Source organism: Amborella trichopoda, chromosome 11 (genome assembly GCF_054954075.1).
Source record: "Amborella trichopoda isolate Santa Cruz 75 chromosome 11, AtrichopodaSantaCruz75HAP2 v2.0, whole genome shotgun sequence".
Taxonomy (NCBI): domain Eukaryota; kingdom Viridiplantae; phylum Streptophyta; class Magnoliopsida; order Amborellales; family Amborellaceae; genus Amborella; species Amborella trichopoda.
In genome coordinates this window covers 11,395,834-11,467,922 of record NC_142346.1, presented here as the reverse complement: position 1 = coordinate 11,467,922, position 72,089 = coordinate 11,395,834, and the positions used below count along the sequence as shown (strand labels likewise).

Below are 72,089 nucleotides of genomic sequence, written 5' to 3'. Positions count from 1 at the left end.
GATAGACTGTTAGCTAATGTGATATCTGATATCTGATTTGTGATTGCTCCATCATGAAAGAAATTACTCACGACACATTGCTAATAAAAAGAACTATAATGCATGACCCCCATATTGTAAAACCTGCATAAATCTTGGGGACGGTTATGATTAACTCTGTATAGGCAGGAATGCATGGTGTTTTGATCTACTTAGTGGGCTTCATAGCTCATTCCTTTGACTCTCTCCATTGCAGAGTGATAACTCACGATTTGAGGACAGACGGGGTGGGTGATCTCGATGATGGTTGGAGCCCCGAACTTGACGAGGAAGCTTCTGTTTGATTGTACATTTAGATGGAAGTTTGGCCATATAGTTGTATTGCTTCAATGTTATGTAATTTTGTTGGGCCTCTAGTGCCATAGACATATTTGTAATAATTTTGGAGCTCTTATATATATTTTAGTTTTAGTTTGCCCGGCTTTTGATGGTTGTATTTGGAGTTTTTTTTTTTTCGTGATTTGATTTGATTCCTTCTTTTCAAAAGCGTTGAGCGCACTCCCAGTTGAGTGACATTCGCTACCTTTGGTAGCGGTCCCACACTCTGTTGCCCTCTGGTATGTATAACAGGGGGATAGGAGGCGGGGCTGTGACAATTTATGGTATCAGAGCAGTCATGATAGAATTCTTGGTCTAGAGAGTCTTAGAAGTGTCCTTAGGGTGGTTTTGGATAGGTTAGTAACTGGATGTTCCTGTTATAGGTTGAGATGACGAGGACTCGTGCCAATAACCCAAGCTCAAGTACTTGGAACAGAGAGTCCTTCGAGGAATTCTTCAAGACGCTCGGGGCCATGACTCAAATGATGAAGGACTATATGCCGGTCCCAGCTGCTTCTGCCCCAAATCAGTCAGATAATGGTTTGATTGAGAGGTTCAGAAGACTTGCACCTCTAGCATTCTCGGGACACGAAGGAGTGGGAAAGGCTGAAAAATGGAGGAGGCAAGTAGAAAATATTTTCAAAGTGTTGCATTGCTTTGATGAGCAAAGAGTGAGACTGGGGACCCTTATGATAGAAGGGGATGCCGAGCACTGGTGGAGTTCAGTGAGGAATTCCTGTGAGGAGATAGGAATTGCGGCAACCTGGGAAAGTTTTCTAGTGACATTTAATGAGAAGTACTTCCTTGATTCAGTCTGAGAAAGAAATGAAGTGGAATTTATTGAGTTGCAGCAAGGGGGACTGTCAGTGGAGCAGTATGCTGCTAAATTTGTAGAGCTCTCCCGCTACGTGCCACATATCATCAATACAGAGTCGCGTAAGGCGAGCTTGTTTGAGAGAGGCCTCAGGCCAGATATCTGAGGGAGGATAAAAGACATTCTCCCCATTAGTAGACTTAACCATGAAGATTGAGAGAGATTGTAAAGAGTTTCGACTAAGGAAGGAAGGGAGAGTAAGGTCCGCTCCGTCTGGAGGTTTTGGAAGGAAGACTCAGCCGCCTCCTAGAAGAGACTTTAGGGGAAGTCCTACTCAGGGTAATGTGAAAATCCAAAAGACCTTCCCGGGTGATGTGAGGATAACCGGCACCCGGCCTGCTCAGACTATGGATGGAATAACCAATCCTTGACTGAGAGCTACAAGAAGTTGAGAACATGTTATCGATGTGGCAAGCATGGCCACCTAATCAAGTATTGCCTTATGATGAAGCCTGAAAACACACCGAAAACTCAGGGTTGGGTGTTTGCACTGATGGAACAGGAGGCAAAGGCTTCTACCTTAGTGATCCGAGGTAAGCTCTCTATTTGTGGTAAAGAACTAGAATTTTAATTGACCTTGGTTCCTCTCATTCTTTCGTTGCAGTTCATTTTTCATGTCATCTAAATGTTGAACCTTCTTGACTAGACTTTAGTAGTGTGCACGCCTATGGGGGATTCTATGGAAACTAACATGTTATACAAACAATGTGGGTTTTTCTTGAGGGGTGCGTCCTGCCATAGACTTGATACTTTTAGATTTTCGAACTTTGATATTATTTTGGGCATGGATTAGTTATCCACACACCATGCCACTTTTGGCTGTTAGGATAAGACTGTTACCCTTAAACACCCTATACAACCTGAGTTGCACTTTGTTAGTATCAAGGAGGTTCCCCTTCTACATTTTATTTCGGCAATTCGGGCTTACCATCTTTTGGCTAAAAGATGTGTTGGATACTTATCCCATGTGATAGAGAATCGGGATGTCCAGTCCAAGTTAGAAGAGATACCAGTGGTAAGAGAATACTCAGAGGTCTTTCCCGAGGAATTGTCATCTTTGCCTCTTGTAAGGGAGGTAGAGTTTGAGATAGATGTGGTCCCTGACACTTCTCCCATCTCTAAAGCCCCTTATAGAATGACCCCAGAAGAATTGAAGGAGCTGAAGGAGCAATTGCAGGAACTACTGGGAAAGGGATTCATCCGACCCAGTGTGTCACCTTGGAGTGCGCCGATTCTGTTTGTCAAGAAAAAGAATGGATTCATAAGACTTTGCATAAATTATAGGCAGTTGAATCAAGTAACAGTGAAGAACAAGTACCCCCTGCCTAAGATTGATGACCTCTTTGACTAGCTTCAAGGGGCCCAAGGGTTCTCTAAGATTGATCTCCGATCAGGTTATCATCAACTGCAAGTCAAGGAGGGGGATGTTCCCAAGACAGCATTTAGAACCCGATATGGCCACTATGAGTTTTTAGTAATGTTGTTCGGTATAACTAATGCCTCAGCTGTATTCATGGATCTGATGAATAGAATTTTCATACCCTTTTGGATGATTTTGTTGTTGTTTTTATCGATGATATTTTTGTGTCTTTGAAGAGCTTAAAAGAGCATGAGCATCACTCGAGAGTGGTCCTTCAGGCTTTAAGGTTGGAAAAGTTATATGCCAAGTTGAGCAAGAGTGAGTTTTGGCTTCCTAGTGTGGCCTTCCTTGGGCACGTTATTTCTAAGGATGGGGTCGTGGTTGACACTTTTAAAGCTGAAGCCCTGCTCAAGTGGGGAAGACCAACAAATGTTTTAGAGGTCCATATTTTTCTGGGGTTAACAAGTTATTATAGATGCTTTGTAGAAGGATTTTAAAAAATAGCGCTCCCTTTGACTAGTCTAACCCAGAAGAATGTGATATTTGTATGATCAGATTACTGTGAGAAAAGTTTTCAATAGCTAAAGAAGAGACTGACTACGGCTCCAATACTAACCTTACCAGAAGGAAATGAGGACTTTACAGTTTACATCGATGCCTCTCATAAAGGGCTCAGATGTGTGCTTATACTGCGAGTGAAGGTCATTGCATATGCCTCCAGACAGTTAAAGTCGTATGAACAAAATTAACCAACCCATGATTTAGAGCTTGCGGCTATAGTATTCGCCTTGAAAATCTAGAGACACTACCTCTTTGGAGGCCAATTTAAGGTATTAATGGACCATGAGAGCCTCAAGTACCTGTTTTCCCAGAAGGAGTTGAACATGAGGCAAAGGAGATGGATGAACCTATTGAACGATTATGACTGTACCATCCAATATCACTTGGGCAAAACTAATGTGGTAGCAGATGCTTTAAGCAGGAAGCCCGTATTATCGGTAGCTCATTTAATAGTCTGAGAGATGAAGTTGTTAGAGGATGTAGTGGGATGGCACCCAGCTCCGCCCCTTGGTAGTATAGTAAGTATGACAACTTACATAGGGATAGAGCCCTAGCTTTTTCAACAAATCCGGTTGGCACAAAAGAAAGATCCCCAGCTCATGAAACTTTTGGAAGAAATGAAGTTGGAAAGAAAAGACAATTTCTCTATGAGCAGTGATGACTTGTTGAGATTCAAAAATCGGGTCTGTATCTCGATTAATAAGGATGTGAAGAGAGCTATCTTGGACGAAGCTCACCGCTCTCATTATACTATACATCCCAAGAGTACTAAAATCTATTAGGACCTGAAGAAAACGTTATGGTGGAATGACATGGAAAAGAAAGTTGCATTGTTTGTCTCTAAGTGCTTGACATGCCAACCAGTGAAAGCTGAGCATCAGAGACCCGTCGGATTGTTGTAGCCCTTACCCATGTTGAAATGGAAATGGGAGCACACTACTATGGACTGTCTCTGGTTTGCCCAGAATGAGCTCCGGGCATGACAGTATTTGGATCGTTGTGCACCGGCTAACCAAAGTTGCCCACTTTTTGTTGATCTGCATGACCTACACCTTAGAAAAACTGGCCCAGCTATATATCAAGGAGATAGTGAGGTTGCATGGAATATCTGTCAGCATCATGTCCGATAGGGACACTAGATTTACCTCTAGGTTTTGGGCTAGTCTGCAATCAGCCTTGGGAAGGAAACTTACTTTTAACACTACCTTCTACCCCCAGACTATGGACAATCAGAGAAGACCATTCAGACCTTAGAAGATATGTTAAGGGCTTGTGTCTTTGATTTCAAGGGACATTGGAATGATCATTGACCCCTGATTGAATTCCCCTATAAGAATTGCTTCCAAGACAGTATTCAGACGGCGCCTTTTGAGACCCTGTATAAAAAAAAATGTAGGTCACCCATTTGTTGGGATGAGATTGGTGAGAGAAGGATTTTAGGACCAGAAATTGTCTAGATGACATCAGAAAAGATTTCTTTGATTCGAAATAGCCTCAGGATAGCTCTGAATAGACAAAAAAGTTACAGCGATCACCGAAGAACAAACATCGAGTTTGAGGAGGGCGATCAGGTTTTCTCGAAGGTATTGCCAACTAAAGGCATTATGAGATTAGACAAGAAAGGGAGGTTGAGCCCGCGTTATATTGGATCTTTTGAAATTGTGGAGAGAGGAAGAGGCATGGCATATCGACTTGCTCTACCACCCTAGTTGGCGAACGTCAACAGTGTGTTTCATGTATCTCTATTAAGGAAGTACCAATCTGACCCGTCCCATACTCTAAGGTACGGGCCGATTCCGATCAGAGAAGACCTGACGTTCATCGAGTAGCCAGTTGGGAAACTATATAGAAATGTGCAGGTATTGTGTAATAAGGAGATCCCTCTGATCCAGGTTTTATGGCAATACCATTCATGGGAAGAGTCGACCTGGGAGTGGGAAGATGAGATTCAGGATAAGTACCCCCAATTGTTTGATTAGAAGAAGTATGATTTTGAGGAAAAAAATCCTTCTTAAGGGGGGGTTGATGTAAGGACCTGCCGTGCGTGACGAAGGACGTGCCGTGAGTGATGAAGGAAGCCGTCATGCGTAACAAAGGAAGCCGCCGTGTATGACGAAGGAGGTCACCGCGCATGACGAATATGTTGCCGTGCGTGTCACCATGGTGCACAACACCGCGGTGCACGTCACCGCCATGCGCGATGCCTCCGTGCGCGATCCCGCTGTGGGTGTTGCCATCATGCGTGTTACCACCATGAGCGTTGCTACCAAGGAGTAAGTTGCCGTACGTGTTGCCACCATGCGCGTTACTGTCGTGAGCGTTACTGCCAAGGAGGAAGCCGTCGTGCGCGTTGCCGCTGAGAATGACACCGCCGTGAGCGTTGCTGCCGAGAGTGAATGTATATGGCTGTCTAGGGAACTTCTATGAGTGCCATGTGGCACATGTATGTCACTTGTATGCCACTAAATGCCACTTGTGTACCACTGTATGACACCTGTGTGCCCCATGCATGGCACATGCCTGTTGCCTCCCCCTCTTTGCTTATAAGTATCTCTCTTGACACCCCTCTCAAGAGTTTTTCTCTCTCACTCTCTCCCATGACCGCCCTTTCAAAACACTTAGAACCTCAAGCTTAAAACCATTTTGGAAGCTTGGCCTGTGTGGGGGAAAACTTGAAGTCTTTAGTGTATGTAAGTGGATTTAAGATCCCATGTTTCATGCCTTGTTTGATGCATGTTTAACTTACTTGTTTTAGCATGAAAATTGAGTAAGGATAAGTATATAATTGTGGAAAGATGCTTCTTAAATTTTGTTAAGTATGCACTCTGTTTTTTCAGGATTGTGACTCTCTTTTGAGTAATTGTTTATGCACTGAAATTACCTCTATTGATTATGAAATTTTGTGGGGAAGTACCCCTTTGAGTCTATTTTAAAAGGGAAAAGACCCCATATCAATATCTCTTTTTATTGGAAAGTTATGAGTTATTTTTTAAAACATGCCAGAATTGTGAAAAGAAATTCCAGAAACTCTATATGTTTTTGTATTGAACAGTTTATAAAAGAAATCATATTAGAATCAACTCAACCACTTTTAAATGAAAGATGAGCGAGTCTAATTTAAATATGGTCTTGGAATCAAAAGAAATTCCCTGTAGTTTAGAAATTATGCCCTTTTTTCTATAAAGATGTCACTATAGTGATAACAGGAAATTTTCCAAAAACTTGACATGTTTTTGTATTGAATGGTTTACTAACCAAATTATGTCATAATGAGTTTAAACTACTTCTAAAAGAATGATGCATGAATCTATTTTGAATATAGTCTGAGAAGTATGATCAAATTCTCTGTGATTCGAAAATTATGTTCATTTATCTACAAGGTTGCCACACTAGAATTTCTGCTAAATTTCCAGAACTATCACATGTTTTGTGTAGTATTGTTTACTGACCAAAATATCTTAGAATGAGACCAAACCACTTCTAAAAGAAAGATGAATGAGTCTATTTTTAAAATGGTTTTAGAACTATGACGAAATTTCTTATGGATTGAAAGTCATGCCCAATTTTTGGTAAGACTGTCACGTTGGAATATTTGCTCTGCTATTAAATAGTGAGTGCCTATGAATTATTGAATGTGAATGGTTCAAATAAGACATGCCTATGAATTATTGAATGTGCATGGTTGTAATAAGACATGCTTTGAAATATTGAATGTGCATGGTTGTAATAAAACATGCCTATGAATTATTGAATGTGCATGATAAGACATGCTTTGATATATTGAATGTGCATGGTTGTAATAAGACATGGCTATGAATTATTGAATGTGCATGGTTGTAATAAGACATGCTTTGAAATATTGAATGTGCATGGTTGAAATACGACATGCCACAGATGTGATATGAGGCACTACGCAACGGGCCATCTGCTGGTAGTTTAATGTGATATGATATGATATGAAAGTTATGCCAGCAATTGGGATCTTCCCTGATTCTCGATGATAGGAAGGGAGTTAAGATGTGAGTCATATGGGTAGGTCGCGCCCCCCAATATATGTATAAGTAGCACTATGCAATTGGTCATCAATTGGTGGTGTAACGCCCTCCAATAGAGAGTAAATGATGGTCGTATCTTGCAAGGCCACCACCTATCAAAAGCTCCAAAGTGCATTAGGGATTGTGTGTGTGTTTGTGTGAAGACATTACGAAATGGGTCATCCATTTATCATTCTCTTCCCTCTTGTATAATGGTAGAAATCATAAGCAATGTGATTGGCTTGGCTAGATTGATAGTGCTGCTACTTCGAGAATATATGATATTAGGATTGCCAGCAGTTATTATCTGTTTGCTTGAATTATTGATCTATTATTTCAATAGAAAGGTTTGATAGACTGTTAGCTCATGTGGTATCGGATATCTGATTTTTTCTTGCTCCATCAAGAAAGAAATTATTCACGGCACATTGATAATAAAAAGAATTGTTATGCATGACCCCCATGTTGCAAAACCTGCATAAATCTTGGGGACGGTTATGAATCATTGTGTAAAGGCATGAATGCATGGCGCTTTGATCTACTTATTGGGCTTCATAGCTCATTCTTTTGACTTTCTCCATTGTAGAGTAATAACTCGCGATTTGAGGACAAACGGGTGGGTGATCCCTGTGACGGTTAAAGCCCCGAACTTGGTGAGGAAGCTTCTGTTCGATTGTAGGTTTTAGATGGCAGTTTGGCCATATAGTTGTTTTTTTCAGTGTTATGTAATTTTGTTGGGCCTCTAGTGCCATAGACATATTTGTAATAATTTTGGAGCTCTTGTATATATTTTGGTTTTAGTTTGCCCAGCATTTGATGGTTGTGTTTGTAGTTTTGTTTTCTTTCATGGATTGCTTTGATTTTTTTTTTTCAAAAGCGTTGAGTGCACTCCCACCTGAGTGGCATTCACTACCTTTGGTCACAGTCTTGCACCCTGTTGCCCTCTAGCATGTACAGCAAGGGGGCAAGAGGGGGGGCTGTGACACGAGTACACAACAAATGTATTGCATCATAAGTGGCAGCAATTTGGATTACTGGAAGATGAAGAACTTGGAGTACGAACTGTGCCAATCCAATCACGATCAAACAACTTAGAAACAATTCCTTATTACTACAGATGCTATGATCCACTACAATATCCCTTACTATTCCCTTTTGGAGAATATGGATGGCAAAATAATAATTGAAGATACGAAATGATAAATTTGAGAAAAAACAATATGTTTTATTCAGAGAATATTACTGTTACAAGTTACAAATTCGACATCAGGAAATAAATTTTGCTAATACATGCAGGAAGGTTGTTCCAACAGTATATAATTGATATGTACATGAAAATTGAAACAAGAAAATTGAGATATTTAGCAAACAATCAAGATAAACTTAGAGTAGATAGGTACAAAGGATTGCATGATGTTGTGCTACATGGTGAATTTCGAGCATGTAATATTGGTCAAAAAATTATTTTACCATCATCTTTTATTGGAGGACCGAGAGACATGCAATCAAGATACCAAGATGCCATGGCTGTCATAAAAAATTTTGGAAAAACCAAATTTATTTATAACAATGACATGTAACCCTCAATGATGAGAAACAAAACAACTACTGAATAAAAATAATCCAACTTTTAATCGACTTGACTTAAGCACACTAGTATTTAGAGCAAAATTTCAAGAACTCAAACAAGCTATATTAGAAGAAAAGTATTTTGGAACAATTATTTCTCATGCTTATGTCATTGAATTCCAAAAATGAGGGTTGCCACATGCACATATACTACTAATTCTAAAAAATAATGACAAAATTAGTTCTAACGAATATGTTGACAAAATAGTCTTTGCTGAAATACCAAATAAAGAAATTCATCCTATTTTATATGAACGAGTCAAGAAACACATGATTCATGGGCTGTGAGGAATTCGAAAACGAAGAACATAATCCCTACAAAATAATGAATGTAAAAATCACTACCCAAGAAGTAATTTGGAAACAATATTATCATATGGAAACTTTCCAATGTACAAAAGGTCTAAACATTGTACCCCCTTTCTACCTGATGAGGAGACAATTGACAATAAATGGGTAGTTCCGTACTATCCAAATCTCCTATTAAAATATAATTGTCATATTAATGTAGAAATATGTTCCACCATCAAAGCTGTTATATATATATATATATATATATATATATATATATATATATATATATATATATATATATATATTGTATGAGCGTGTCATGGGGGATGTCATATTTTTTTATTTTTTTTTTTTTCAGTTCATATTTCTGACAATTGCATATATGTCACAAATAAACATCAGTGTGTCTGTTTCTATGTAATATAGCAATTCAAGCAATATCTTTGTAGTATTGCTCCAGCCACATGCTTAGGATGTGAATCTCTCTCTTTCGAACTTCGCTAAGCCACATGGGATCTCCTTCAGTCGAAAACCTAAGATCAATGTGGTGGGCGCCTAACATGAATAATCAAACATTTCAATTAATTTTCGAATAATGAAATAAACACTAGCCAATAGAAATCTAGAAAAGTTCAAAAACTACTTTGGAGAACAAATTCACTATTAAAGTAGTGGCTCTACAAACAGAGAACTTTTGCATATATCAACTGGGAAAAGTTTTATTGAGGTCCAATTTAAACAAAGCCTACTTCCAAATGCATTTGTGTTAAAATCCATGATTTTACATCTCAAAAAATAGTGCACATCTAGGACAAAGTAAAATTATTGGTTCAAAATTTTAATTTAAAAAGTTTTATTTTTTAGAATTCAAAATCTTTTATTTTTCCAAATTCATGACCATGGTCAAGATTATTGAAAAGTGAAATTTTAGATCCAAATTCCATTTTTAAATGGATATTTTAAAGAGAGCGCACATGAATAAACATGACGCACCATACCCCCATCTGATGTAATATCAGGTAACCTATGTAATTAGATTATTTTCTTTTGGTATAAAAAGTAGGAAAATATTTCTATGCTTCCCTTACAGCATAGAAGTTCTATCCTCCCCTTACCATCCAGCTGTTTAATTTTGATCAAGAGAGCCACTCACCGTTTGATCTTAGATCCGACATCTCAAAATATTTTATTTTTATTTATTTTTATACAAATTGTATGAATATGAAATTTTGTACGTGCTATCTTCTCAATGGGACACATCTATAAAAAATATTAAAAATAATTTTTCGATAAAATATAATTACCAAAATACCCCTTGAAAATTTCAGGGGTATTTTGGATATTTTATTTTATTGAAAATATTTTTTTTATAGTTTTTGCTAGTACTAGTTTAATAGAAAAATGGACATCCAAATTTTTGTGTTAAAATAATTTATAGAAAAAAATTAAAAATAAAATAGTTTTGAGACTTGACATTTTGATTGGGGCAATCTTAAACCGCCATTAAAATGGAGGGTTGGATAAGGGGGAGGATAGAACTTCTACGCTGTAAGGGAAGCATATAAAGCTTTCCCTAAAAAATAACCACCACTCCTAACTGTCAGATGTGTGCCCTCTAAATCTGCAAAAAAAAATTGTCGGGCCTTGTATGGAGAAACGACAAGCCTTTATACACCCAATTTCATATGTCGGATGACTGTGGCCTTGCACACAAGACAATACAATCCCATAATATTAAGGGGACAATTTAACCTGAATGGCCCCAATGTGTCATGAGTCATAGAGTATTTTATCAAAATTAACAACCACAAATACTATTCTGTTCTGGTTATTTTTTTGGCATGGGAAAATACACATTAAAAATCTGGAAAAGATAACAAGGTTTCAACAATGTTTTCTTAAACATAAATGACAATGATAACAGTTAAAATAGGACATGCCTTTTATGAGTCCTAGGACTCATATGTAGAAATGCATCCCCTCTTCATGATCTATATTTCTCCTCTTCATGATCTATTTTTCATATGAATTTTAGACCTAACTTTTTGGATTTATATAATCTCTAACATGGATAATATTAATGGATAAAAAAAAAACTAAAGTAAAAAATGATAATTTCTTGAAAGAATATTCTAAACCATTGATTTTTCTCTGTTTTTCTTTTTTTTAGAGACTACAAGAGCACATCCATCTTTAGAGACTATAAGACTACATCCATCTTTAAGATGGAAGTGGGATGCCTCGGGGGACGCAAATGTATTTGTGCATCTCTTGACGCATAAATCACTTTGCCTTTAAAGTATGGTCTTTTGCGGGTCAGTGTTAGGAGAGCTTCATTTCGGCTGGGAAAGGGAAGTGCATTTGATTTAGTCGACTCCGTAGGAAGTCTATGTGCCTTTTAAAAGTTAAAAATATAAAAGTATTTCCAAGAAAATATTATTAGGTTTTATCTATGGGTGTTGTTTGAATAAGATTGCACCCTTAAACAATCAAAGTAAGTTGTGCCACTAAATTTTATCATAAGATGCAATTTTGGTGTCAAAAATTCTCAAGATGGCTTGAGTATCTATTTTTCTCACTAATTATGAAATGTTAGTAGGTTAAATCAAGTAGATCTATAAACACATGAAAATCTTGAAAATGATCGGTCTAGATAATGTGCTACAAACTGCACTATTTTTTGGACTCAAAATCCTTTTTGTCTTTCATATTCATACATCTCGATATTGAGATGATCACTTAGAGCGTTTTCCAACTTCGAAACAATATTTTACAATGAACTTTCTAAGTGCACCTTAATTCTACATTTTAAGGTTGTAATCTTATGGAAATATTTTCCTTTATTATCAAAATGTTTTTATATTAAAATATATTATGAAAACTTTTGACGCACTTTATTAAAAATTTTAATATTTTAGACAATTTTACAAATTATAAATATTTTAAAAGCATATATGAAATAACTGGCAATACTTTTCAAAATACTTGGGGGAACAGGAGCACTTAACCAAAAGAGTAAAGTACGGTTGTTTCGAGTGAAAATATTTTCACGTGAAAGTTTTTTCTCATGTGGTTAGATATGAGAATATTTTCACACTAATTGGTCCCGATCTATCTTTTTACACCAATTGGCAGCTAAGTGGTGTGAAACACATGAGAGGATTTTTTCATGATTAGGGACTTTTTTTGGTCTGAAAAGGTTTTTTCCGACCTTAGGATTTTGGAAGCATCATACTGAAAAAAAAATATATAATTGGCCACTATTATGCTAGCCTAATGGCAAGCCAAACTCAGTTTCGAAATGTCTACGAGAATCAATTGAAGGAGCAACAGTGACAAAGAAAGCTAAACCAAAACAAAAAAGAAGGTCTTTGCTCAATTTGGGGTTCTGCTATTTTTCACATTTCAACACTAAAATATGAGATTTTGGAGGTTTTCATGTTAAGATAATAAAGGGCAGTTATAAATATTAATGAACTTCTAAAAAGTGCCTCTCCCTATTTCCCCCCCAAAATTTTCCTAATTCCCACCAACAATGAACTTATAAAAAGTGCAATTAAGAGGGGGTTTGTCAATATAAACCTTCTTTGGCGACTAATGCCACAATGCTGTCAGACAAGTTCTCCAGCACCCTACAAAAGAAAAAAATTAATAACAATAACATTGTCAAATCAAATTCCCCATAAACAGCATTCAAATAATGCACATGTAAACATATGACCAAAAAAAAAATCTTTCCTCTTAGATATTTGCCACCATCCTTTTTTTAGTTTCAAGGTAAAAGCTAAAGGTTCTAAGGGAAAGAAAGGATGATATGAAGAAAGCATAAACAAAAAGAGGGAGAAATAAAGAAAGTCTGGTGATTGTGATATACCCTCCACCACTCCAAGGGTCTCTTAATCCATTGAAGAAAATAATGTTGCTTCCAAAGCGTTTCAATACCCTCTTGATATCCTGCCCAAACATTTTGACATAGAAAGAGTCAAAAGAATTCGCTGAAATAAGTTTCCATCATTTTACTTTCCTTGAAAATATAAAATCTCTCTCTCGCTAAAATTGAGGACCTACATGGCCACCAAAGTGTGTAGTAATCCAGTGAGGCCTTGGGTTTATTCCATAGGACTGTTGGCAATATTCTTGTGTTTGAGTGTAGTTGTAGGTGTAGGGTGGGAAAATGCTTTCCTGAGTCCTCCCCCCTGTTGCCAACAACATTTCCGTGCAAGCCTGCATCAACTCTTGCAATTGCATTTAGAGATTCACAGTCAAGATTCAAATGATTAACGATTCGATTTCTTTATAAAAATTCAAACATGTTACAATGCATATATAAGACGGTTGCATGAAATCACTCCCCTGTTTATAATAATCATGTAGTAGTTGATGGATCGCATATATTCAGTGCACCGGGACTCGGTCATGTCCACCTGGACTCGATGTCCTGGCCTTATGGGGCGGTACCCCTCAATTATGTGTAAAAATGCAAACATGTTACAATGCATATATAAGACGGTTGCATGAAATCACTTCCCTGTTTATAATAATCATGTAGTAGTTGATGAATCGCATATATTCAGTGCACCGGGACTCGGTCATGTCCACCTGGACTCGATGTCCTGGCCTTATGGGGCGGTACCCCTCAATTATGTGTAAAAATTCAAACATGTTACAATGCATATATAAGACGGTTGCATGAAATCACTTCCCTGTTTATAATAATCATGTAGTAGTTGATGGATCGCATATATTCAATGCACTGGGACTCGGTCATGTCCACCTGAACTCGATGTCCTGGCCTTATGGAGCGGTACCCCTCAATTATGTGTACAACTCGGGAATATTAAAAAGTTAAAAAATAATTTAAGGATCATAAAAAAAAATATGTGATTAATCTATCATTTTTTGTGTATGATTTTATATATTTTTGACAAATACTGGTGAATATTTCTTGCCATAAATCCCTATTTTATATTTAACCTTTATTTAGATGGTTTAAAATGCCCCCAATTATAAATCTGTTCTTTTCGAAATCCTTTTTTTCAATACTTTTTTAAACTTATTTGAGCTCCTTATTTATTTTATTTTTTTATCTAGCTTTTAATAGATTTTTTTTATTTTATTTGAACTGTTTTTGTCATTTTGTTTATCAATTTGTTGAGGGCATTTTAGCCCGGTACATGACTCGTCCTAATCTTGAGGTCTCAGCTGAGTTACACGACTTGGCCAAGGGCCGAGGCACTCAGCCGAGCCAATTTCTATACTATATATATATATATATTGTCGGGTGAGGTTTTGAGGTAGCCGCAATTGCATGTTTCTATTTGTTTTTAGTTTTTTTCCCAAAAATGCAGCTGGGTCGGAATTCCGTGTCCCAAAACGAGGGTATGTTTTTTTAATCAATTTTCGCTTAGGATCTTCAGTTTCAAGCTGAAATTTTTCTTCATAAAAAACAAAATCGTGTAAAATCAGCCCTTAAAGGAAGGGAGTATAGTGTGCTACCATGCGTGCACATTGTAATACATCAGAAAAATTAATTTTTTCTTGTAAATAATTCTTAGGGATTCTAAAGTTAATCCCATTTGGGGCGGGGTACACATTTTGCTCACTATGCACTTGATCCCTCAGGAAAAAACTGAGATCTTTTTTTCTTTTCTTTTTTTGAAATTTTGGTATATACTTTAGAATCCCAGATTATTCTTACTAAAAAAACTCTTTATTTTCAATAAATAAGTAATTTATTCAAAGGATTATGTTTCCTAGGTATAGTCCATCTTTTTAAGGGGTAATTTTTTATAAAAATATAAGTAAACAAAATTCGGTGGAAAACTTGGAAGTTTCAAACAGAAAATGAGGCAAAAAATAAAGGATATGGACCACCTATTTGCATCCATCTTTAAGATCGATGCTTTATGCCTCGGGTACCGTAAATATAAAAATGCAGTCCCCTTGAAACAATTTTCTAAAACGAAGTACACTGGTTTGGAACTTGAGTTCCTAAGAGGCATTTTGGGAGAAATAAAAAAAAATAAAATTTTTTAAAAAATAACCCCCAAAAAAAATACATGCAAGGAAAATAATACATAGAGATAATTTTTGTTAAGGAAAATGTTTCGATAGTGTTGCGGCCCTATCAAAATAAGTAAAACCTTACTTCAAAACTCACCAAAAACAGTTGTTTTAGTGCCGGAAAACCTTTAAATCGATCATTTCAGCCTTGATCATTATGATTGTGAAAAAATATTAGGATTTCTTGCCCTAAAAATAATATATATTGTAGCACATTATCTAGATTGTCCGTTTCGCCTTAAACATAAGTATTCACATATGCGCAAGGCTTGTACTACTTTTTTAGCTCCAAATTTCACCATTGGTGTTAGAAATTGATTTTAAAGCCATCATGGAGATTTCCGATATCCAATATGCCCGGACAAGAGCTATTTAGTATTGCAAACTAAAAAGAGCTATTTAGTTTACTTTCGCCAAAAACAAGTGGTTTTAAAATCCTAAAAGTGATTCATCCTGATTTTCGACCATCCATTTCAAGTATTCGACACCGTATTAGGAGTTCCGAAATCCATGGTTAGAGGTCGAATTGGATTTGGAATCCATCAAAGAGGTTCATGGATCTTCTAGGTTCGTGTCTACTGGTGTTGAGCATTACCCTCCACCAACCTGCTTTCTTTATCACATACTTAATTTCTAGAGAACTTGACAATTTTTATTTTTCTATGGGTTTCAAAATCCAAACCATTACTATAAATAAATGTGATTGAAATTTTCTAAAGGAAACAACCACTGAATTTCTCTCTTTTTTCGCTCTCGTAACAATTTGAAGTGAAAGTTCTTTAAAAAAACACTACACAACGCTTATAGGCCAAAATAAACAGTGATTTTGACTATGCTCATCACCGTCCAAAGTGCATCGCTCGATCACAGTTATCTAGTAGTGTTTCAATTTTCATTTTTTTCTACAAATCGAAATGATCTGAAATTTGGAACGCATGTTCATAAAAAATAAGAGAATCTAAAAAAAATATAAAAAAATAATTTGTAAAATATAAATTGATCAAAATACCCCTAAAAATTTATCAGGGCATTTTGATCAATTTATATTTAGCGAAATATTTTTTTTTATATTTTTATTAGGTGCGTCTCACTAAGATGTATACACGCTTCAAATTTAAGATCATTATGATTTATATAATAAAAAAAATGAAAATTGAAACACTACCAGACAATCGTGTTTGGTTGGTGATGAGCATAGACGAAATCACTGTTCATTATCGCCCTTGGGTAAACTTTTCCTTATCAAAGGAATATACCTTATTTTCAACTATTTGATATTGTAACTATGTTTCTACTCTTCCAATTAAAAATTATATATATTTTGATAGAAATTTTCAAATTAAATTTTAAAATATAGATAAAATATTAAATAATTAAGCCAAAATATTTCCTACTCCCTCAATAGTATATTGTCCATCTACTCCATGGAAAAATTTCATGCTAGGAAAATTTTTTAAATGTCAAATTTTGTGGAGGTATACTCTAGAACCCAATCATCACCCTTAAAGTAAAAAAATGCACAAGAGCCATCTAATTTCTAGAGGAAGAAAACATGGATGTTAAAGAACTCAAAATCCAAATTTTTTTCTTTCAAAATAATCATCTAATGATAGTTAGATAGATCTCAAAATTTTGAATATAAAAAACTCCTAAATAGCTATTTTATCCGAGGGAGTTGTTGTATAGTGTGCTCCCACAAGAGAATGCTATACCCACTCTATAGTTAAAACTAGCATTAGTGCACTGTAAATCCTTTCACGGTGGTGGAACAAGAAAATGCAAAAAGATATTCTACTCTAGGATGTCTATTTACTCCCTCGGGTACCTCATTTACATTTAATTTTAGGATCCTAAATTTTGGAGATGTAACCTCTTCAGCTCATAGATTAACTTATTGAAAAGAAAAATTCCTAATTGTTCTATGCACTTAAAAAAAATTTATCTCAAGCGTGAATAGAGATCATATAATTTTTAGATGGTTTGATCTAGGTGCCCTAATAACTTAAATTTCAATTTTTTTTTAGAATAATCATCTTCTAATCCTAATAAGTGGTTTCAAAGAGAGAGACCTGAAATCCCCATCCATTTAAGCCGTGTCGGTCGGAGTTATCGGAGAGATTGAAACACATGGAATCTCCTGTGTAATTGTAGAAAATATTGGCAGCTTCATAAATTCCTTTGAACTGTTCATCTCCCGCATCATCCACAGCCTTGCACATCTGTATTTTACACATAATCCTCAGCCTCTGCCCCCCTTTCCACAAAAATATCCCAAATATTCCCCACACTTATCATATCCATCTCATGGAGTAAATAATGTTTTTAAGCTTGGAAGAAGTTTATTTAGAGCCGAGGGTCTAAACAATCAAATTAGAGCCTACCTCAAAAATATCATCGTGTTAATGTCTAAATATTCTCAAATTTATCATCTCGACATCAAGACGTATGGACATGAGAAAAAATGGATTTCAAGATTTGGAAATAGTGCATCTTGTAATGTAATTTTGAACAGTCTATTTTCAAAATTGTCAAGTTTTCATAGATCTGCTTAATCTACATAAACTTTAAATTTTATTATTAAAAATAAGAATATATTTTAAAGCTATCGCAAAGATTTTTAGTATTGCATCAGCATTTCTCGACACAGGTTGATTGTTTAGAGCTTCGGCTCCATACAAACCTCACCTTTTTAAGTTTTTTTTTTTTATGGGCCGGTTTTGACTAAAGGTTTTTTTTTGAATGGGCGGGTCACCAATTGGATAGCTGGTTCGATCATGATAGCACCTTTTCATTGTTCATTGAACTGGGGTTCGAAAAGGACCTCGAACGAAAAGTCCGGAGAGAAAAAGTAGGGTAAAGTAACATACTTGTTCAATGGGAAAAGCAGGTAGGGGTGCAAGAAAGCTAGAGGGAACTGGATAATCAGTCATGGCCGTGTATATGAACGCCCTTTCCAACCAATTTGTCAACGAATCTTCGCTAATGTAATTCCTGCAAATTCACACACACACACAGAGTTTAGCCCAAAGCAAATAAATTTGGCAAATTTCGCTAAAGGTGTAGAAAAAGTAAAAATATTACGGGCAGATTCTGAAAGACTTTCTAAGCTCTTCAAGTCCCCCTGGCTGCTGTGCGGTTTCATGAATTTTCTGCCATGAATTCTTTATCACCTTGTAACAGTTCTCGCTCTCGCTCTATTCAACAAACAGAATGACCATAATTACAAATTAGAGCGACAGATCTAATAAGATTAGTAGAGGAAGGGGAGCAAAAAAAATGAACCCATATCAAAACAAGAGAGAGAGACCCTGAAATCTTCGGTGACGATGTTATTGAAGGAATAGGGAGAGGTAATGTCTGCGAAGTTTAGAATTGGAGCGGAAGATGCCAAAGCTCCAATGCAGACGTGTGGATATTTTAACCTGAACCATGTGGCCAACACTACAAAGGAAACCATGAAATAAACACATGCTTTTCTCTCTCTACCATAAATCTCTCATGGCAACAGAATTCCGCCTCTCTCTCTCTCAAACTTACTTCCACCATAAGAACCACCCATGACAACAACTGGAGAGTCTTCGGCAGACAAATTCTTCTTGAGATCAATGATCAACATCGCGTAATCAGCCAATGCCTGAGCCGAACTCAGATACCCATGGGTGCTAGCATTCTTATAAGCAATCTCCTCACTCCCATAAGGTATAGACTCCCCATAATATCTATGCTGAAAAACCCACACCAAAAGAGATGGAACGACACCAATTTCAAAAATCATATAGATAGATAGAGATCGATACGAGAGAGAGATAGAGAGAGAGAGGGATTTTGTTACCTCAATGAAAACTAAGAGGGCTTTGAAATAAGGGGCATTCTCAAACATGAAGCCTGTATTCTGTGCAAACCATTCGACGTCCCCTTCATTTCCTGTGTACACAAAGATTGGAGCCTTGTCTATGGGGCCACCCCAGTACTTAGAATTAATGAGATACCTCTGCTGAAAAGTTTCATAGCCCCATGGAACATAGTTGAAATGATCCAATGTCTGTGTAAAATACTTAATCTCATAATATACCTTCTCACTTGAATAGCTAATAGTTGGCTTCAAAAGTTCAGGTTTAATAAGAGAAGAAGGGAAGGGAGGGGATGGTCTTCCAATTGACCTATAATGGGAGGAGAGAGGGAAAGTGTTGATTGAGTTGGACAAAGAGAAGAGAGAGAAAATTAGTGCAGCTACTGTCATTGCTGAGGAAGCCATTTCAGGCCCCATAATTTGGTTTTTCAGGACTTGAAGAAATAAGTTGCAGAGGAAGCCATTTAGTCGAATGCAGAACCCAGAATTGGATCTTTTCAGGACCTGCAGAAATAAGCAAAGAGAGAGAGAGAAACAGAGGTGGATAACAGGACAAATCCGACTACGATAATTTCAATGCGAGTACACAGACAAGGAAATGGTCGTCGATTGGGACCTTGGAAATTACTATATTGAGTAATCGAAGGGGACCTGTTCATGAGGCTTGACGTATTCAATTGGGTTTTCTTTTTTGTACGGACATTTCATTTTTTTTCTCTTCACACCTATACTTTTCCTTTTCTATACTTTTGACAGATCCCTTTCTGCTTTCCAATGGGATTGTCCCCCCAATAAACTGTGAGCACATTTGAAGATAAGGACCACGGAATCTAATTACCGACATTCATATTCTCATGGTACAATGCACTGTATGTTTGAGAGAGAGAGATATTGTGTGAGAGAGGGAGAGAGAGCCACATTCATCTGAACTATACGTTTATATGAACTCAAACAATAATATAAACACATAAAAATGGAGCAGCCAAGACTGCAACTGCAATTGCGCAGTGCCCTAAACAGGCAAATGTTAATAGTAACACAAATTTCAATGACACAAATTCATCAATAATTTAAGCCTTCCCCTGTAATAGAACCACCTCAGATTCAATTGGAAATGTTGGGTATGTAATTTACATCAAGTCTTTCCCAGTAATAGGACTACTTCATCTTCAACTGTAAATGCTCGGCATAAAATTACATATGACAAACTTTGGGCTAGATAGAAAAGTTACAACAAAGATGCCCCTAAGACCACGATGCCATTGTGAAGTGAATGAAAGCTCATTAACCATGAGATGCAATGCATCGTCATTCTTTAAAGTTGATAAAATGTATTAAAAGAAGTAAAGAAAAACAGAGAAACAGAGAAGCTTTATACGTGCATCATCATTGTACATTAAGGATGCCAAAATATACTAAAAAAGGGCATTCTAGAAAACCAAATGCCACTATAACAACTTTTTTGGCCCTTCAACTTTGGTATTGGAAGCGAATGAGACAGGCACCAATGGGCGGTCCTTCACAGTCAGGCTCAGAACATCAGGCCTCGCATAATGTCGAACCACATTAAAATAAAACTTGGCTCGCACAATTTCTCCAAAATCTACACCATTAGAATCCAAAAACAGTTTGTCATTATGATAAAGTCCCAAGAAATTTCCTTAACTAGAGATAAATAAAATGGAAGATACTAAAATGTCCAGTTAATATGTGATGACCCTGCCCATTGCGATGAAATGATGGAATGGGACTGAAGAAGAGAGGATCACCAGAAAAGAGAAGGTCCCCAATGCTGCGTTCCACCACTCTCCACAACACCATCTATTCCGTGAATCCAATGGATGGTTTTTTCCATAGTCCACTGGACTGGCATCCTCATATAATTTAAAATTTAAAATCCAAGTCTCCACAAAGTGGTGAAAACATTACCGATGAGATGAGAAAATCTCTAACAGAACAGACACTCCAAAAAAAAAGCTTTGATATCACAATCGCTTCCCATTATACCAATGTTTTAAAAATCGGTGACCCAATCTGGAATCGGGCTATCCAGAGCAATGGTTGGACTGTTCCGGATCCGGCCATAAAATGGGATCCGTATGATTAGCTACAAAAAATCCAATTGATGACATCACGATTCAGATTGATGGCAATATGATTCGAAGACTGCGAAAATTTTTTATCAAACAAATGCTATAATTGTGCCCCCACCAAACACGTCTACACCACTAAAGAAATCCACCAATTGCTCACCTACAAACATTGTTCACAAGATTGCCCAATCTAATAGCCCGGTAAGATCGGAACCGGCCAGTGGCCGGTTCCGGTTTTGGTGCTTAGGGTGATGAACCGATATTTAAAAAAAAAAAAATCATAAAAAAGATATAAATTCTCAAAAATAAGGAATTTGATTTGTAATGCATTTTTAAATATTCTTTACGTTATGGTAAAGATTATAAATTGTTTTGGTCATTAATACCTACTTTTATATCTTCTCATTGTTTTTAGAAAATTTTAAACATAGCTCTTGGAAAATATAAAATGAGTTAAAATCAATTTTTTTCATTATTTTTCAACTTCATTTGAATGTGTTTTGTTTTAATCATTCTTTATATGATTTTCATATTTTACTAGATTTTTTTGTTTTTTCAACACGTTTTTTACCGCCCGAGACTTGCCCAGTTAGAGCGGTTGAATCGGCCAGTTTGCCGGTTAGGCCAGTTAAACCGCTTCCAAGCGCATATCCGGTTAACTATTCCTGTTTGATTTTGCGAACACTGCCTACAAACCATATGCGCACAAATACGGCAGTTGTTAGCGTTTTTACAAATGTTAAACTTCTACTTAATCGTCGATGTAGGACAATTGTCTCACTCCTCCCGTTTCAAATAATCCCATAGTCTCTCTCTCTTTCTCTCTTGTCACCACCCCTATGTTATTTTGCAGTGTAAAAATAAATGATCACCACTTTTGGCGTCTTCTTTACATAGTAGACACACATTTACCACCATTCATCCTCTCTTGATGAGATTGTCCATGGTTAAACTTTTGTCTTGAAAAAGAATCCATAAGAAACATCTCACTTTCAATGGCACCGCCCATTGCCAAATTTTACGCAATGACTCCCATCTCCATCTTAATCTATCATAAAACAATAGTTCATATGCAGATAACACACTGACTCCCATCTCCATCTTAATCTATCATAAAACAATAGTTCATATGCATATAACACACTGAATTGGCCATCATTATTTGTCTCCCATATAATTTCATCCTCTATAGTTTGTGAGAGATACCTCCTTCAAAAATAGTGGTATTAATTTTTACAAATTGTTGAATCACAATATCTAGCACCCTATTTCTAGACAATTGTACATTCATATGTGCTACCCCACCTCACATATCCACCATCTCAACTACTGTCAAGTACTTATTGATAGATAATTCAAATATATCAGGAAATTGGTGTTTTAAAGCTTCCCCTTCCACCCAGCTATGATGCCAGAACAGAATTGAGTTTCCACTACCAAAAATCAACCTCAGACTATTGAGAACCAATACTCTCAAGCCCAGATGATTAATTTGATACATTATAATGCATATCTCTTATATTGTTCAGAAACATGTTGAATTACTCATTTTCCTCTACAAAGTAAATTAGAGAAGTAACTTAAGTCGGTATTAGTTTTTGAAAAAGTTTATATAATGGTGAGGCCTAAACAATCAAACCAAGGTGCACCTAAAAAAAAATCACTAGAAGAAGTTGTTTTGATGCCCAAAAATCCTCAAATCGATCATTTTGACCTCAAGATGTATGGATATAAGAAAAAATGGATTTCAAGTCTTAGAAAATGTGCATCTTGTAATGCATTTTTACACCATTAATTATCAAGATTTACAGGTGTTTAAGATCTGCCCGATCTATACTATTTTTGAAGTTTTAAATATTATAATTCAAGATGAAAATAAATTTTCAAGTCATCACATAGATTTTCAATATTGAAACAACTTTCAATACCATTTGAAGGTGCACCTTACTTTGATTGTTTAGGGGCTCAGCCTTATACAAAAAACACCCTTTTAGTTTTTTGTGGCGTAAAAATTGAAAACGAACCATCCAACGCACAATATCATATGTGGTGCTAAAAAGTAAAAGTGGATGGCTGCAATGATAGGTAATGTAGTGATCTTATTAACTAATAAGAATAAACTTTTCTTAATTTATAAGACAAAATTATATCTTTCTTTATATCATTGTAATTCTAAATAAACCCCATCCCCTTCAATTTAAAAATAATAATAATATGAAACGCATTCCTTACTTTTTTTTCATTATTTATATTACAATATTTATCCTTTTTCTTTTTTTCTAGTGACCGTGTCATCCAAAAAGAATAATTTTTTATTTTATTTTTTTTGAATGGTACCATACAAGCTATCATTAATTCATATGTAAATACAAGACATTCAAGCAAAGACGCAAGATTACATAAATGAAGTAACTAACAGAGATGTAGTATGGACTCCTCCTTTGGCAAGAACATCGACATCTTCATTCGCATCTCTATAACAATGTTGGACCGTTGCCATGGAGGTTGACAAAATATCCCAATTTTGATGAAAAATAGTCCTTAATCTCCAAGGAATATGGGCCTTTCTTTTACTCCAGGCAATGACATTTGCCGAGTCTCTTTCGGTAATCCTGCCCCCTTCCAAAGTGCATAGCAATTTCAAACCTTCTAATAAACCTCGTGCTTCCTCCTCGTTTGCTGTTGTGAACCACAAGTACCTGGGTAAAAAAATATAATATGACCCAAATTATTTCTGATGAGCCCAGCATAGCCAGCTGGCCCTAAATTGCCAAGTGAACTTCCATCAAAATTAAGTTTGAAGAAATTCACTCCAAACAACCTCACTACGAGTGTTGGTGATAACACCCATAGTCGCCACTGCAAAGGGATTGCTAATGATAAGACTTTTAAGAATAAATCCACTATCCTTATGTATAAGGAACCAATCAGCTGCAACTGCTAAAATATTCGATTTTAATGTAGACAAATCTGTACTTATACTATTAAATATTATTCTATTTGTATCATTCCTCTCATTCCAAATAAGGCTAACCCAAATAGATCTCTAAAGAATAGTTCCCATCATTAAAATATTGGGTGTGCTTCATTGGTCAAGAAGAGCTCTGACATTTTGGGGCAAAAGTAATGACAGATTGAGGCACTGTTGAGCTCAATCCCAAAGATAGGTAACAAACGGGCATGAGAGGAAAAGATGTTGCGAAGTTTCATTATTGTCTTTGTATAGGATACATACATTGGTGATAAACCCCCTCTTTCCCAAGTTGTCATCAATTGCTAATTTATCTTGACACAGAATCCATAAGAAGAGCTGCACCTTAAGAGGCACATGCAATGTCTTAATCTTGAATAAACTAGCATCCAACTCTCTCCAACGATAAAAAAAAAATAGATTGTAGGTTGACTTAACTGAAAAATCTCTCGAAGGGGTAAGATCCCAAATAAAGCTATCATCCATATTTGGAGTCAAACATGTATCATTCAATATATTCAATAATGTCTGATACTCCTCAATGAATCTGTCTGTACCTCTCATGTACCTACAAGAAATGAACAAAACAATATTAGTATAAACACCCTCACTAGCCTTCTTGACAGATGCTAGTGGGTTTAAAGCTTTTGAGAAAACCTCAAGGAAAATGTATCGCAACGGGTCATCTCCAATACATTTGTCAAATCAAAAGAGTTCAATATAAACACCCCACTAGCCTCCTTGACAGATGCTAGCGAGTTTAAATCTTTTGAGAAAACCTCAGGGAAAAGGTATCTCAACGGGTCATCTCCAATATATTTGTCAAATCAAAAGAGAGTGGACTCTCCATTCCCCACTATTTTTTGAAATTGCCGTAGATACATAGATCTCTCATAGTCAATACCCCTCCAAACATCGGACAAACTTGTCTTTTTTCTTGGACTTTTAATGAGGAAAAAGTTCAAATCCATTTCATATTTATCTCTCAAAAAAATCACCCAGAAAGATTCAGGTTGTGTATGGATTCTTCACTACCATTTTACTAGTTCATATGTTTCAATCTCCTAACACCCCATCACTCCTCCTTCATTGGTCTACAAACTTTTTCCCAACTTAACAGATGAAATCTTTTCCTTCTTATATCATCTCTCTACAAGAAATTTTTCATAATTCTCTCTAGTTGTTTTTCAACTTCTTTTGGCATATTAAATAAGGACATAAAATATAGTGGCATATTGAAGGCCTTGAATCCACTAGAGGAATTTCCAATAAGTACAAGGCAATGACTCAATACCACAACCTAATAACTATGTCATTCTTGAAACGACCATTTGCGGACAACCAATACCAATGAGCTTGGTTTTACTCAAATTAACTTTAAGTCCAGTTGAGAGTTCCACACTTTTCAAGAAAATCTATAGGCAAGTGATTTCCTTAATCGTGGGATCATAAAATATTATGGTATCATCAGCATACTATAAATGTGATACTATAAGACCATTATTACCAATATTAACATCTGATATGACCTTTTGCACTGTCAATCCATTAAGCATGACACTAAAGCTCTCAGTTACCAAAGTATATAAAAATGGTGAAAGAGAGTCCTTGTCTCAATCATCTTGATCATTTGAAAAAACCAGTTGCTTTGTCATTAACAAGAACTGAAAAATGGGTGGATAACATGCAACCATCAATCTACAATCTTCACCTTTAACGAAAATCCATTTTAGCCATGATACTTTGTAATACCCCCCAATCAACCTTATCATATGCTTTCTCAAAGTCTCTCTTACAAATAAGGCCCAATTTGTCATCCTTTGATTTTTGAGTGGATACATTCTTGTGCAACCAAACTACTATTCATAATTTGTTTATCCTTTAAGAATGTTGATTGTTGTATTTTAATAACCATGTGAATCACCTGGCGTAGTCTATTAACTACAATCTTTGCTTTGATTTTATATCAATAAGACTAATAGGCTGAATATCTTTGATCTCCGCAATGACAGTTTTCTTTGGAATTAAAGCAATAAAAGTGGAATTCATGGCATTATTAATTTTACCCCTCCAATAAAATTCTTCCAATAACTGAACAATATCATCTTTCAAAATATCCCAAAAAGATTGAAAAAACGCCATTGGATATCCACCTGGGCTAGGAGCCTTATCTCTGCCTAGGCCAAAGACGGCATCTTTGATTTCTTGCTCTCGAAATTTTCTCTCCAACCATTGAGCTTGTTCTAACGGCAACGTAGTAAAAGGTAGATCTTGAATGGATAATTGAATGTCACTATCAGCCTCATAAGAATTCTTGAAATGATCAACTAGGACCCTTTCAACCTTTGATATGTTCTCACAATCTATTCCTTCAATACGGAGGCTTTGAATAGCGTTACCCCTTTTCTTTACATTAGCAATAGCATGGAAGAATCTTGTGTTTTTCTCCCTCTTTGAGCCATTTCACATAAGATCTTTGTCTCCAATGGATTTCCTCCAAATTAAGCATCGGTTTATACGTTGTCACCTATAAGTTTCTGCCTTTGAATTGATCATGTGTTAAACTGAACATCATCTAACTCTTTTATATGAGACTTTGCAGCCTTGATTTTAGATTGTAAATCTCCTTCTCCCATGTAATAATCCATTGTTTCAATAGTTGGAGCTTCTTTGAAATTTGGAAACCTGTCCAACCATCAATGGTAATATTTTTCCAGAAATCTTCAATCAGGTTGAGTAAAGATCTCTCTGACAGCTATGCCAATTCAAATTTAAACGGGGATGGTCTAGATAATAAACCATCAGAGTTAAGGAGAACAAGGACATGATTAGAAGAGATTTTTGGTAGGGCTTTTACACTTATTTTTAGAAAACTAATAACAAACTCAGAAGAGGTAAGAAACCTGGTTAACCTTGTCAAAATAGGATCTTGTAAATTATGATTAGACCAAGTATAGTTAGCCTCAGTAGAAGAAAGATCAATCAATTCATGGTGCTGTATAAAACCTTCAAACAATTGCATACAAGAAGACAGAAGGAGAAGATGTAGATTCACTTGGCCATCTAATAATATTAAAGTCACTACAAACTAACCAAGGCGCATTCAAATTTAACTGAATATTTGCTAGTTCCTCAAAAAAGCAGATCTATCAACAGCTCTATTAGGCCCATAAACCACAAATAAATACCATGATAAATTATCTAAAGGCCCCTAGAAAACAATGAAAATGTGCCTACATGAAAGAAAGTTTTGTGAAGCAATCAAAACCAAAAGGTCCTAAAAGACCCAAATACCACCAAAAGCATCTACTCCCAAAAAATCCAGAGATCTATTCCCCAAACTAATCTGGCAATACGTAGAGTCGCGGCCTCTAATTTAGTTTCCTGAAGAAGCAAGAGATCAGGCATTTCCTTTCTGCAAAAAGTAAGAACATCTCTTTTGCGTTGAGGACTATTGAGGCCCTTGACATTCCAACATGACACTTTCATACAGACTCGTAACCTTCTCTATGTATAGTGACCCTAGAAGGACCAGCAAACAAAGGAAACAAAGATTTAGAATAGAATTTGGAATGCCACAATTAAACAGCTCATTGTGTTCACCAAATATGAGAGAGCGAGAGAGAGTTTTTTCAGGGGAGGTTGAGAGAGATATATAGAGAGAGATTGTTTTAGGGGAGGTTGAGAGAGAGAGAGAGAGAGAGAGGGTAGAAGGGGTCTACGGGTGATAGGGAGAGGGGTAGCCATTCCAAAGTTTGGATAACAAGGTCATAAGAGAAAAGACAAATGATAAACATTATAATTTAGCCAATAAACGGGAAGGGAATGGGCTAAACATCATTTTCTTTGAATTTAGTTGGGGTCCATGGGCTTTCAATAAAACTAGGGGTTTATTTGAGATTTTAATTATATGAAGAAGATGTATGTCTTTTTCCCTTACAAGAGTGATTATGTCTTTTTCCCTTACAATAGTGCTTACTAAAATGGCCCAGTCTATTTAACGCTCCCAACCACACACAAGGATAATATGAGATATTTTAGTATTTAGATGATGTACCTAACATGAACTAAAAATTAAAATATAAGCCTTCTATTGTTGGTTGGGATGTTTTGTCCCTCGTAATGAGTTTAAAATGAGGTTTTAATGCCTTTAATGAATTTTTCCTCTTTTTAGACTTTAATCAGTACTTGGATGAGAGTCCAGGGACCTTGGTGTTAAATGAGTGTATGGTTTTATTGGTTTGGCAAGCTGTGGATGATTTGTTGGCACCTTGGTCTATTCCTCTGCCTTTCCTTTTGGCCAAATTGGTTTTAAGGGAAGGAACGAGTACTTTTGAATTGAAGCCATGTATATTTTGGAGTATTTCTTCTCTTACTTCTCCTTGCTTTGCCACACCATCCTGTAATTCCATGTTGTAATTTTCTCTAAGCTTGTTCATTTGTAGTTTTAATGGACTTTAAAGTATGCTATTATCAATTCTTAAAATGATTAGAATCTAAACACTATTAAGCTAATCATTTAGATTTCCTATTACGATTCGTTTCAAATTCTCTCTCTCTCTCTCTCTCTCTCTCTCTCTCTCTCTAATTCAAGGACATGTGTGTTCGAGGCTCAAACCATGTGTATGCTAGATGGACATGGACACATGTGTCAATACTTCTAAAAACATATACGACACATTTTATAGAGTGTCCAATGGCATGTCCTTTTTTGACATGTTTAGGTTTTGGTATTTGGCATTCACTATTTAGAAATGCCATTCTTCAACAAAGATATTTTATTTTAAAAATAAAAAATATTTTAGTACAATAAAAGTAGTTTAGAATACAAATGAAAAGAAATTTTATTTTTGTATTAAGGGTGTGAGTGGTGTGATCCTATGATTTTAGATAAATACAATAGGACCCTATTCAATACCTATACAACTGATTGAGAAGTTTAGGGTGAATGGAAAAGACCTCCACATGGTCTTTATTGGCCTAGAGAAAGCTTATGATAGAGTATCTCAAGTTTGTATTTGATATGTGTTAGAAAGAAAAGGGTCTCTAAATACTATATTGACTTGGTGCGAGATAAGTACCAAGTCTACAAACAACTAATGGAGAGATGAGTGAATTTTCAATAACAATGCGTCTACATCAGGGGTAAGCATGGAGTTCCTATTCCATACTTTTTTCTCTTAGTTATAGACAACTTAACTAAGCACCTATAAGTACTATGGTGTATGTTGTTCATGGACGACATACTTTTGATCAATGAGACCCAAAGTGGCATCAACACAAAGTTAGAACTTCGGAGGGATGTTCTAGAATCTAAAGGTTTTAAAATTAGCTGGACTAAGATAGAATATATAGATTGCAAGTTTATTGATTATAGGAGTAGATACGAAGTAATAGTTAAGATTAACGACCAATAAATACCAAAAAGAATGTACTTTCTATATCTTGGGTCAATAATTCAATAAAATTGAGAAATTGAGGAAGATGTCATACATAAAATTAGAGCTGAGTGGCGAAGTGGAGATGTGCAACCAGAATTTAAGCGATCTCTACATACCAAACTGAAGAGAAAAATCTAAAAGATAGTTCTGAGACCAGTTTTTCTTTATGGGGAAGAATATTAAGCTGTCAAGAAATAACATACCCATAAGATAAATGTATCTGAGATCATGATGTTGAGATGGATAAGTGGCAAGACAAGAAAGAATAAAATTCAAAATAAACTCATTTGAGAGAACTTAGGCGTAGCTCCAATAGGCGAAAGATGAGCAATTATAGACTTAGTTAGGCTGAGCACATGTAGCGCAGACCAAGTATAGCAGATGTTCGGAGGTACAAGTTGGTTCAAGTAGAATGCACAAAAAGAGCAAGGATAGGCCCAAAAGGACATGGTTGGAAGTAGTGAAAAAATTCATGGGGACTTATGGCCTCATTGAAGGTATGAGCTTTGATAGAGAAGAATGACAAACCAGGATTCGTTTAGTTGATCACAAATAGTTAGGAAATGACTCCGTTGATGATGATGATGATGATGATGAAGTAGCTAATAATTTTTAGTTTTTTTTCCAGGTTATTGTAACACAATCCTGCGTTACAGCATAAGAAATTTTTAATAAATAAATGGATGATTCACAAAGTAACATTTTTTGCATTTTTAATGTCATTTAATTTTTATATGATACTTTACTATTGTTTTGACATATGAATTATTGAATACATATAGATATAAACTACACATAGATTTCAATATATATATATATATATATATATATATATAGAAAAACTCTTAAAAATGCTTATAGGCGAAATTGAATAGTGTTTCACCCTACTACGGACATGCTATGTTCATGCCGGTTTTGCCTTAAAAACCGTCACAGCTCGATGGTTGGATGTGTTTTTTTGTGTGAAAAAATACCATAACAGATATGTTGTGTCCATTGCGGTCTTTTAACCCACGCCATCCAAAAAAATCGAATAGTACCAAGCCTATGGGTGAAAGCATTGTTCATTTTTGCCCATAGCCATTGCATAAGGGCTTCCATATATATATATATATATATATATATATATATATATATATATATATATATATATATATATATATATATATAGGGGAAAGATGGGATTAGCCCACTAGCTCATATGAACATATGAGCCCAATGTCTCAGATTGAATCTGGGCCAATCTGACGATAATGGATGTTCGGTAGTGTTTAAATTTTAGTTTTTTTTCTACAAATCCAAATCACTTGGAATCTTAGGCATATTTATCAAAAATAGGTGAATCTTCGAAAAATATCAAAAACATATTTTACATGAAATAAATTGACAAAAATACCCCCAAAATGTTTTGGGTGATCTTTTGGTCATTTAGTTTTTTTAGGAATATTTTTTTTTTATATTTTTATTAGGAGCAACTTGATGAGAAGAACACACACCTAAACTTTCAAGTTATTTGGATTTATAGAAAAAAAAAAATTCAAACACTACTCGACATCCGTGATCGTCAGATCGGCCCAGATTCAATATGGGTCGTTGGCCTCATATATATATATATATATATATATATATATATATATATATATATATATATATATATATATATATATAAGAAAATGCTGAGATTAGCCCACTAGCTCATATGAGCATATGTGCTCAACAATCTGGGCCGATCTGATGGTCAGGAAATCATTTCGTCTTTGAATTTTATTTTATTTTAATACAAATCCAAGTAATTTAAAATTTTAGGTGCTCATTTTTCTCATCAAGCCGCACCTAATAAAAATATCAAAAACTTAATTTGTAAAAATAAATTGACCACAATACCCTTGAAACTTTTTAGGGGTATTTTGGTTTATTTTTTATAAATAAAGTTTTTGATAGTTTTATTAAACTATCCTATTTTGTAAGAACAAACGTCTAAAATTTCAAGTTATTTAGATTTTTTTTAAAAAAAATTAAAATTAAAATATGAAATGAGATCGTGACCGTTTGATCGGCCCAGATTCAATCTAGGCTATTAAGCTCATATGAACTCATATGTTCATATGAACTAGTGGGCTTATATATATAGGGAAAATATCATGTCATCCCAAGGGCGTATCAGGTAAACACCAATGATCCAGATTGAATCTGGGCCGATCTAATGATCATAGATGTCCGGTAGTGTTTGAATTTTCATTTTTTTTCTACAAATCAAAATGATCTGAAATTTGGAGCGTGTGTAGATAAAAAATAGGTAGAAATCCAAATCAAATGAAATTTTAGGAATGTGTTTTTCAAAAATAGGTGAATCTACGAAAAATATCAAAAAAATTTTTTACATGAAGTAAATTGACCAAAATACCACCGAAATGTTTCGGGGGGTATTTTGGTCAATTATGTTTTCATGAATTATTATTTTTTATATTTTTATTAGGTACGTCTTGATATGGAGAACACACGCATAAAATTTTAAATGATTTGAATTTATAAAAAACAATTAAAATTCAAACACTATCGGACATCTGTGTGCGTCAAATCGGCCACAGAATGACCTAGATTCAATCTGGGCCATTCGCATATGGGTGTACAACAACGACTCCCTATATATATATATATATATATATATATATATATATATATGTATGTATGTATGTATGTATGTATGTATGTATGGAAAAAGAAGGGATTAGCCCACTAGCTCATATGAACATATGAGCCCAACAGCTTAGATTGAATCTGCGCTGATCTGACTATCACGGATATCTGGTAGTACTTGAATTTTATTTTATTTTCTATAGATCCAAATCACTTGAAATTTTAGGTACGTGTTCTTCCCATCAAAGCGCACTTAATAAAAATATAAAAAAAAAAATTCGTGAAAGAAAATGATCAAAACACCCTCAATATGTTTTTAGAGTATTTTGGTCAATTTATTTCATGTAAAATATTTTTTTGATATTTTTCGAAGATTCATCTATTTTTTATGAACACACGCCTAAAATTTTAAGCGATTTGGATTTGCAGAAAAAAAAAAACTAAATATCAAACACTACCGGACATCTGTGATCGTCAAATTGGCCCATAATCAATCTGGGACATTGCGCTCATATGTTCATATGAGCTAGTGGGCTAATCCCATCTTTTCTATATATATATATATATATATATATATATATATATATATATATATATATATATATATATATATAGTTTTTATAGAGCCGAGGCTCTAAGCATTCAAATTAGAACCTACCTCAAAAATTTCACTAGAAGATGTTGTTTTGATGCCCAAATGTCCTTAAATTGATCATCTCGACATCAAGATGTGAGGACGCGAGAAAAAAATGGATTTCAAATTTTAAAAATAATGTATTTTGTAATGCATTTTTTTACCATTAATTTTCAAGTTTTCTTAGATTTCTCGATCTACACTGTTTTTAAAGCTTTAAACTTTATAAATAGAGATGAAAATATATTAAGGCCATCACAAATATTTTTAGTATTGAAGCCACATTTTTCGATACTATTTGGAGGTACGCTCTAATTTGATTGTTTAGAGCCTAGGTTCTATAAAAATCGTACCTCCCCATATATATATATATATATATATATATATATATATATATATATATATATATATATATATATATATATATATATATATATATATAATGAACGTGTCATGGGGCGATGTCATTGTTTTTTTTTTTTTTTAAAGTTCATATTTCTGACAATTGCATATATGACACGAGTGTCTGTTTCCATGTAACATAGCAATTCAAGCAATATCTTTGTAGTATTGCTCCAGCCACTTGCTTATGATGTGAATCTCTCTCTTTCGAACTTTGCTTAGTCACTTGGAATCTCCTTCAGTCCAAAACCTAAGATCAATGTGGTCGGCGCCTAACATGAACAATCAAACGTTTCAATTAATTTTCGAATAATAAAATAAACACTAGCAAATAGAAATCTAGAAAAGTTCAAAAAGTACTTTGGAGAACAAATTCACAGTTAAAGTGGTGGTACTACAAACAGCGAGCTTTCGCATATATAAACTGGGAAAAGTTTGATTGAGGTCCAATTTAAACAAAGCCTACTTCCACATGCAATTGTGTTAAAATCCATGATTTTACATCTCAAAAAATAGTGCACATCAAGGACAAAGTAAAATGATTGGTTCAAAATTTGAATTTAAAAAGTTTTATTTTTTAGAGTTCAAAACCATTTATTTTTCCAAATACATGATCATGGTCAAGATTATTGAAAAGTGAAATTTTAGATCCAAATTCTATTTTTAAATGGATATTTTAAAGAGGGTGCACTTGAATAAACATGAGCCGCCATACCCCCATTCGATGTAATATCAGGTAGCCTATGTAATTAGATTATTTGCTTTTGGTATAAAAAGCAACCTTCAACCCTATGTAATTAGATTAAAAAGTAACCATCACCCTTAACTGTCAGATGTGTGTGCCATTGATAAGGCTCTAAATCTAAAAAAAGGAAAAAAAAATTTGCGGCCTTATATCGAGAAACGACAAACCTTTATCCACTCAATTTCATACAACGAAAGTAAGTTGCGCCACCAAAAGATGCAGTTTTGATGTCAAAAATTCTCAAGATGGTTTCAGAATCTATTTTTATCACTAATTATAAAATGTTAGTAGGTCAAATCAAGTAGATCTACAAATGCATAAAAATCTTAAAAATAGTTGGTCCAGATAATGTGTTGCAAATTGCATTATTTTTTAGAATAAAAAACCTTTGTGTTTTTCATATTCATACATCTCGATGTCGAGATGATCAATTAGAGGGTTTTCCAACTTCAAAGCAATCTTTTACAATGAATTTTCTAGGTGCACCTTAATTATACATTTTAAGGATGTAATCTTATATAAATGTTTTCCTTTATTATCGAAATGTTTTTATATTAAAATATATTATGAAAACTTTTGATGCACTTTACTAAAAATTTTAATATGTTGGACCATTTTACAAATTATAAATAAGTTAAAAGCATATATGAAATACCTAGCAATACTTTTCAAAATACTAAGGCAATAGGAGCACTTAATCGAAAGATTAAATATGTTTGTTTCGCGTAAAAAAATTTTCCGAAAAATATTTTCATGTGAAAGAATTAGGTATGAGAATATTTTCACACTAATTGATCCCTGTGCATCTTTTCACACCAATTGATAGCTAATTGGTATGAAAATATTTTCACACCTAGCCACATGAGGGGATTTCTTCATTAGAAAAATATTTTCATGCAAACCAAACATGCTAAGATCATTTGAGGACTTTTTTTTGTCTGAAAAGGTCTTTTCCAACCTTGGGATTTTGGAAGCAACAGTCTAATATATATATATATATAATTGGCCACTATTATGCTAGCCTAATGGCAAGCCAAACTCAGTTTCGAAATGTCTACGAGAATCAATTGAAAGAGCTACCGTTTCAACACTAAAATATGAGATTTTGGAGGATTTCATGATAAGATAATAGAGGCAAGTTATAAATAATAATGGGAAATTTATGAAAACAGACCTAGTTTTTTTAATAATTTTATAATTTATCTCCTTTTAGACTATCCCAATTCATAATCAGGTGTATTTTGCAAAAGAAAGACTAATGCGATCTAATCAGGCAATAGATTTTTATATTTTTCTTCTTTCTACCCATTTTCGTTTCTTTTTCTTTTCTTTTGGCAAAAATCACTTACAAGTAATCTTATTACAATAATTATTGCTTCAAAGAAAATAAAATTAACAAATTCAATATCTTAAAAGTCGTGATGTCATTAAATCAATTTTCTTTAAACAAAGAAAATATCTACAATTCTTATGCATAGGAATACAAAGACTATAATTAAATATAGCAAGAAACAAAAAGAGAGTGTCGAAGATTACCTCAACCGAGCTTATTATACCATCCGATGGTACGGGATCAATGATTAACCTTCAATCTCAACCTGAAAAGCAAGTTTTGGCCAAGCCACACCAATAGAACATGAACCACTTCGAATTTCGTTAGCAACCTAGTTTGAGAGAGATGGATTCTCTTTTTGCTAAACCCTAAAACATTTAGCCATAAATTCATAGTTGAGATATGAGAGAGAGAAGAACTCCATAGCCTAAACCCTTAGGTTATTTTACAATGTGGGAGAGAAAGATCAAAGATGAGAGAGTCGGGGCGTGCCCCCTTTGGCTTTCATGAGAGAGAGAAACTTTATTAGGAGGGAGAGATAGAAAGATAAGGTGTAAAGACTATTGTTAGAGACAATCATCTTTTTATAAGCTTTGAACAAAATTAAGGTTTCTTAGGATTTTCATTGGCTTGCCTCTCATGTGAGATTGAATATAAACCATTAGTTATAGGTGACTTGTGGGGTAAGAGATTTGAGCCTTCCATTCTATAGATGGGCCATCAACATTATGGAAGGTGCTAGAACATTTATCCCCCTATCCTAAACCATTTTCCCATCAATAGCAATTAAATAAAATAATTTTAAATATAATATTGGGCATACCAAAATAATGCACAAGCTTTCTCTTGCTTTCCAAACATTCATTCAAAGCTTCATCAAGCCAATTCATTTCCAAAACACATAGCAACTTGGCCTAGAAGCCAAAATCACTTATCACAAAAATAAAAAGCTTCTAAATGGTTGGGGTGTGCCACCCATGACAGGATCTCATGGGCTCTACCATCTAGGCCATAGTGGGCCCATGTGCACAATGAGCCCCCATGCAATTTTTAATTAGTTTTAAAAATTCAATAAAATAATTTTAGAATTTATTTGAATAGTTAAATCAATGCAAAATCAATATCTCTGATTTATAAATCCAAATTTGATAAATATAATATCTAGATATCTAAAAAAATTCAAATAATAACTCTAAAATCATATATATCATAAAATAAATATAATTAAATTCATCAAATGGGAAAATGATTCATATGATCTAGAAATTAAATCAATTAAACATTGGGACATTCCACCTTCAACTGTGGACTACAGATCACACTTGCTTTATCAAACCGACCCAATGTTTCCCATGACCTACAGTCCATGCAGGGGCTTATTAATGGGTCACCAAAGTTTGGCTGATGAGTTACAGGGTCACAATCTTAATATGTGGATTTCAGTTTCTCCCCTAGAGACGGGTCAATGTCACCTAGACCTGATGCGACCACAGCTCCTATGATGCAGAGGAGTATCTCTCGCACGTGCATACACTTCACCCTGAAATGTGGCTTGCTTTACCGAAGCGGCCTATCAATATGCATGTCATAGGATAATATATGGATAAGAATTTGGCCCTGTCTCGGAACCCACCATGACACACAAGGGTCACACAGTTCCTTAGCTTACTCATCCAGGCATACTCTGACCTCATCAAGGAAAGACCCATTAGAACCATTATTGGTTTATACTCTATGCCCAGTTAACATGGGTTTTTCTCAACCGACTGGCCTAGACCGTTAAGTACAGTTCGGTATCAGCAAGCATTGTCTGCTTAATATGGTCCACGAGGGATCACACTTCCACTGAGTTCATGTTCCACTATATCATTTCATTTTACAAACACTCATAAGGCATTTAATGGTCACACTCATCCAACATCTCTCACTTGACCTTTGAAGGTCTTACATTCTCTCTTCTTCACTTTCTCTCATCCCCATCTCTCTCTCCCAAATAAAATCTCTCTCTCAAGCATTTTTCACTTATTCTCTCTCAATACATTAATCATGGCTTTCGCCATCAATCCTTTCACAAAAGGATTTATAGACGCAATGCCTTTTTCTCTTTGTTGATCGAATCTCAGCCCAACAGTGGTCGTAGCCCATCTTTCATATTGCAATGCGAATCATGGACCTATTATCGTAGAAAACCATCACCTACCCTTATCGCATGGAGTCGTATGTTCATGGGCTCAAAGGAGTTCTTCAAATAAGTTGCTTTCTTATGTAGCCATACAACCCCCACCACACATCGGGGTTCTATGGGTTAACAACATTATAATATGTTGTTCCATCTAGCATGTCAAATACTAGCAGGTGGTCCCACTGGAATATTTAGTTTATCTGGATTTCGATCTTTCTCAATCTCACATCATTTCTTAAGTAATAGAAATATGGTTTTATATGCTTAGAGTTTTTATGGAATCGTGGCTCTTTTGACACACATATCGTCGCCGTGTTGTCACAGATCACGACGCACGGGATGAAAGTCAATGTGATTAAGAAATTTATTAATCCATAAGAAATTTATTAATCCATACGGCCGCCTTGGTCACCAAACAGCACGTCACGTACTCTTCCTCCATGGTGGACAATTTCGCCACATCATGTTTTTTTTATTTCTAAGAAATTGTACCCCCTCAAAGCATGAACACATATCTAGATGCAGACTTCGCATCATATGGATCCGTAAGATAGCTTGCACCTGTATATCCGAATCTCCAAGAAGCTAAAAAAACGTGGGACTGTAGCAGCATCCACTCAATTATTGCACACACAACATATACATTCTTAGCATTCTTATGCAATAAGTAATCCAATACCCGTTGGTTTCACAATATGCAAAACTTTCATGAACCACAAAGGTTCAACCACACTAGTCATCTTGGTAATAAATGCGTACAAACCAAGTTATTTAATCAACACATGTGTCAAGGACGACAACATTCCCTATGGTTCAAGGTCTTAGGAAATTGAGAATTCTAAATAACTAAAAACATGGGTCAAGGCATATGGGTATTTAAAAATATAGTGCGTGATAGTTTTTCTCCCACTTTTATAAATACATTCAAGACACAATATTTTTCTCTTTAATTAAAAATAAAAAAAATTGACTTGGCATATATATATGCATTCACAAACAATAATTATATAATAGTATGACAGTTTAAAATGATTTTCTATGTGGTTCTCTCAAAACTATATTTATAGACTTAGATTTTTCTTAAATCATCCTATTTTAATTTTAAAATATGTGCTTAGCCTTCATAAATTATTTTACCGCATTCACTTTTAATTTCCTACCAAGTCAAGTTCATAGCCAAAAAAACAAATTATATATATCATCTTATAATTTTATCCAAAAAAAAGCATCCCTAAAGAATGGTTATTAAAGCCTAAAATAAGGAGAACTTATCAAGATATCAATATCACATGCAACACATTATATTATAGACATGATTGGGAGGATGGTCACTAAGACCGAGTTCCATTAGAACACTCCCTTCATGCTTACATATTTGAATGAGCCACACCCATCTATCATGTTTCATCCTTAGGGCTCAAAGCCCTTGATCAAATCACATTTTCAAGTATATGATTACCTTAAGTAGTTAATACTCTAGCACAAGGAGGCACTAAAACACAGAGTATTTAAAAATCGGCTCTTTCAAATTTGTTAGCACCTATCACTTAATGTCCATACACTCCATACATATTCATAAAACAATTAGCCAAAATATAACTAAAGCATATTAAACATAAAAATAAAAAGTTATTGAATCATCTTTCCCTATATGACCTTACCATGTAATGTGAGAAAGATTTCATACCTCAAAATCATGTTGTGTGGTACTTGGGCTTTCTTGATTCATTGTTTTTACTTGTTTGACAAGCTTTTGTGATCTTAGAAGAGCACGCAACTTATGGAGAATATATTGGTCATCGGTTTCACATGTCACGAAGTGTCTATCTCTTCGACACTTGGATTCTCTCTGTCTCACACGGTAAAGAAATAATCTTCTTCATCCCATCATTTCAAATATCACAATTTCGATTCTCACTTTGATCTTTAGTGCTTCTATGCTACCACTAAGTCTCTCTATATATCTCTTCATTTTGAAAAAATCAAGATGCTTTTATAGGTATTGTGTTTCTTCTTCTCTCTGTAATTCCCAGATCAAAAACTCTTCATATAGAGTATCATATCTCGTCATCTCTATTTTACATCTCTGAAGTTTTACTATAATAAATCATATTCATGACACACTATAAAATCTTTTTAAATAAGCCCTAAAAATGTCACCATAATTAGGAATCAAAAGACGTGCCTTATCATACCACATCTTTTAATTTACTGCAGAATAAAACTTGAGCATCCCATGATATCTTTCAACTCATAAAGAGTTTATCTCCAAATCCTTTTGAGTATTGAAACATACTCCAAAAATATAAAATAATGCTCAGTTCCATCCCTAAATCATACTATTTAGTGAGTCTTCATTTTAGTGACATTTGTATCACAATGCAATTTTCTCAACAGAAAATCAGGTTGAGCACCTCTCAATAAAAAAAAATTTCTCTCAATCCTCAAATAATTTCTTTTTGAAATCTTGTGTTGAAAATTTCATCTTGTGTTAAAAATTAGACTCAAAACTAAATCATAACATCACAGTGTGAACCCCAAATAATATTTTTCTTTAGAGAAATAAATAAGTGACATTCACGTCGCAAAATAAATCATATTGCAGAATTCCAAGATGAACATTATCTTGTAAAATTGTCCTTTCTCTCTAGCCTCATAGAATTTTCCTTTCAAACTAAATTTGTTCGAAAGTAGACACATAATAGTAACATATATATTTCCACACGCATTATATCACTCTGTTAATTAGGCTTGATAAGTACAACTATTCATGTCTCAATGAAGAGCATACCAAATTGCAGAAAATTCAGGATGACCTCTCTTCAATCCAAAATTTTTATTCCTCACTTCCCGTAAATATTTCTCTTTCAAATAAATTTTATTAGAACCTAAACTCAGAATTGAAGTCTAAAAACTTAGTGTGAGCCATAAAACATTATGTGAAGAATAGAAATAAAATCATGACTTTCAAGTCATTGAAATAGCTTTTGTTGCAGAAAACAACACTTGCACACCATTCAATAAATAAATTATATCTTTCAAACCACAAGGAATTTCTTGATGAAACTATTTTTTATTGAAATTATACTCAATTTTATGGGTCACAGTCAAATTTTAGCTAGAAATAAAATCATATGGTTAGTGAGAAAAATTACGGAACTCAATGGACAGTTCTTGGATTTTGCAGGGTCAGAACTGACACCCTTCATATCATTACTCTAAAATAGCTCAAAATATCCATTATTCATAGTACCTTTTTTGGTATTTGAATATTTCAATAATTATTAACTGTGGGTGTATTACTTAACCACAAATGTCATTAGCTTTTCTATATCTCATTCCCAAGCTAGATCTAGATTCAGTAAAGAGAAAAAGACAACTAGTGACATCAAATATCAATAACTTTGATACCAATGAGATAAATACTAATGCGATCTTACCGGGGAATATACATTTTTATTTTTCTTCTTTTCACCTATTTTCTTTTCTTTTTCTTTTCTTTTGGCAAAGATCACTTACAAGTAGTCTTATTACAATAATTATTGCTTCAAAGAAAATAAAACTAACAAATCCAAGATATTAAAAACCTTGATGTCATTAAACCAATTTTCTTTAGACAAAGAAAATATCCACAATTCTTATGCTTAGGAATATAAAGACAATATAATTAAATAGAGCAAGAAACAAAAAGAGAATGTCAAATATTACCTCAATCGGGCTTATTACACCCCACACCAACTCACCATCATCCGATGGCGCGGGATCATTGATCAACATTCAATCTCAACCGAGAAAACAAGTTTAGGCTATACCACACCAATAGAACATGAACCCATTTAATCACAAACTCAAGTCTTGGGTGAATTCCTTTAGCAACCTAGTTTGAGAGAGATATATTCTCTTTTTGCTAAACCCTTAAACTATTAATCATGTGTGACTTGTGGGGGAGAGATTTGAGTCCTCCATTCCATAAATTCATAGTTGAGATATGGGAGAGAAAAGAACTATATATCCTAAACCCTTAGGTTCTTTCACAATGTGGGGAAGAGATATCAAAGATGAGAGAATGTGGCATGCCCTCTTTGGCTTTCATAAGAGATAAAAAGTTTCTTAGGAGAGAGACAAAAAGAAAAGGTATAGAGATTTTAGGCAGAAAGAATCTATTTTTTATAAGCATTGAGCAAGATTAGGATTTCTTAGAGTTTTCCTTGACTTGCCTCTCATGTGAGATTGAATATATACCATTAATCATGTGTGACTTATGGGGGAGATATTTGAGTCCTCCATTTTATAGATGGGTCATCGATATTATGGAATGTGCTAGAACATTTATCCCCCTTTCCAAAACCATTTCCTATCAATAGAAATTTAATAAAATAATTCCAAATATAATATTGAACATACCAAAATAATGCACAAGCTTTCTCATATTTTCCAAAAATTCATTCAAAGCTTCTTCACGCCAATACCTTTCCAAAACACATAGCAACTTGGCCTACAAGCCAAAATTACTTATCACAAAAAAAAAAGCTTCTAAATGGGTGGGTCATGCCACCCATGAGAGGATCTCATGGGCCCCACCATTTAGGCTATGGTGGGCCCATATGCACAATGGACCCCCATACAATTTTAAATATTTTTAAAAGCTCAATAAAATAATTTTAGAATTTATTTGAATATTTATATTGATGCAAAATCAATATCTCTAATTTTATAAATCCAAATTTAATAAATAAAATATCCAGAGATCTAAAAAAATTCAAATAATAATTCTAAAATCATATTTATCATAAAACAAACATAATTAAATTCACTAGATGGGGAAAATGATCTATATAGTTTAGGAATTAAATCAATCAAATACTGAGGCACTCCACCTTCAACTATGGACTACAGATCACACTTGCTTTATCAAACCGACCTAATGTTTCTCATGACTCACAGTCCATGCAAAGGCTCATTAGTGGGTCATCAAAGTCTGATCGATGAGTCAAGGGGTCGCAATCTCAGTCTGTGGATTTCAGGTTCTCCCTTAGAGACAGACCAATGTCACTTGATGTGAATACAACTCCTATGGTGCATAAGGGTATCTCTCGTACATGCATATGCTTCATCCTAAAAGGTGGCTTGCTTTCTTGAAACGGTCTGTCAATATGCATGCCATGTGATAGCACATGGGTGATGATTTGGCCCCGTCTCTGAAAGCTACCATCACACACAAGGGTCACACAGTCCTTCGGCTTACTCATTCGGGCATACTCCGACCTCAACAAGGGATGACTCATTAGAACCCTTATCTCTATGCTCAGATAATATGGGTTTTTTTCAACCGACTGGCCTAGACCGTCAAGTACAGTCCGGTATCAGTAAACATCGTTGGCTTATTATGGTCCACGAGGGACGACACTCCCACTGAGTTCATGTTCCACTATATCATTTCATTTTACAAACATTCATAAGGCCTTTAATGGCTATACTCACCCAACATTTTGATGGGTATCTTGAAAGTTAATGAAAAAATATACGTAATCTCTCACGTCTATTTTAATGAATTTTCCAAAAATATTTATGCAGGCCTAATTCAATTTTCTGGACTTTTAGTGGAAGACCTATGTAAGAACCTCAACCCCTCTCTCACTCTCTCTCTAACCCTTTCTACCAACAAAAGACTTATAAAAGTTCCTCTCCCTTCCCCTCCCCCCCCCCCCCCCACCCAAATTTCCTAATTCCCACCAACAATGAACTTATAAAAAGTGCAACCAAGAGGGGGTTTTGTCAGTATAAACCTTCTTTGGCGACTAATGCACAATGTTGTCAGACAAGTTCTCCAGCACCCTACAAAAGAAAAAAAATTAATAACAATAACATTGTCAAATCAAATTCCCCATAAAGAGCATTCAAATAATGCACATGTAAACATACGACCAAAAAAAAAATCTTTCCTCTTAGATATTGGCGTCCATCCTTTTTTTAGTTTCAAGGTAAAAGCTAAAGGTTCTAACTTCTAAGGGAAAGAAAGGATGATATGAAGAAAGCATAAACAAAACGAGGGAGAAACAAAGAAAGTTTGGGGATTGTGATATACCCTCCACCACTCCAAGGGTCTCTTAACTCATTGAAGAAAATAATGTTGCTTCCAAAGCATTTCAATACCCTCTTGATATCCTGCCCAAACATTTTGACGTAGAAAGAGTCAAAAGAATTCGCTGAAATAATTTTCCATCATTTTACTTTCCTTGAAAATATAAAATCTCTCTCTCTCTAAAATTGAGGACCTACATGGCCACCAAAGTGTGTTGTAAGCCAGTGAGGCCTTGGGTTTATTCCACAGGACTGTTGGCAATATTCTTGTGTTTGAGTGTAGTTGTAGGTGTAGGTGGGAAAATGCTTTCCTCTCTGCTCCCCCCTGTTGCCAACAACATTTCCGTGCAAGCCGCATCAACTCTTACAATTGCATTTAGAGATTCACACTCAAGATTCAAATGATTAACGATTCGATTTCTTGATAAAATTTCAAATATGTTACCAAGACAGTTGCATGAAATCACTCCCCTGTATATAATAATCATGTAGTAGTTAATGGATCACGTATATTCAGTACACCGCGACTCGGTCATGTCCACCTGGACTCGATGGCCTGGCCTTATGGGGCGGTACCCCTCAATTATGTGTACAACTCGGGAATATTAAAAAGTTTAAAAATAATTTAAAGATCATAAAAAAATATGTGATTAATCTATCATTTTTTGTGTATGATTTTATATATTTTTGGCAAATACTGGTGAATATTTCTTGCCATAAATCCCTATTTTATATTTAACCTTTATTTGGATGGTTTAAAATGCACCCAATTATAAATCTGTTTTTTCTAAATCCATTTTTTCAATACTTTTTTAAACTTATTTGAGCTCCTTGAGGTTTTTTTTTTTGTTTTTTCTAGCCTTTAATAGATTTTCCTTATTTTATTTGAACTTTTTTTGCCATTTTGTTTATTAATTTGTTGAGGGCATTTAAGCGCAGTACATGAGTCGAGTCCTGAAGACTCAGCTGACTTACTCAGCCAAGGGCCGAGTTACTCGACCGAGTCAATTTCTATACAAAATATATATATATTATCTGTCGGGTAAGGTTTTGAGGTGGCCCCAGTTGTATGTTTCTATTTGTTTTAAGTTTGTTTCTCAAAACTACAGCTGGTTCGGAATTCAATGTCCCAATACCAGGGGTTTTTTTTAATCAATTTTCAATTTGGATCTTCAGTTTTCAAGCTGAAATTTTTCTTCATAAAAAGGGGAAGTTCTGAACCAGTTATCTTAGTAAAACAAAATCGTGTAAAATCAGCCCTTAATTTTACACATTGTAATACATCACAAAAATTAATTTTTTCTTGTAAATAAGTTTTAGGGATTCTAAAGTTAATCCCATTTGGGGCGGGGTACACATTTTGCTCACTATGCACTTGATCCCTCAGGTAAAGAACGAGTGTGTTTTTCTTTTTTGAAATTTTGGTATATACTTTAGAATCCCAGATTATTGTTACTAAAAAAATATTTATTTTCAATATAATAAGTCATTTATTCAAAGGATTATGTTTCCTAGGATCACACTATACTCCATCCTTTTAAGGGGTAAATTTTTATAAAAATATAAGTAAACAAAATTCGGTGGCAAACTCTGAAGTTTCAAACAAAAAATAGGCAAAAAAAGAAAGGATACGGTTTCTACAAGTCCTCGTAGAAATGAGTCACTTTTTAAAAATCTATTTTTTAGATGGATTTTTTTACCTAATTTTTAACGACATGTAATATCTAACATGAAGATCATGAATATGAAAAAATAAATAAAATTTAAAATTTAAAATAATAATTCTATTAAAAAAGCATCCAGTGAGTTAGTTTCAATTACTTTTAGATGGTCCACCAACTTGCATCCATCTTTAAGATGGATGCTTTAGACCTCGGGTACCGCAAATGTAGAAATGTGGTCTCCACCGCATGAAACAATTTTCCAAAAGAAAATACACTGGTTTGGAACTTGAGTTCTTGAGGGGCATTTTAGGAAAAATAAAAATAAATAAATAAATAAAATAAAAATAAAAAACTCAAAAAAAAGACATTCAAGCAAAATAATGTATAGAGATAATTTTTTTAAGGAAAATGTTTCGATAGGGTTGCAGCCCTATCGAATTAAATAAAACCTTACTTCAAAACTCGGCAAAAACAGTTGTTCTAGCATCAGAAAACCTTCAAATAGATCATTTCAGCCTTGACCATTATGGTTGTGAAAAAATTTTAGGATTTCATGCCCTAAAAATAGAATATATTATAACACATTATCTAGACCGTCCGTTTCGCCATAAAAATAGGCATTCATGTATTTGCAATACCTGTACTATGTTTTTTAGCTTCAAATTTCACAATCGGTGTTGGAAATTGATTTTACAACCATCATCTTCAAATTTCACAATCGGTGCTGGAAATTGATTTTACAGTCATCATGGAGATTTCCGATGTCAAAGTGCTTCCCGAAAAAGAGCTATTTAGTTTTCTTTCCCCAAAAAAAAGTGGTTTTAAAATTCCTAAACATGATCCATGCTGATTTTGGACCATCCATTTCAAGTATTCGACACCGTATTAGGAGTTCCGAAATTAGGAGCTCCGAAATCCATGGTTAGAGGTCGAATGGGATTTGGAAGCCATCAAAGAGGTTTTGCATGTAACGAGTCCATCACCATTTTTCAGGTGCGGCCTCATGCAACCCCAGCCTCGTGAAATACCCTTGTATAGAATCTTCTAGGCTGGTCACTATTGGTATACCTAAAAATAGGTGGATTCTCTGTTGAGCATTACCCTCCACCTACCTGCTTTCTTTATCACATACTCAATTTCTAGAGAATTTGACATTTTTTTATTTTTCTTTGGGTATCAAATAGCCATTTCTTTTGTAGTCATCCAAACAATCTCTCTTTTTTCTCTCCTAACAATTCGAAGTGAAATTTATCAAAATATACCTTATTTTCAACTACTTGATACTTTAACTATGTTTCTACTCTTCCAATTCAAAATTATATATATTTTGATAGAAATTTTCAAATTAAATTTAAAAATATAGATAAAATATTAAATAATTAAGCCTAAAGATTTCCTACTCCCTCAAGAGTATATTGTCCATCTACTCCCATGGAAAAATTTCATGCTAGGAACATTTTTTAGATCTTAAAATTTGTAGATGTAAACTCTAGAACCCAATGACCACCCTTAAAGAACAGAAATGCGCAAGAGCCACCTAATTTCTAGAGGAAGAAAATATGGATGTCTAAGAACCCAAAATCCAAATTTTTTTTGTTCAAAATAATCATCTAATGATAATTACATAAATCACAAAATTTCAAATACAAAAAAAACTCTTAAAAAGCTATTTTACCCGAGGGAGTTGTTGTATAGTGTGCTCCCACAGGAGCATGCTATAGTAACTCTATAGTGAATAACGTGACAAATCCCCTTAATTTGAAACATCTACCACGTGCTAAAGTCTCCTAAAAGTAGCATTAGTGCACTATAAATCCTTTCACCCTGGTGGAAGGAGAAAATGCAAAAGGATATTATACTCTAGGATGTCTATTTACTCCCTTACGTAATATCCCATTTACCATCAATTTTATGATCTCAAATTTTGGAGATGTAACCTCTTCAGCTCATAGATTAACTTAATCGAAGAAAAATTCTTAATTATTCTATGTACTTAAAAAAAATATCCCATGATTGAATAGAGACCATATAATTGTTAGATGGTTTGATCTAAGTGCCCTAATAACTTAAAATTCAATTTGTTTTTTAGAATAATCATCTTCTAATCCTTATAAGTGGTTTCCAAGAGAGACCTGAAATCGCCATCCATTTAAGCCGTGTGGGTCCGAGTGATCAGAGAGATTGAAACACATGGAATCCCCACTGTAATTGTAGAAAATATTGGCAGCTTCATAAATTCCTTTGAACACTTCGTCTCCCGCATCATCCACAACCTTGCACATCTGTATTTTACACATAATCCTCAGCTTCTGCCCATTTTATTTCCCACACTTATCATATCCATCTCATAGAGTAAATAAAGTTTTTAAGTTTGGAAGAAGTTTATCTGGAGCTGAGGTTCTAAACAATCAAATTAGAGCTTAGCTCAAAAATTTCATTGTTTTAATGCCCAAAAATTTTCAAATTGATCATCTCGACATCAAGACGGATGGATATGAGAAAAAAAATGGATTTCAAGTTTTGGAAATAGTGCATCTTATAACATATTTTTGAACCATCGATTTTCAAGATTGTCAAGTTTTCATAAATCCGCTCGATCTACATTATTTTTGAAGTTTTAAATTATATAATTAAATATGAAAATATATTTTAAGGCTATCAGAAGGATTTTCAGTATTGAAACCACATTTCTCGACACTACTTAAAGGTGCGGTTTACTTTGATTATTTAGAGCCTTGGCTCTATACAAACCACACCCTTTTTAAGTTATTTTTTTAATAGACCGGTTTTAACTAAATTGAACCCCACACCAGTTGGATAGCTGATTCGATCATGGTTCGATCATGATAACACCTTTTCATTGAACTGGACCTCAAAAAAGACCTCGAACAAAAAGGCCCAGAGAGAAAAAGTAGGGTAGAAAGAGTAACATGTTTAATGGGAAAAGCAGGTAAGGGTGCAAGAAAGTTCGAGGGAACTGGATAATCAGTCATGGCCGTGTATACGAATGCCGTTCGCAACCAACTTTTCAATGAAACTTCGCTGATGTAATTCCTGCAAATTCAGAGAGAGAAAGAGAGTTTGGCCCAAAGCAACTAAATTTGGCAAATTTAGCTAAAGGCGTGGAACAAGTAAAAATATTACGGGCATATTCTGAAAGACTTTCTAAGCTCTTCAAGTCCCCCTGGCTGCTGTTGGGTTTCATGAATTTTCTGTGTAACAGGTTTCGCTCTCGCTCTATTCAACAAACAGAAGAACCATAATAACAAATTAGAGCGACAGGTCCAATAAGATTAGTAGATGGAGGGAAACAAACAAAATGAACCCATATCAAAACAAGAGAGAAACAGAAATTTTGGGTGACGATGTTATTGAAGGAATAGGGAGAGGTAATGTCAGCGAAGTTTAGAATTGGAGCAGGACGCCAAAGCTCCAATGCAGACGTGTGGATATTTTAACCTGAACCATGCAGCCAACACTACAAAGGCAACCATGAAATAAACACATGCTTTTCTCTCTCTATCATAAATCCCTCATGACAACAGAATTCTGTCTCTCTCTGAAACTTACTTCCACCATAAGAACCGCCCATGACCACAACTGGAGTCTTCAGCAGACAAATTCTTCTTGAGATCAATGATCAACGTCGCGTAATCAGCCGACGCCTGTGCCGAACTCAGATACCCATGGGTGCTAGCATTCTTATAAGCAATCTCCTCCCTCCCATAAGGGGTAGACTCCCCATAATATCTATGCTGAAAAACCCCCACAAAAAGAGATGGAACGACACCAATTTCAAAAAACATATAGATAGATAGATAGAGATCAATACGAGAGAGAGAGAGAGAGAGGGATTTTGTTACCTCAACGAAAACTAAGAGGGCTTTGAAATAAGGGGCATTCTGAAACATGAAGCCTGTATTCTGTGCAAACCATTCGACGTCCCCTTCATTTCCTTTGTACACAGAGATTGGAACCTTGTCCATGGGGCCACCCCCGTAATTAGAATTAATGAGATACGTCTGCTGAAAAGTTTCATAGCCCTATGGAACATAGTTGAAATGATCTAATGTCTGTGTAAAATATTTAATCTCGTAATAGACCCTCTCACTTGAATAGGTAATAGTTGGCTTCGAAAGTTCAGGTTTAATAAGAGAAGAAGAGAAGGGAGGGGATGGTCTTCCAATTGAGCTATAATGGGAGGAGAGAGAGAAAGTGATGGTTGAGTTGGACAAAGAAAAGAGAGAGAAAATTAGTGCTGCTACTGTCATCACTGAGGAAGCCATTTCAGCCCCATAATTTGGTTTTTCAGGACTTAAAGAAAGAAGTTGCAGAGGAAGCCATTTAGTCGAATGCAGAACCCAGAATTGGATCTTTTCAGGACCTGCGGAAAGAAGCAAAGAGAGAAAGAAAGAGACGTGGATAACAGGACAAATCCTACAACGAGAATTTCAATGTGAGTAGATAGAGAAGGAAATGGTGGTCGATTGGGACCTTGGAAATTACTATATTGAGTGATCCAAGGGGTACCAGTTCATGAGGTTTGACGCATTCAATTGGGATTTCTGTTTTGTACAGACATGACTTTTTTCTCTCTCCACGCTTGTACATTTCCTTTTCTATACTTTTGACAGATCCCTTTCTGCTTTCCAATGGGACTGTCCCTCCAATAAACTGTGAGCACATTTGAAGATAAGGACCACAGAATCTACTTATCGACATTCAAACTCTCATGATATAATGCACACACGTATGCCTGTGTGTGTGAGAGAGAGAAAAAGAAGGGGAGAGTCATTCAACTGAACTATACGTTTATATGAACACATAAACAATAATATGAACGCATAAAAATGGAGCAGCCAATTGCGCAAGGCCCTAAACAAGAAAAAGTTAATAGTAACATAAATTCCAATGACACAAAAATTCATCAATAATTTAAGCCTTCCCTGTAATAGAACCACCTCAGATTCAATTGCAAATGTTGGGTATGTAATTTACATCAAGTCTTTCCCGGTAATAGGACTACCTCATCTTTAACTGTAAATGTTGAGCATAAAATTTACATATAACAAACTTTGGGCTAGATAGAAAAGTTACAACAAAGAAGCCCCCAAGACCATGATGCCATTGTGAAGTGAATGAAAGCTCATTAACCATAAGATGCAATGCATCGTCATGCATTAAAGTTGATAAAATGTACTAAAAGAAGTAAAGAAAAACAGAGAAGCTTTATACGTGCATCATCATTGTACATTAAGGATGCCAAAATATACTAAAAAGGGGCATTCTAGAAAACCAAATGCCACTATAACAGCTTTTTTGGCCCTTCAGCTTTGATATTGGAAGCGAATGAGACGGGCACCAATGGGTGGTCCTTCACAGTCAGGCTCAAAACATCAGGCCTCGCATAATGTCCAACCACATCAAAATCAAACTTGGCTCGCACAATTTCTCCAAAATCTACACCATTAGAATCCAAAAATGGTTTTCATTATGATAAAGTCCCAAGAAATTTCCTTAACTAGAGACAAATAAAATGGAAGATACTAAAATGTCCAGTTAATATGTGATGACACTGCCCATTGCGATGAAATGATGGAATGGGACTGAAGAAGAGAGGATCACCAGAAAAGAGAAGGTCCCCAATGCGGGGTTCCACCACTCTCCACAACACCATCCATTCCGTGAATCCAATGGATGGTTTTTTCCATAGTCCACTGGACTGGCGTCCTCATATAATTTAAAATTTAAAATCCAAGTCTCCATAAAGTGTTGAAAACATTACTGATGAGATGAGTAAATCTCTAACAGAACAGACACCAAAAAAAAAGCTTTGATATCACAATCGCTTCCCATTATACCAGTGTTTAAAAAATCGGTGACCCGATCCGAAATCTGGCGATCCAGAGCAGCGGCTTGGACCGTTCCAGATCCGGCCATGAAATGGGATCTGTACGATTAGCTACAAGAAATCCAATTGATGACATCACGATTCAAATTGATGGCATCATGATTCGAAGACTTCGGGAATTTTTTATAAAACAAAGGGTATAATTGTGCCCCCACCAAACACGTCTACACCACTAAAGCAAACCACCAATTGCTCACCTACAAACATTGTTCGCAAAATCGCCCGATCTAATGGCCCCGTAAGATCAGAACCGGCCACTGGCCGGTTCTGGTTTTGAGCGGTTAGGGTGATCAACCGGTATTTAAAAAAAAAAAATTCATAAAAAAGATAAAAATTCATTTGAATGTGTTTTGTTTTAATCATTCTTTATATGGTTTTCATATTTTAGTAGATTTTTTTTTTGCATTTTTTTTTTTTTCCAACACTTTTTTGACCGCCCTGGACTTGCCCGGTTAGAGCAGTCGAATCGACCGGTTTACCAGTTAGGCCGGTTAAACCGCTTCCAAGCGCATGCCCGGTTAACTATTTTGGTTCGATTTTGCGAACATTGCCTAAAAACCACATGTGCACAAATGCGGCAGTTGTTAGCGCTTTTATAAATGTTAAGCTTCTCCTTACTCTTTGATGTAGGACAATTGTCCCATTCCTCCCATTTCAAATAGTCCCATATTCTCTCTCTCTTTCTCCCGTCGCTACCCCTATGTTATTTTGTCCATTTTATGCTAACATAAACTGGCTAATCTCATCAATTGACAGTGAAAGTCTCCATTTGTTTACTTTTGAAATGCCATTGCAGAGGAGTTGCTCTTCTTTGCCATTAGATACTAGGACTAATGGTAGATGGCCGGCCTTTGGATGCTTTCATTTCTAGAAATAAACTCAATGGTAGATTTCATATTTAGTCTAGATTGCATTTATAAATAATATATTTTAACTTTTACAAATATAAACGAATAATTTATTGTTAATTTGTTATTATTATAATAACTTATTTTATATAGCAATAAAAATTTGATATAATTTTGAAATGTATTAAGTTGTTATATAGAAATTCTTGAATCATGTTTATTATAAATAATAATTATACACCCAAATCTGGGATTATATTTATTAATTTATTTGCAATATAAATTATGTAATGTATTTTTTCCCTTGTAAGTAAACAATATTTTTTAAAGGAAAATTGTTTCATGCGAGCTGGACCGCATTTCTACAATATGAGGTCCAGAGGTATAAAGCATCTATCTTAAAGATGGATGCAAATAGGTGGTCCATTTAAAAACAAGTGTAAGTAATGGTCCAAATGTTTTCGTAATATAATTATTATTTCTAATTTTCAATTTTAATTTTTGTCATATTCATCATCTCCATGTTAAAGATTATATATTCTCTAAAAATTAGGATCAAATTGTATTTAAAAAATATATTTATTACCAAGCCTGCATTTCTACAATATGCGGACTGGCCGCATAAAAACCGTATCCTTTTTTAAATTAGATGATATTATAAGACATTTTAGATTTGTTCTTATTTGTATGTAAAATAATAATAAAATATAAACCAACACTTTCAATTTTAGTATATAATATTATAGTTAGTTAGGTAGTGATAATTTTGGATGAATAAAGCGAATTAATAAATGTTTGATACTTTGATGTGACACTAATTTCACATTATATTGGAAATTATTTTTTTAATCTTATAATGTGGATGTGTTTTTTAATATTTTAAATTATTTTGATATAATATTATAATACTATATTATAATTAATAATTATACAAACATCCAGACATGAAAACATCATCTCATTATTCACCTATTTTTACAAAGTAATGAAAGTGCATAATGAACCACTCCTAATTTATTTGAGAAACTAAACGAACACTATTTTTAGAGATTTATAGTGATTTTTTGAAAAACTTTGGGACAAAAATTGTCGATTCCGCCGATTCTCCGATCCGATCCACCGATTCTCTGATTCGACACAGGTATGGGTGTGACCGATTCGAATCACCGATTCGTTTTTTTAAACCTTGCATTATACTAAAAGACAAATTCTCATAGGAGATTCATGTGAACTTAACTGCATAAGGTTGATAAATGTAAAGTTATTTTCAAATAATAAGGTTACTTACCATGTAAACCATAGTTTCTATGTGATTTGCTGTTTTTCCAGTCCAGATAGATCTTAGTTTTCTCTGGTTCCCCAATATTAGTAAGCAACCTAGTTTTACTGGTGAATAAAAGAAAAGAAATAACCGTGCCTCCAAATCTAGAAATGAACAAATTATGATTGTCTTGTGGCTTTTTAGAATAATGCAGTTTTACAAAAGAAATCACTCTTAAAACATGAGGGGAAGGAAAGACTTCACATATGTCATCCAAAAAGAGGCCATGGCAGTTTTGCCAGTGAAACAGGATGAAGCAGATTTTTCATTTATGAAAATCAAGGCTACTTAAATTTTGTGAATATAATAAGTTCGCAATATTTTGAGCATTCCTCCACCATCGTATTGAAAATATAAATGGACTATGAATAATCATATTTTATTGGGACCATCACCATCCACTATATAATGGATGGTGAGAGAGAGGATAGGACCACCATTAGGATCTCATCTTCCTCTGTAGGGTCCAATTTCTCTCTCCAACACCATCCATACTGACACTGGACGGGGATGGTCCCAATGAACTATGGTTCTCCATTGTCAGTATACTTCCTCGTAAGTGTATCAAGGTTGTCATACCTAAATCAGCAGAGATCAGAGCCTCTGCTTCATAATTGGGTCCAGCCAACACAGCACCAGATGGAGAAATAATCACACTGCCTCCTGAACAAACAACAGAGTCTGGTGGGAGCTCCTCTTCCCTGTTCCCGAAAACATAATCAGGTGGAGGGGGGTAATCGTTTCTTCGGCAGAATTGATTTGCAGAAAGAACAAAGCATCCCCCTTCAAGTGCAATGTGGGTCATGGATGACTGCCATGTTTCCCTTGCATCTGCCGTAGGTGCGCAATATATTTCAACTCCTGAATAAAATAATACATCATGAGAGAGGGAGAGAATGATAGAGAAATTAATTTGGGGAGTCAAAGGATAAAATTTCCAAAGTAGAACTTATATCACACATTATTTCAGGATCAGTTCTCAGTTGAAAAAACATAAAAAACCACGTTTTGCTACCATAGGGATAATAATAAATAAAATTTTCAGAGAAAAAAAAATAGCAGTCATGAATTAGGGACCAGCTCTTGGGAGGCAAAACAAGTGTGTTGTGGTGTCCGTTGCAATAAAATTTGATGAAAGGATCAAAGCCCATAATTTTTCAGTAAAGTTCCATGGTGGTAGCTGAGGTTGTATAATAACTTAAAGAACAGCGCAGTCCCATGTTAACTTTTCAAATTTTAAATGAGTGACTCAAGGTCTTTTAAGCCCTTTTCCTGGTTTAAAACCTGCAAAATAAATGATTAATCCTTCAGCTTGAATAATTATATTGACTTACTCGGAAGTCATGATTTCACACAGGAAAAGCTGGGAAATGGGTTTGGGAAACCATAGATATAAGCCGTAGTTCCTTTTCACCCAATTTTAAGTAGTTTATAGTCAAGAAAGATCCCGTAACAGATATACCACTCAACTACATCCTCCAAAGCAGGGTTTTAATCTCTAAGGCCCAATGAAACTCTTGATGCAGCCTAGATAGGGCCATGTCCACGAACTTGCCAATTTTTGAAAAATATAGATGTGCCTTGCCAATGGTCAATCTCCCAAGTTGGTGGTATACGCAATGTCTACATTTTCAGTATTTGTCGCTTGCCAATCTTCTTTTCATCCCTGATCTTGATAAAAAAACACAGAATTTAACAAACCAATTTGTAGGATCCCTCAATTGTTCTAGCACCTTATTCACATGATGTGTCAAATGAAAAAAACATGGATAGGTAGAGATAGCACTCAAGATGAATTTAACATTTGAGAGCATCCCTATAGCGAACACATTTGGTACACACAAGCAAAGCGTGGTCCCATATTATAAAAAATTCGAGAATGAATGACATACATCCCTCAAATTTAGAAAAAAGTGTTGATATATCAAGTCAATCTAGTTGAAGTGTGTGAAAGTTATAGAGGCAAATAAAATCATTATTTTACTATTTTGAGAATGAGTACCACAATGCTTTTCAGCTATCTTGCTTGTGCACAAAAAAAGCATGAAAGACAACTAGCCTCTGAGCTAAGGCTTGGTAATCAACTTATATTTTTATTAGTCAAGAAATAAAGATAAAAGCGAATAGAACATCTCAACAAAAGTGATTTGACTCCATCTAGAGAAAAACAATGTCAAAGAAGTCACCATTCCTAAGCAAAAGATTAGAAGAGGGAAATTACCTTTACCATACATTGCAGTTCGTAAGAGAGGCATTCTGTTTTCCCAGCAAATGAGGGAGCCCAATTTTCCAATAGGAGTCTCAAAAACAGGAATCGTCGACCCATCTCCAAAGCCCCATATGACACGCTCTAGAGCTGTAGGCATGAGCTTACGATGTTTTCCCATGTATTGGCCTAGGGAATCAAAGAAAAGAGCAGTGCAATAAAGTGTATATCCTTCCCTTTCAATCACACCCACTACAAGATAAACTTTATATTTACCAGCCATTCCTGCCAATCTCTCAACTTCAGGACCTAACACATGAATTGCAAGTATTAGATAAAAGTTACAATGTAATATCACATAATGCAAAAGAGTTTGGCCTTTATTTGAACTGTAAATATTCATGCTAAAGTCCAATGAACATAGAGAAGAAAAGGAACCAAAGAAATAAATGGATATATCTGTTAAGCATTTCATTTATTTCTTTGCAAGAAAACAATCTTACATCAAGAAAACTAAAAACCAAGTTGCACTGAGGAACACAATAGAGAAGATCTTCATGGGTGGAGGCCTACGATTTGTGAATGGAAAGAACTAGAAAATACCAATTTTGCCCCAAAGCACAAAAGCAGCGATGAAACTCCAAAGGGTAATTAAACAGATGCATGCAGCAGCCAAACAAGTGGTTAAGCTTCAAATTTTGCAAATCACACCAGCTTATTTCCTAAACTATGATGAACCACTTCAGCAAAATGCAGGTAATAGGTACAAAGTTAGTTTACAAACAGAAATGGAGAATCTTTATAATTGGTCAGTTCACTCACTGACTGAGGTAAGCAAAAAAATTTGAATGAAGATATCATAAGATAAAAAAAGAATCGGACAGAACTTCGCAACAAATAGGATCCACTAAGCTTATCTATCCCAAGTTGGCAGAATAGCAAAATGCAAAATACAATATAAAGAAAACAGCAAGACTAGGCGTCAGGATACTTGCAAAGGTTTTGTAACTATTGTAGAAATAAAATGGCAAAAAAAGAATAATATTCCAGCCCACCAGTCATTAAAAGAGAACTGTACAATAAAAGTTTGCCAGAATTAACACAAAAAAGAAAAGGGGGAAACCATCTGAGCAAACAATGCATCGAAGAAAAATTCGTCATTAGAATGCGCAAGTAGAAAAAGAAAGATTACAAAATTATTCCGATGGAATTCAAAAGTTCAAGAACACATTTCACTTTCCATATATGACCAGAAAAGCGAAAAAAAAAAGGATGGAATGATTATATAATATGTATAAAGACAGAAACCATTGACAAAATTGAACCAGGATGGTTCACTGGAATATTATAGCACGGTGATATGAGGCAAGCCACATCAAACCTTGATTTCATCATTTAATTATTTTTTCTTCTAAATGTTACACTTGTATGTCTTTATCAAGAGAGGAAAAAAACAATGGCAGGTTTCTGATTTTGTCATTCCCAAAAAATCAATCCAAGAGGGAGAAAGACTAAAACAAAATCTATCGAAATTCCGAATTCACAATAAGATTAGAATATGAGGTAACTAAGAAAATATAATAAAATCGGATTAACATGTAATGAGATACTATTGACACAGATGAGAGAGGAAAGTATTTTAGCGGTATCTATAGTCAATATGGAACTACAAAACCAAGTTATATCAAATATGTCAATTAACTATTCTGAGTACACTTATTCATTGATCATCAGGTCAAGTTATTTCTGCTTCCAAGGCCCCCAAACAGATCTTGAGGAAGTTGGTATCAAAATCTAAACAAACATGATAACTATCCACAACATTCGAGAAATTCATGGAATTTTGGTGTTTTTATAAGACTAAGGATGCTAAAATCCTTCCACCATTAGTTCAGGCAATTTTTCAGACATCTTTTTTTGGCCATCATTTTTTCTCTCATCTTTGAAAATGGAAGAAAAGCATCATGCAAATGGTGGCCAGTTAATAATTGATCAACGATGGAGTTGAAACCATGAGCATCCCCTTTTACAAAAATTTCAAGAATCAAAAGAGGAACCAATGAAAAAGATAGAACTCATAGACAGTTGACACTTAACCATCTTCTTCCTTCTCTCTCCCCGCCCTCTCTTATTGTTTTTTTTTTAAACTAGTCACAAGTCTTAATTCCCAAGGTGTACAAAGTTGTAAATTGTAAAATATATAGCAACCTCAGGTTTTTTGAAAGTTTGTGGGTCATAAAAATTGGAGATCCACATACCATTGTTTATGAACCTGAAAATGTGCTGGTAAAACTCGTTCCCAAAGTAGAAGATACTCGATTCCGAGTTGGTGAATCGCGGTTTCAATTACTCATGGAACCATGACTTTTGGGCGTAGGCATCTGGAGCCCAATAAATGGGGATGTAGTTTCCCCATTTCCTAGATCAAGATCCCTAAATCAAGGAAATGCCTGGAATTGATATCCAGTGTCTTGGAGCAAAAGGTCGAGCTTCCGGGGCATGAGTGACTCCCTACTATGGGCTGGATAAGGCAAGTCTATACAGCGCAATTTTTCCACCCTACCCATGGGCAGAAATAGAGACAACGAAAAAGGTATTTTAGTTCTTTGCCCCTAAGAAGGGGTGGAGAGGTTTGGGTAGGGCTAAACCTATAACTCTTTTTTTTTTCAATTCATTAATTCAAATTCATATAATTTATATTTTAGATTTTGGATATACTTTTAAATTTTTTTGCAACCTATTATGGTTTGTATTCCTCTATTATTTCTGCTTTCACATATTTTTGGATTTTCTAACCTTTTTCAAGCGAATAACATCAAAATTTTCCACATTTCATGTTTTATATACTCTCCTTTTTTTTTGTATGACTTTTTTGGATTTTTACTAGTTTTTGTTTCAAGGGTTCCTGCTTTTTTTGGGAATTTGAGGGCTTTGAGCTAGACTCGAGTGAGTCGCCTTGGACTTATAGTATGCCCTTTCTCAATTGGAGTATCTATGGGTTTCAAGTCTTGCATACGGAATCGCTGAAGAATCCTTTGGATAGATGTTTCTTGTGACATAGTAAGAAACCTTTGAAAGCGATTTCGTTGTATCTTAACACCGAATATGTAACTCGCCTCACCCATGTCCTTCATCTCAAATTTGGAGGACCACCACTCCTTCGCGGCAACATGTTGCTCCAGTTCATTCCCAGCTAATAAAATATCGTCAACATACAAAGACGGTATTTGGATGCTTTTCTTATTCTTCTTAATGTATAAACAATGGTCTTCTTGAAGCATTTCAAAACCATAAGTCATTATAGCCTTGTGGAATTTGATATACCACTGTCTTGATGACTGTTTGAGACCCTATATGGACTTCTTGAGCTTGCACACTTTGCGCTCAAGGCCAGAGGCTACAAAACCTTTAGGTTGCTTCATGTAGATCTCTTCCATCAAGTCACCATTCAGAAAAGCAATCTTCACATCCATTTAGAAGAGTTCCAGGTCCATATATGTGACGATTGCTAGGATTAAGCGAATCGAGGTCATTCTCACAATCGGGGAGAATGTCTCATCATAGTCCACTCCCTCAATTTGAGTGAACCCTTTCGCCACTAAGCGGGCTTTATACTTATCTATAGTTATATCTGCCTTCCTCTTGATTTTCAAGACCCACTTGTTTCCAATTGATCTTCTATTAGGAGACAAATCCACAAGTTCCCAGACCTTATTCTGCTCCATAGAACTAAGGTCTTAAATTGATCAGATAAGTATTCTCGCTCTCAATCAGTGCAAAGAACCTTAATTCTTCTGTCCAACTGATTTTCAGCCCCTAGCATAAAACGGCGAAAGCAATCTATCGCTTGCGATTTATGCCAGATTAGGTATACATACCCGTAGCGAGAATAATGTCGAAATGTATTATATCTAGAAGACTGGTTGCTCTCTTTGCTTTAGGAAATAGCTTTCTAGTTGATTTTTCAGCTATACATAGTTCACAGATAGGCAGGTCTATTTTGGATAAAGGCAACAATCCTTCTTTGGCTAATCGGATCATCTTATCTTTTCCTATATGGGCAAGCCTAACATGCCACATTATGGAGTTATGTGTAATAGAAAAGGTGGAAAAGGATGACGATGTCATATAGGTAGAAGGAAGTGAAAAATTAACATGATCATTATCCAAAATAAACAAATCATTCATAATCTAGCCATAACGGTGAAAACCATCTGGAAATGTAAAAGTAGCAAAATTAAATATGAAACTGATAAAGCAACCGTCTCTAACTAGACATAGAACTGACAGCAAATTTTTTTCTCATTCTGGGAGCATAGAGGACGTCATGCAGAAAAAGGGTCTGGCCACTTCGGAATCCGAGCATTTGTTAGCATTGTCTCATGCTTCATACTCATGGACAAGTTCTTCAACGGCACCTTGTTCAGATTTTTGCTTAATGGTAGTTAGGTGTTCAAGTGTACTTTCCTCATTTAAAAGGTATTGCATTTTCCTACATATAGGAAAATTGCTCCCACTCAACTTTTCACCTTAAGTGAGATCTGCGATCACATTTTTAGAAGTCATTCTAAGTGAAACAACAAATTTGCACAAATTAATATGGATGTTTCATGGTTTGTTTGATCCATGATTGCACTTAAATTATCATTTTTACACTTCTTAATTGTCAAGCTACTTGAAAAAAACTTGACCCTTAAAAGTCTTGATATGAAAATTTCGCATGGCCACATTGAACTCTTGCTTGTAATCAATACCAAGTTTCTTTCTTGAATCTAGCATCTCAAATACCTCACAATTTGCAAGCGGTGCACTTTCCTAGATGCACTCCCACAAAAACAACGCCCTTTTATACGGCCTTAAAATGCTCAAAAAATGAGTAGGGCCCACCATGCATGGCTTAGCATATGAGGCCTATTAAGATTAGTTAGCCATGATTCTCATGGTCTAGGATGCCTCAACTTGCATAGCCCATGCATAAGGTCAACACGACTATGTGGTCAGTACATAAGGTTACATAATGCACATGCCTATGGTGTTAATATAACCATCATGTGTACTTTGCACATCATAGGCCAACCATAGCCAAAGCCTTCACAAGTAAGGTGGGAACGATTATGTAGGCACAATCGGGAACCCGGTTCCACGATGACTCTGATACTAATGTTGGAAAAAAAAAATACAGTCCAACGGCCGAAGCGGAAGCAAAATAAAACAATCGAAAACCGGGTATCATACATGACTGCTCGCACAACAATTTTGATGAACGAATGTGGAGATAAACGATCAACTCACGTAGGCACTTTCGACAGCTACTAGAGCTGCCAAAATCTGTTCCACACCGTAAATCCCGAGCTAAGTGGAAGCTCACGAACACTCTCACAAAATGCGATAGTAGCTGTCATAGCTCGATTCTCACTCACAACTCTATCTCTCAGGGCTGGTTCTATCCTTAAAACTCGAATGGGAGAGGGATTTTACTCACTCTCTCTCACACTTTCTCTCTCACAATAAGAGCTCTCACACCTTTCTCGTGTGTGAGTTGTAGTATATAGAGACCTCCACCTCTCCCCCTTTTATAATGAAAGAAAGTGGCCTCTCATTCATGTGAGAGTAACGTCCTCATGAATGGGCATCCTTATGGTGCATAATGCATGTCATTCATGAGAGGGTAACCCCCTCATGAAGAGGTGCAACATCTCCTCACCTCCCTTCATGTAGTAACATAAGTCAAACATGAAGGGGGTGTGGTCCACTTGGGTGCACCCTCACACAAGGGATGCACCCTCATGTCTACAATAGCTAATATTTTTGGCCCAACAAGGGTTTCATACATTTAGAGAGAAAGAAGGAAAAGGCAAAGGAGATCACAGTTATGTCTTGCAGCTAAAGAAATCTAGACTTGCTGGTTTGATTAGGGTTTTTGATTAATCCATCATGGATTTGGAGCTAGAATAATAAAACTACTAACCGGAATTCAGAAACATAGAAAAAATTATTGAAGAATTATCGATGTACAAGGGTATCTCTATACTTGGAAATGTAAGAAGATTTGTAGAGGAACTCACTGAGGTCCTTCTGTCAGACAAATTTCAGGAAATTTATGATCATGTTTTACTGGCAAAAATTTTTGTTGATCAAGAAGCTTTGGAACATCTTGCAAAATCTCTAGGGTGGCCGCCAACAGAAGAAGTATGAAAAGTCAGGAAGAAGAAAGAGAAAGAAGTAATAGAAACTACCGATCGAGACAAGAGAATGATAAGAGAAAAAGGTGACAACTCCAATCGTATTGAACTTCCAACTGAAATTTCTAAAGAAATGAGCAAAAAGGCACAAGAAGAATTCCTTGTAGAAATCTAGTGACATTTTCAAAATGAAATGTATTATCAAGGAAAAAGAGTAATTTGGAGAGAAGGGCTTCCAATGCTACAACTCCATCAAGGAGAAAATGAGGAATTATTAATGACGACAAGGTTAATTCTTAGCTTCTATACCGAAGATAGCAAAAAAAGAATCCCCAATATCCTATCAAGTTTCCTTAAAAATTACCAAAGCCACTCTTTGTGACATGCAATGACTCATTGCCAGAAATTTATCAAGGAACGTTATATCATGTATTCATTATTAACCATGGAGAAACAAGAGTGCTCCGGTTTCCAAACTCTTGAGGCCTATTCTATAGAGAAAATAGTATTTCAAAAGCCAGGGCAGAAAGATTCTTCAATATCTATAAAATAGAAGAGCATTTTGACAATGACCGAAAATTTTCCATCAAGAGAGAATGACAATGATTATACCTAAGGGATGGGTTAATTTAATCCCAAAATAATAGGATAATATGCTCGAAAGTTTAGTAGTATATCTTAATACTATTAAAATGGCTCAAGTGAAAGGAAATCTCGAAACTAGAAGACTTCTCAATCAAGAAATGAAAGGACGAAGAATAACTGGAGGAAGAGATGATGATGGAGAATATTTTTATGAAAGCCTAGATGATGTGGGATTGTCCAATCTCGACAATATGATGGAAGACTGAAAAGAAAAATATTGTACGAAAAGAGATGTCGGTGGAAAAAGAAAGATATTTTACTAAAAGCAATGTCGGTGCAATGATGATATTGTACGAAGCCCACTTTATGTTTTCCTTCTACTCCAAGCAACAATCAAACTTGCTTTGCTTCCAAGCTAAATAACTGGTGTCGGTGGATGAGGTCTATGTAAAGGATGATAGAAATCAATTGAACGCATTGGAAGTCAAAGTGTGAATCTAAGAAAGTTTTGTAAAATAGTTATGCGTCTATAAGTCCTAGTCTAAGTTATCCATCTGTAAACAGGAAAACATGAGTTATGCCTATATGTGACTTACTTATGTACCAATAAGTTTTCTTGAGTAATGAAATACTTGTGAGCATTTCTATTATATGTTTCTTGCCTAAACCTTGTATAAGGCCTTTCTATTGGGTTTTTGTGGCCATTAACGGCCTTATGAGAGTTGGTATATAAACATTTTACATAGTAGAACATGAGCTCTATAGGAGTGTGGTCCTTAATGGACCATACTAGGCAAATGCTATTGCCAATACTCCGACTTGGCTTGACGTTCTAGGCAAGTCCAGTTGGAAAACCCATGTTACCTGAGCATGGAATTAAACCGATGACGGCATCATGGATCATCCCTTGATAAGATTAGAGTTGCCCGGTTGAGTGAGCCGAGAGACTATGTGACCCTTGTGTATGATGGTTGGCCTTTAGAGACGAGGGCCAAAGCCTCATCACTGAACCATCACACGGCATGTACATATGATAGCCGTATTGGAAAAGCGAACGACCTTTCAGGGTGAAGCATGTACATGTGTGAGAGATTACCCCTATGCACCATAGAGTTGTGGTTGCAACAGGTCTAGGTGACCTTGGTTCATCTGTAGGTGAGAACTTGTCGTCCATAGACAGGGATTGTGTCCCCTTACCTATTGGCTGACTATGGTGGCCCAATCATGAACTCCTGCAGTGGTTTGTGGGTCATGAGAAAGGTTGGGTCAGTCTGAAAAAGCAAGTGTGGATTACAGTCCAGAGTAGAAGGTGAAGTGCTCCAGCGATTTTATAATTCCTAGACCTATACGGATCTGATTCCCATCAAATTATTTAGTTTTAATTATTTTGATGATATATGATTTTGAGATTGATTATTTGAATTTTTGTGAATGTTTAGATATTTTATTTTTACAAATTGGATTTATAAATCCAAAGATATTCAATTTTTAGCATTTTAATATTCAAAGGAAAGTAAAATTTATTTCCAATTAACTAAAAATCATTTTTATTAATTTATAAATCACTAAACTCATGGGGGCCCACAAAGAGCTATTGGCCCACCATATTATAACACATGGGAGAATTGAGTGGGACCCACATAAGGCCACCCAGGGTGGCACGCCCCACTAAAGGAAACTTTGGTTACCAAATTTTGTTCAAGCCATCTAGACTTGGTAATCAAGTTAATGTGATTTAGAAAGTTTTGTGATTTGAAGTTTTGACTAATCAAAGATGGAATGAATAAGAGAGATTACTCATAAAATAAGAAAGTATGATTATTGTCTATATTGCAATATTTGATGGGATTCGGTTTAGGAAGATGGAGGATAAAGTCCTAGCACCTTCTTTTGAATCATGATGGTTGATCTAAGGATTGGATGACTCAGATCTCTTTCCCCACAAGTCTCCTATGATCAATGGTCGAGATTAAATCTACATAAGGATGGCTACGTCTAAGCAAAACCCTAGCTCATGAAAAATCTATATATAGGGATCCCCTCTCCCCATATTTTCTACACACCTCTCTTTTCTCTCTACTCTCTCCCTATGTAGGGGCCCACCCCACCTAGGGTTTCTCTCTCTCCTCTCTCATCTTGAGTTCTCTTTCTCTCTCATCTCCCTTAGTTAATAATAAAGGAAAGGGGACACGCCCCTACTAAACTATCAAGAGGGGGGCACGCCCTATGTTGTTCCATGCTCTCTTGTTGGTAGGGTTTGGCCTTAAGCTTTCCCGTACTTGGTAGATCCTTAGGTTATGTTGTTTCATGCTCTCTTGTTGGTAGGGTTTGGCCTTAAGCTTTCCCATACTTGGTAGATCTAAGAAAGACCATTGACCCCATGCGCCATTGGAGGAGACCCAGTGCGGGGCGTACTAAGCCGGGTTGAGATAATATCCGGGATCTTTTACTTTGTGCTTTGTAGTATTTTCTTTCTTGTGCCTTCTTATTTCCACAGTATTGTGTTACTTTTTGTTTATTCAATGAAAGGAGGTATAATTAGTGGTAGCAAGAGCAATCCACTTTATTTATTAATTTATTTCAAGTGAGTTTTATTGTATTTAGACCATTGTAAGTGTTCTAGTCGATAAGAAAAAGTAAAAATTAAAACTATATACATCCTATATATATCATGCTAGATCACATTGTCCAACTTTTAGTTTCTTATTTATATATTAAAACATATTCCCTGTAAATCTCAAAACACTAAAGAGTGTGCCATTAAAAGATCTTGTTCTGCCGAAACAAAGGAAGTGAGAAAGGCATTTGTTTAGATCCTTTGGCTTTGGTAACTGCTAGCCGGGCGTGAGAAAGTTCGTTTTTAGGTGGAGCCACAACAGGCGAAGCATAGTGGACATAACCTCAAGGAACAATATTTTAATTTTTTATTATCTAGTACCGGTAGTTAGCTCGTTTTTTCTCTTTTTTGTTTACAGATGGATAACTCAGACTAGGACTTACAGACGCATAACTATTTTACAATACTTTCTTAAACTCACACTCCGACTTCCAATGCCTTCAATTGATTTCTATCATCCTCTATATAAACCTAATCTATCGATACCAGTTACTTAGCTTGGAAGCAAAGCAAGTGTAATTGTTGCTTGGAGTAGAAAGAAAGCATAAAGTGGGCTTAGTACAACATTGCACTGACATTGCTTTTTGTAAAGTATTTTTCTGTTTCACCGACGTCTCTTTTCCTACAATATCTTCCCTTCAATCTTCCATCATATTGTCTAGATTGGGCAATCCCACGTCATCTAGGCTTTCATAAAAATCTTCTCCATCACCATCTCTTCATCAAGTTATTCTTCATGCTTTCATTTCTTGATAGGGAAGTTTATGGTTTCAGGACTTCCTTTTACTTGAGCTATTTCAATAGTATTAAGATATACTACTGAACTTTCGAGCATATTATCTCATTCTTTTGAGATTAGATTAACTCATCCCTTGGGTGTATAATAATTGTTACTCTCTCTTGATGGAAAATTTTCTGGTCATTGTCAAAATCTTCTTCTATTATTTTATAGATATTGGAAAATCCTTCTGCCTTGGCTTTTGAAATACTCTTTTATCTATAGAATAGGTCACAAAGAGTGGCTTTGGTAATTTTTTAAGGAAACTTGATAGCATATTGGGGATTCCTTTTTTTCAATCTTCGATATAAAGCTAATAATTAACCTTGCCGTCATTAATAATTCCTCGTCTTCTCCTTGATAAAGATTTAGCCCTGGAAGCCCTTCTCTCCAAATAAGTCCTTTTCCTTGATAATACATTTCATTTTGAAAATGTCTCTAGATTTTTACAAGGAATTCCTCTTGTGCCTTTTGCTTATTTCTTTAGAAATTTCAGCTAGAAGTTTAATAGGATTGGAGCTTTCTTGAGTAAAGAATTGGACAACATATATATGTGTGTGTGTATGTATGTGTATTAGCTTGCCCACCCAAAAGGAAGATTATCTATCGTTCACGAAACTCAACTGAAGGGAGTGAACTAAAGCAAATAGAGGTAGATGTTTAGGCCATCTCTAACCCAAAAACTAAACCACCAAAAGTAAACAAGCAAGAAGGTCATTAATCAAGGGTAACTTCTAACATTACAATGATTAAAACATTAAAATACACAAAAATCTTGGACATATTATAACCCAACAACTTCACATTTTTCAACAAAATACCAACTGCATGCAACATATGTTGCATTAGAAATGAAAAAGTAGAAACTTCAAAGTCCATTGGCCTCTATTCCAAGTTATGTTCTAAGCCATGGGTTGTAAATTTGGAAATTTGTTATATATACAAGTCAACCAACATGGAAAACATATATAACTTATCCAATTAAAAGTGAAATTTCTGATGCGATACCATTGAAGATAGGAAGAGAAAGAGAGATTTGACAATGAGATAGAGATACAATTGATGTAAAGGGACTAAAGGAGTTTACCTGGTACATCAATGGCTGATGCATGATATTTTCGAAACTCCTCTTTTCCCTTTGCTGATCGGCTGCCAATGGCCACTCCAAAGTTAGAACCACGGGGATAGCCACCAATGAAAGCCTCAGGAAAAACAACCAGCTGTGCCCCATAAGTAGCAGCATCTGCAATCAATCTCTCAGCTTTATCTACAAAAGCCAAAAGAAAACCAAATCATTTCATTTGGCAGTTCAGAGAAAGATAAAGCAGACAAAGAAAATGCAAAGGTAAATAGCATAGGGTATATGAATCAATGATCAAAAAAATTTGAACCGTAATCACAAATTCGTGTGGCCCACAAATTTTCGAATTTAGACCCACAAAAATTAAAAAATATAAAAAATAAAAAATAAAATTAAAATGAGTCAGAAAATGGAAGACCATGCTCCAAATTTCACAGAGAAGACACCCAAATGAAGTGCCCATTACCCTTCCAAACCTAACAACCAACAAATGTGACAAATAATCAATATGCTAACCAGTAAAAAGGGAAATGGTGAAGGCCTGTAGTAGGATAGAGTTGAAAAACAAAACAACAGATAACTGAAGAAACACAAGATAGTGCAAAGCAATATGCAAATGAAAAATCACATTCGCAACCAAGCTCAAGCTAGCATTATCCCCCATTTAAAAATAAATAAATAAATAAATTATGCTTAGAAAACTAAAATCAGAACACAGTAAGTGAACCTACAACTATCCAAAATAAGTTCATGCAACAATAAACAAATGTATAGCAAACAAATCAAAGAAAGAGAATAAGGAATAATGGGAATATGTACCAAGTGTAGCAGGAGTGTCATAGAAGACAGTGGAAGCTTGGACGACAGTGGCACGCACTGACTGAGTATCAGAACCCATATCCACCTCAGCTACCACAGGATCAGCAGCAGGCACCAACGCCATTCTCAAATTTAAGGAGAGAGAAAGAGTGAAAGATTAAGTGTGGTGAGAGAGAATTCCAAATTTAGAGAGAGAGAGCAGAAAATTAGGAGGGACAAGAAAAGCAGCAGCAATAGTTGATCAATCAGTTTCCAACAATGCTTGAATCAGGAGGCGGAAAGAGTCGAGAGAGAGGCGAGCAGGGACCAGTGACCTAAGAGATTAGGAGAGAGAGTGATTGAGTGAGGTGAGACAGAGAAGTTAAACAACCAATTTGCAACAATGCCCAAATGGGGGGCAAAGAAAAAAGTGATGAGCAGGGGATGAGAGAGAAAAGGGAGAAGGGACCAACGTTATTAGGGGAGAGAGAGAATTGGAGAAGATAATGAGGAAGATGAGAGAAAAGAAGCTCAATTGCCACAAAGGTTCAAACAGCAAAGGCAAGGAGAAGAAGAGGCGATGAAATAGAAAGGTTACAATAGACCAGTAACACACTGGAAGTTAGAGAGAGAGCGATAGTAGGAGATCATTTTCCGTACTTTTTCTTGAGGTGTTCTCTGAGGAGGTCGGATCGAGCTTTGATGCGGGCTTGTTCGGGGCCCATTTTGACAGAAGAGAGGTGGGCCCCGACCATGAAGAGGGAGAGCCCAAAGAGGAAGAGACCCGCGGTCCTGGCTTTCTCCCAGGGGGTCGTCGGAAAACACCCCCCCATCGCTGCTAAAATGCCATCACTGTCTCTCTCTCTCTACAAATCTCTCTCTCATGGGAAGTTGGGATCGGGGCCAAACCTGTTGCCACCACAAAAAATAAAAATTATGAGGAAGTTTATCTTCAGGCACTACTTACTCGAGGACCATCTCACCTGTCATTTTTATTTTATTTTTCTAATTTTTCTGAAATATAAGGATTAATGTTTGTAAAACGGACCAATCTAACTGTTTACTGCTCGGTTAGATAGGAGTCGATATCAACCGATATTTTAAACTTTAAATAAAGTACTATTTCAATTCATATTAGATATATTAGAATAGTTTATTGGTTAGTGATTATGTATTATTAATATACCTAATACCTAATAATACATAATCACTAACTAATGAACCAGTCTAATATATCTAATATGCCTAACAATTACTTCAAATTCATATTAATTTCATATTAAATTCATATTATATATATTAGAAATTCTAATATACCTAATACTATATGTATTCTAGAATACTACTTCAAATTCATACTTAATTCATATTAGATATATTACAAATTCTAGATATATACTGTTTGCAAAAAAATAATTTGTTAGTGATTACGTATTATTAGGTGTTAGGTTTGAGAAAAAGTTTATATAAGGTTGCAACCTTAAAAATGTTGCTGGCAGGAGAGCGATTCCCTATTCATTAGACCCGGTGGTTATGGATCGAAGTAGGAACTACCCGCTAGTAGTAGAGGGAGTTCGACTCCCGTTATACGCGATGTGGGGTAGAATTACAGATGCACTTAAAAAATCCATCGAAAAAAGTTGTTTTAAGGGAAAATACCTCCTTATCCCCTATTTTTAACTGTCATATCTCATGAGACCCAATAATTGAAAATATTACATGTAAGCAAAAAGTCTCTATCTTTTCCATCTTACAACCCCCTCGACCCCTTTGACCATAAATTTTTGACCCAAACAAATACTAAAATGACAACCTATTCAAACTCATCTCTTTGTCTCTCTCTTTGCTTCTCAGTGAGTTTACTAGCCAAAGGGTTTAGCTTGAGCTCAAACACGAGCACAGCTTCTTATGCTTGAGCTCAAACACGAGCACATCTTCTTATGTGTGAGAGAGAGATAGAGTTTTAGAGAGAGAGATAGAGTTTTAGAGAGAGAAATAGAGTTTGGGTTTTAGAGAGAGATGGAGTTTTGGAGAGAGAAAGAGATGGAGTTTGACTTTTAGGGAGAGAGATGGAGTTTTGAGAGAGAGAGACGATGATGTGAGAGAGATGGAGTTTGGGTTTTAGAGAGAGATGTAGTTTTGAGAGAGAGAGAGACGACGATGTGTGAGAAAGAGAGATAGAATCATTTCATAAGTTGTTGAGGTCAATAATACATGGTTAAAAGGGTTTAGGGGGTTGGAAGATAGAAAAGATGAAGTCTTTTTGCTTACAAGTAATATTTTCAATTCTTGGGTTTGACGAGATATATAAATTAAAAATAGGGGATAATATAATAGTTTCCTTTGTTTTAATATTGAAAAACCCTCCAACTGATCATCTCGACCTCGAGATGTATGAATATGAGAAAAAAAAAAGATTTGAAGTCCCAGACAAAATGCATCTTGCAACACATTATCTAGACCGTCAATTTTCAAGATTTTCATATGTTTATAGATCCATTTGATTTTAACAATTTTGGAGTTTAAAATTTTATGATTTGATATGAAACTAGATTTTAATATAAGGGAAATGATTTTTGAGACCCTCCCATACCCATGTGTGTAGGACCCTAAAAGATCACTATTAAATTTGGCACAAATCTCTAAAAAAGTCAAGTCTCACACTCATGTAATAACTTTTCAAGAGATCTGTGTCAAATTTACTGATGATCCTTTGGAGTCCTACACACATGGGCGTGAGAGGCTCTTATAGGATCATTACTTTTAAGATGATCCTAAAAGTTTTCTACACCAAAATTACATGTCATGATAAATTTTGAAGGTACGCTTTAATTGGATTGTTTAAGGTTGTAACCTTATAGAAACCGAACCCTTGGTATATTGAATTGCAAAACATTTGGTTTTATACTGGATACAACCATAGACATGATAGATGTACGAGTTAATTTTTTAATTTATAAGAAGTCATTCTACTGGCAAATTTCTTTTTTTTTAGTCAATATGCTCGTTTTTGTTTTATTGATATAAATATGGAAACAGCAAGAAATCCATTATAACATCATTGAATACCGACAAAGCATTGCATTTGTTTGGGTGAATTTGTCAAAGATTAGGAATTTGGGGCTATAGAAGTTGATTCAACCAATTTGGTCATTAAGTTGCATTGACTTATTTTGATATTAACAAGTTGATTAAGCTAATTTGATCATTAAGTTTCATTGACTTAATATGATATTAACAAGTCGATTCACCTAATTTGGTCATTAAGTTTCATTGATATATTCTGATATTGCCAAATCAGTCCATATTTAGCATTACGTGCAATATTGTCTTTCTCTTTCTCATCGTTTTAGGTTATGTGAAAGAGAAACTCTCATTTGTGAAAAGGTTATGATGATGATGAAAAAGATACTCTTTATCCTTTTGTAAAGCGATAACCCATAATTATCCAAATCTTTGGGTTATCCCAATATTGTGGTCAATATCATTTAAATGGTTATTGCAACAAATATAAAGTCAAACCCATTCAAAATATTATTGTAAAAACACATCCCATGTATATCTAAAAGTATATATATCTTGTGCAATAAATATACAATGTCATCTCATCTGAAAGTTCAAGAAAGTGAGATAGAGACTTTAAAATATATGGGTTGTTCTATTATGGTATCAGAACAGAGTCTATCCTCTCAGCCTACCATCTTGAAGACATTCCTTAACCCAAGTTCTTCTCTCTGCGTACAAATCCCTCTCTTCATTACTAGTTAAGCCATTTATTTTTATTTTTTTAAAATACATCTCTCTCTCTAGCCTTATCATATTATCTCTAATATTCTACCTAACTCCATCTAAACCCTCTCTCTGTAAAATCTCTTTCACTCTCTCTCTCTCTAACATTCAGCAGCTTCTTTGTGCCTACCTATCCTCCCCATATATATTTTTTTTACCCTTTTCCTTAAACTCAACAATGACCACACCTACTAGCAATGCACCTACACTTGTTGACGATAAACGTAACCCTCCCATTAATAACCTCCATCACTTTCTTCCCCACAAACTCACAACTACCAATTACTTGCTTTGAAAATGTCAATTCATACCCATTCTTCGATGGTATGATCTTCTTGACTATGTGGATGGCTCCCTCCATTGCCCTGCTGAATTTCTTCCAGCTGAAAGTTATGAGGAGCCCAAGATCAGCCATGCGTTTCTCAATTGGAAGCGACAAGACCAGCTGTTACTTAGCTGGATTATCTCGACCCTCACATAAAGTATCCATGCCAAGAACATGGGTCTTACCACCTCCCAAAAAGTATGGACTACACTAGAACGCTCGTTTTTTAATCACTCACGAGCATGTATAATGCAAGTGCGATTCCAATTGTAGACTACCAAGAAGGGATCCTTGAACATTGCTGATTATTTTCAGCAAGCAAAAAGCATAACTCTTCTTTGCTACCTCTAGTTGGTATGAACTATCCTTAGTCGGCCTAGGCAATAGAGCTCTCCCCTTGATTGATCCTTTACAACAAAATGAGAAGGGTGAATTTCAAACAC

The 72,089-nt window shown here is 35.3% G+C and overlaps 4 protein-coding genes across 10 annotated transcripts; all 4 read right to left on the bottom strand.

The window, feature by feature from the left end:
• Nucleotides 1–9,174: 9,174 nt before the first annotated feature.
• On the bottom strand, nt 9,175–19,814 carry LOC18444518 (uncharacterized). Of its 2 annotated transcripts, XM_006854685.4 has the most exons (10): nt 19,005–19,814; nt 18,710–18,896; nt 18,480–18,613; nt 18,254–18,366; nt 18,040–18,163; nt 17,242–17,391; nt 13,178–13,333; nt 12,984–13,063; nt 12,692–12,741; nt 9,175–9,664 (listed from the first exon to the last, which is right to left on the bottom strand). In XM_006854685.4, the coding sequence occupies exons 1-10, from the start codon at nt 19,437–19,439 to the stop codon at nt 9,540–9,542; spliced, it is 1,554 nt and encodes a 517-aa protein (XP_006854747.1). In that variant the 5' UTR covers nt 19,440–19,814; the 3' UTR covers nt 9,175–9,539. The 2 variants fall into 2 exon arrangements, with proteins under 2 accessions (XP_006854747.1, XP_088708657.1); XM_088852531.1 differs by lacking the exons at nt 18,480–18,613; nt 18,710–18,896 and having other exon boundaries at nt 19,005–19,753.
• A 13,479-nt stretch (nt 19,815–33,293) lies between these two features.
• On the bottom strand, nt 33,294–49,569 carry LOC105421454 (uncharacterized). 3 transcript variants are annotated; one of them, XM_088852529.1, is made up of 10 exons: nt 49,069–49,325; nt 48,776–48,960; nt 48,350–48,442; nt 48,136–48,259; nt 47,338–47,487; nt 43,740–43,866; nt 43,546–43,625; nt 43,247–43,295; nt 35,482–35,543; nt 33,294–33,472 (listed from the first exon to the last, which is right to left on the bottom strand). In XM_088852529.1, coding segments are annotated over exons 1-7 (804 nt in total). In that variant the 5' UTR covers nt 49,192–49,325; the 3' UTR covers nt 33,294–33,472; nt 35,482–35,543; nt 43,247–43,295; nt 43,546–43,623. The 3 variants fall into 3 exon arrangements, with proteins under 3 accessions (XP_088708655.1, XP_088708656.1, XP_088708654.1); XM_088852530.1 differs by lacking the exons at nt 48,136–48,259; nt 48,350–48,442 and having other exon boundaries at nt 49,069–49,569; XM_088852528.1 differs by lacking the exons at nt 33,294–33,472; nt 35,482–35,543; nt 43,247–43,295 and having other exon boundaries at nt 43,592–43,866.
• A 585-nt stretch (nt 49,570–50,154) lies between these two features.
• On the bottom strand, nt 50,155–68,393 carry LOC18444517 (bifunctional nitrilase/nitrile hydratase NIT4B). 4 transcript variants are annotated; one of them, XM_011628857.3, is made up of 6 exons: nt 67,554–68,393; nt 66,741–66,920; nt 55,768–55,800; nt 55,507–55,680; nt 53,865–54,146; nt 50,155–50,665 (listed from the first exon to the last, which is right to left on the bottom strand). In XM_011628857.3, the coding sequence occupies exons 1-6, from the start codon at nt 67,675–67,677 to the stop codon at nt 50,511–50,513; spliced, it is 948 nt and encodes a 315-aa protein (XP_011627159.1). In that variant the 5' UTR covers nt 67,678–68,393; the 3' UTR covers nt 50,155–50,510. The 4 variants fall into 4 exon arrangements, with proteins under 4 accessions (XP_011627159.1, XP_088708653.1, XP_006854746.1 ...); XM_088852527.1 differs by having other exon boundaries at nt 55,768–55,791; nt 67,554–68,205; XM_006854684.4 differs by having other exon boundaries at nt 55,507–55,800.
• LOC105421431 (bric-a-brac protein) lies at nt 67,777–68,393 on the bottom strand. Its single transcript, XM_011628858.3, has one exon. It carries the CDS (start codon nt 68,363–68,365, stop codon nt 68,180–68,182), a length of 186 nt encoding a protein of 61 aa, XP_011627160.1. The 5' UTR covers nt 68,366–68,393; the 3' UTR covers nt 67,777–68,179.
• Nucleotides 68,394–72,089: the final 3,696 nt, after the last annotated feature.

Coding starts and splice junctions, on each gene's coding strand:
- LOC18444518 (XM_006854685.4), bottom strand. CDS start 19,439: ATGGGGCCTGAAATGGCTTCCTCAGCAATGACAGTAGCTGCACTAATT. Junction 18,897..19,004: donor CCCTCTTAGTTTTCATTGAG/GTAACAAAATCC, acceptor TGGGTTTTTCAG/CATAGATATTATGGGGAGTC. Junction 13,334..17,241: donor TAAATGGATGGGGATTTCAG/GTCTCTCTCTTT, acceptor GAGTTGATGCAG/GCTTGCACGGAAATGTTGTT.
- LOC105421454 (XM_088852528.1), bottom strand. CDS start 49,191: ATGGACAAGGTTCCAATCTCTGTGTACAAAGGAAATGAAGGGGACGTC. Junction 48,443..48,775: donor GGGCGGTTCTTATGGTGGAA/GTAAGTTTCAGA, acceptor TTTGTTGAATAG/AGCGAGAGCGAAACCTGTTA. Junction 43,867..47,337: donor TAAATGGATGGCGATTTCAG/GTCTCTCTTGGA, acceptor TGTTGGCAACAG/GGGGGAGCAGAGAGGAAAGC.
- LOC18444517 (XM_006854684.4), bottom strand. CDS start 67,677: ATGGCGTTGGTGCCTGCTGCTGATCCTGTGGTAGCTGAGGTGGATATG. Junction 66,921..67,553: donor TGACACTCCTGCTACACTTG/GTACATATTCCC, acceptor TGGCTTTTGTAG/ATAAAGCTGAGAGATTGATT. Junction 55,801..66,740: donor ATCAGCCATTGATGTACCAG/GTAAACTCCTTT, acceptor TTCATGTGTTAG/GTCCTGAAGTTGAGAGATTG.
- LOC105421431 (XM_011628858.3), bottom strand. CDS start 68,365: ATGGGGGGGTGTTTTCCGACGACCCCCTGGGAGAAAGCCAGGACCGCG.